Source organism: Boleophthalmus pectinirostris, unplaced genomic scaffold, assembly GCF_026225935.1.
Source record: "Boleophthalmus pectinirostris isolate CB_2022bp ecotype Guang Dong unplaced genomic scaffold, ASM2622593v1 HiC_scaffold_2, whole genome shotgun sequence".
Lineage (NCBI taxonomy): Eukaryota > Metazoa > Chordata > Actinopteri > Gobiiformes > Gobiidae > Boleophthalmus > Boleophthalmus pectinirostris.
In genome coordinates this window covers 7693773-7765861 of record NW_026571152.1, presented here as the reverse complement: position 1 = coordinate 7765861, position 72089 = coordinate 7693773, and positions in this window count along the sequence as shown.

The window sequence follows — 72089 nt, the reverse complement described above, 5'->3', positions numbered from 1 at the left end:
TGGTAAGAGGTATCCACAATCCACTGCGGTTACACCCTTATCATCAGAAGGCCCCCTAGTCAGAAAGCCCACTAGTCAGAAGGCCCTGTAGTGAGAAGGCCCACTAGTCAGAAGGCCCTTTAATCAGAAGGCCCACTAGTCAGAAGGCCCTGTAGTGAGAAGGCCCAGTAGTCAGAAAATCATTCCCTCTTCTATTGGTTTGTCAGCAACATATCTCTTGAACAATTGAATGTATATTTGATGAAAGCAACAGGGAATAATCCCTGGATATCAGGGAAGAATTAGTAAACTTTTGGATGTTTACCAATTAAAAATGGCTGCAACATCAAATTTTTTAGAGATATTGACAGGAAAATGCATAATCATGCATAACAGCATTAGCTAAGGCCAGCATTACTTAATTTGTTGGTTTACAAACCCACCAATGCTATATTAAAAGAAAAAGATTTAAAATAAAATTGAAATTAAGGTTGTAGTAGTAGAATTACTGAACATTTTGCAAGTTGTTGCCTGAAAATCAGACAATTATTAACCCTGTTACACTTAAGACAGACATTTTCACCCAAATCATTATTTCCTCAAACATTTTTGCTGTATTTTAAGGGTTTAATATATTTATTACTTTTAATATTTACTTTTTTAAATATTTAAAACTTAAAATACAATTTCATTTGAAACAATTTGTAACACTACCTGAACATGGATTTTCTGACTAGAGGCTCTTCTGAAGATAAGGCTGACCCTTCCACTGCACATCAAACTGAACGTTTCCAAACACTATTGTACAAGTTCTACACTGCAGCAGATTCTAAATTAAAATCTTCTGCATAAATACACATACTTACATTTATAAACTTTACAACATATAAACCATAACCACTATAGAGCCACATCAGCCCGTTTGATCATATAATTAAATTTTGCAAACATTTGTTTACATTTTACAGAAAGGAAACTTTCTCATTTGAATAAACTATAAGTGCTGAATTAAAAAAAAATACATCTCATAAGGCTCGGCGCTGTAGTGGAGGATAATGGCTTGTTGTAGTCCATTTTCTGAGAGTTATAGTTTAGACTGTTGTTCCCGCCGCTGGTTAGGAAGAGCCACATAAAGCAGAGATAGCTCTTCCTCCTCACTGCTCCTTCCTCCTCATGGTCCTCATGACGTCGCTCTCAGAGGTCAGCGATAAGGAGAAGGGACGACAAGTGAAGAGGTATTTTTGCCCATTTTCGAATGGAGGTTCTCTTCAACCTTGCTGCAGCCACGTTTGTTTGTCTTTGGGACGCATGCGCACTCAACTTTATGCTGCTGTATACATGCCACAGCATCCCCGTTACTATAGGAATATCCCAGCTACAATATCCCAGTTTCTCATAACCAGGATAGTGGCTTATTCGGGAAACTGTGTTTACATGCACCATGACGAAACCAAGATATTCAAAAAACCCAATCATAACAAGGATACTGATGTGCATGTAAACTTGTTGTGCTTCCAATCCATGGTCAAGTTATGTACATAAGGATCTAAAGTATAGTCAGTACTTTTTTAAACACTCAAAGACGCTGTACCAAAAAAACTGTTTAAAAAGTACATATTTAAAAATGAGGTAATGGCTGCAGTGAATGATGCTTTTCTCTTTTACTCTTGAAATAACAACAAGAACTGGGTCTAAAGTGTTTGCCTGTTTTTATTATGTATTTCATTTTCTGTTATTATTATGACAAGTATTCATAGAATTGCCCCATGGAAGATGAAGCGATTCCAGGAAGAGTAGTTATGCTTCCACAGCTCATGGAGGTCACAGTAAATACAAAAGTACAAATACCAGAAAAGTTAATCATCACTATAACAACGCCATTATCCATGCAGTTCAGTGTTTAGCTGTGTGCATCATTGAAGAGGTTCAGATTGTGCATAAAGGGTCAGCTGGAGGTCGACGTGTCTACAGTATAAGCACTTGTCTAATACGTTCTGAAGGATCTGAACATGGCTGGTCCATTAACATTAGAGCAGAGGAGGTATGTGCGTGGAGATTTGTGCCGTCCTTAAGTAAAGCTTATAAATGATTCAAAACATGATGCGCGGAGAAACACAGTGACCGGAGCTAACCCTCACGTGACTCACCTCCATCCACAGGTCCCTAAAAGTAAACAAACAGCGGCCATGCCAAGAGATCGCCAAAGTCCACCGTTTCCTCACCGCTAATCCAATCCACTTTATTTATTGGCGCATTTTATAAACATGACAGTTTCCAAATAGCCGGATTCATCAGCCGGTTTCACTTTGTAGAAACCATCTGACCTCGCAGTGTTAGAATTTGTTCACTCGACGGTATGGGGGTACTTTTTTATCATTTAACCAATTGCTGCTATTTCTATTTGGTAGTCTCGTATGTAATTGGTATATTAAACCTTTCCCAAATTCCGTAGGAAGAAGAGCAATAACCTCTTTCCCCTTGATAAAATTCACCAAACATTCTCTTTGTTCCAGCTTTAAATCCTCGATCTCTGGAATCGTTGACAACACTGAATATATGGCTCTTCACTGATTGACTGGTGCCCGAACTCGTACTTCTGGGGTTTTTGCGAACTGTTTATTGTATTTTGATTCCTGACCTAGTTGCTGTAGAGAAATCAAATTGGCGCCAGACTGGCTAGTTTCCAAAGTGCTGCACAGACAAATCATAAATAAAAACAATAAATAAAAAGTGTTAAATACATAAAGCTAAAAATGATATTAAAAATGAATAAAAATAAATACACTTAAATAAATAACACCGAGGACCACACAACTCATGCGGTGTTGAAAGCCAGAGAAATCTCGCACACTGTCTTACTTTATTTACTTACTTTATTGCAATGTTTCGGCACTAGGCCTTCATCCTGCGAACAGAATGAGGGCTCAGGTGGCCATCTTAAATAGGATGTGGCAAGCACCCAAGGGTGACAGGTCATAAATAAACAGTGTACCCAAAACCCCATAATTCAAAAAAACTAAGACAATCAACATACAGTGTAATTATATTAATGATGAAATAATAATCATAGTAGAAAAATCATTGAATAATAGAAAAATAAGAAGAATATCTGGATACATATAGACATAGTATATATTCACCGAACTATAAAATAATGCTGTCGTGCCATATACACATCTATACATATGTATGCAATGAATCTTAAAATATAGCCCACCCGAAGTGCGAGACCTAATGATATAACAAATGCCTACAAAAAGATGCCAAGATTAAAAATATTACTGAGTCCTTTTGGAGCTTTTATAAAAGCCAGAGAGTAAAATTGGGTCTTAAGATGAGACTTAAAACACTTGGACGTGACGGGGCAGAGTGTTCCAGAGCTTAGGGCGGGCCACAGAGAAAGCCCTGTCCCCTCTGGTTTTAAGTCCTGGCAGCACGAGCTGGAGCTGGAGCTGGCCGTCAGACCTCAGTAAATCGGGATGAGGTCCAAGACGTAAAGTGGGGCCAGTCAATTCAAAGCTTTAAAAACAAACAATAAAATCATAAAATCTATTCTAATTCGAACAGGAAGCCAGTGCAAAGACGCAAGGCTAGCCCAAACCCTTTTCCCGACCTTAAACATTACAGATTCGCGCTTAATCTTAACCAGACCCAAGGGACTACAGGCAACACACGTGGACAAAATGGCTATGTTATTTGCATTTACACCGCTGTAGGCTACATGCTCAAGGTGCACTGTGTAACTTTTCTGGTAGAGGGTCCATCACAGTCATGTGGATGTGAATATTTATTGATCCGACATGTGTGTGGACTCACCTTTTTTTCAGCCTTGGTCTGGTTTGGTCTCCATGAAGACAGAAGGGTTTTAATACCAAACTGTAAAACATTCCAGACAAAGTAATAACATCTCCATGGAAAAAAGCAGGTGATGGACCCTCAACTACATACATTTGTGATGATTAGACTGAACTATTGTAATGCATTTTATGTTGGTGTCAGCCAAAATGCACTTTGGCGTTTGCAGCGGGTCCAGAACTCAGTGGCTCGACTTTTAACTGGAACCTGGATACACAAGAGCATCTCACCTATTTTAACCTCTCTCCAATCGCTTCCAGTGTCTTTTAAAGTTGATTTTAAAATTGTTATATTTACTTTTAAGTGTTTGTATGGCCTAGCGCCCTCTACTTCGCTGACTTGATCCACCCTTACCCCCCCTGTCGTATTTTCAGATCAGCAGACCAGCTCCAACTCACTGTCCCAAAGACTAAACTTGAGCTTTGTGGGGACCGTGTGTTTTCTGTTGCTGCCCCAAGGCTCTCGAACCAGTTCCCATTAGAGATTAGACGGCGGAGTCTGTTCCTGTTTTTTGTCTTCTGTGTTTTTTAGTAGTTGTACTGTGTTTGTCTTGTTTATTGCGTTCTACAGCAACAGCCTCGTCTATTCCGTGTTTATGGACAGCACTTTGGTCAGCTGTAAAGTTTTTAAAGTGATCTATAAATAAAGTTGATATGGTATGGTAAAGTGGAGGGTTTTCCATTTGAAAAGAACACAATTTAAATATGCAAGATTTGTGTGTTAAACATGCATGAATAAAACTAAATACAACTCCAGGTCTGTTTTTGAGGAGCAAACATTCTAACATCAATCAGAAAATAGCGCAATGTGGGCCTTTTAAACATAAATCGCAATGCTTGACAATCACAACTAGATATTTTTCACAGTAGCACCTTTAATATGCAGATTTCTGTTGTAAAATTTTGTGTCAGTAATAAAGAGGAGCAGGTTTAACATTTAACATTTGCATATTTCCTTAAAAATCTAATATAATCAGTAAGAAAACGACTTTATTCTGAGTATCCTAATTACTCACTACAATGAGTTTATAAGCGATTTTCACAGAGACCAGCCCTCAGTTTTGTTATTATGGTCATTCTAACAACAACTAGCATGTTAACCACACACTTTCTGCTTCTCAATCAATAAAACACTCTCTAATTTGGTGCGAATAGTAAACAGATGACCCATTTTGACCTCAAGGGCAGCTTATACAATATATTTGTACTGGAAAAATTCTGTTTAAAGAGGAGCAGAGTGTTCCTCTCCTCGCCTGTCTGCTCCAAGCTCGGAATACGAGGAACAAAAAAAACTATGGCACTGGAACAGATCCTTTAGGCACAATTCACCAAAGACAGAAACACTAATTGGCTGCACTTCCTGGTGTATGGCGGGGTTTCAGATGACATCACAACATTCTACAAGCCAATAATATTTTAAAAAGGTCTATTATATATATGGCACTATTTTTACACTGTACTCCGATATGTGTTATAATGTTGTTTCCTCATCACAAACAGACCTGAAGTTGTGTTTTGTTGACTCACGTTGAACACACAGATCCTGCATATTTAGGCTGAGTTCTTCTCTCAAACAGAAAACAGTCCACATTGCTTCACTGTGTTTTTAAACTCCATACACTTTCACTAGAACGCTTTATTGTTCACTGGTTTTACCATATTTAACATATTGTGCAGAAATTTGGGGAAATAACTATAAAACTGCAATAGAACCTTTGATGAAACGTGAAAAAAGAGCAATAAGAACTATTTACAATGCCAAATTTCATGACCATACTAATCCATTGTTTATTCACACAAAATTACTTAAACTGAATGATTTGATTATGAACCAAACTGCGCAAGTAATGTATAAGGCTAAGGTCATATTTACACTGAAACGAAACACCGTATCACTGTATCATCGGAAATTATCTGCGTCCAGACACATCGTTTCTGTGTCTGCAAACCTTCCCTATCCACACAGCTTTGAGCATATTTGTTTACGTTTTGCACATGGCTAATTTGCATAAACTAAGCTAAAAAAAACCCAGCTCGCTCATTGTGTGCTGATGTGGTCAGCTTTGTTCAGACATAAAAAGGACATGACTCAGTGGATTATATGTGTTCTTTCTGTGACAGAGGGGTGTTCTGCTGATGGTGAGTCTGTTCTGTGCAAGTAGTTCTAGCTCCGCTGTTTCCCGTTTGTCTCTGGTTTGTTTAAACCGTTTTCCGCAATAGCGTCTCATGACCAATGTCACGAAACCAACAAATCAGGAAGGCGCAAGTCACATTGACATGGTCCAATAAGGAAGGCAACTAGAGCTCCAGTGTTTTCAGGCGTCCACACAGTGCTGGATCAGATCTGTACTCAGAAGAATTTGTGGGAGCTGGTGGCACCAGATCATTCCGTCTCTGGAGCCATTTTCCATCGGATTAGTGTAAACGAACACTTCATCCACAATGAAAACAACTCGAGTACGTACTAGTGTGGATGGGGCCTAAAAGTAAACACTTACCAAAAAATATTCAAATACTTTTTTGTGAAAGGGAAGGCAACTATAATATAAGAGGCTTTTTAAACTTTAAAGTGCATAGTAGTTTTTGTATTTCTGTTTGTGGTGTCAAATTATGGAACAACATGAAAATAGAACTAAAACTTTGCCCAGACATACATGTTTTCAAAAGTTCAGTTAAAAAAACAATTATTTCAAAATACTGTGCTGAAGAAATAAATGGTTATACTGTATACTGTTTTGTACTGAAATGTATTTACTGTGCAGTTATAGCTCATAATGTACAGGAAATGAGAAGTCTATTTGCTCTTTGTTAATTTGGGACAGTAGAAAAAAGGGAGTTCATATGTTAATCAAACATGTGAATGAACTTGTCGTATTGATCTCATGTCTTAGAGTCCTTTCAACTGACAACAATCACATCTTTGGGGCTGAAAAATGGCACCACTTTCTGAAGCTATTGTGAGAAAATAATTTCACTTTTGTTTATTTATACTGACATAGAAGATGTGGAAGTTTGTACCAGTTTTTCTTTCATGTGGACAGGCCCAATAAGAAGTCCAGGTCTGTTTTTGAGGAGATAACAATGTTCTAACAAGAGTCCATTTTGCATAATAAAGGACATTTTAATAAAGATGGGACAGCTAAAATGAATATAGTTCTAATGCAGATTTGTGGTGTAATACAGGGTTTAGACCGTAATACAAATAATCCGGTTTGTCAACGTTTGTGTACTTACCTTTTGGATATTTAATGGCAAAGTACAATGTTTTCAATAGGGAAAAGTACCTATATACATAATCCCATTTTAGTATCTGAAAACCACCATATGCGTTATCTACAGGGGGCGCTGTTGCTTTAAGCTGGACTCATGGGGACCTCCTGATTACCACGTCAATAGTATTCAGAGCCTGATTGCAATCACGCTGTAATAATTTGGACTCTTCACCTGGTTTGGAGAGGTTTTTTTTACAAGAAAAAGAGAAACCGTCATCGTTCTAGTCTATTATTGATTTCTAGCCTGGTCTTGATTGGAATGATGACAGATAAGACTTATATTAGATTGGAAGATTTGAACTGTAATTCTAAAATTCCAGGACGGAATTTTAAAGGCTCTGTAACAGATTGAATAGCATAGCCCCAGCACAGATATAGTGTATAAGCAGCTCTTGAGGTCAAAATAAGTCTGCTAAGTACTGTCTGTATTAAGGCTCTGCAATTAACTTCATTTTGATGATTCCGATTTGTATCAAACGATCTCCAAACTAGGGATGGGCATTCGATGAAATTTTCTTAATCGATCGTCGGAAGAATTAACAATCGATTATCGATTAATCATTAACGTTTTTATATTAAAATGATCATCATTATTATTACTATCTGCACTACTAATCTGCATAAATAAATTCAACTTTACGACATATAAACCGTAACGACTCTAGAGCCACATCAATCCGTTTGACATTATAATGTGTAAAATGCAGCTTTGCACAAGTCTCACAGAAACGAAACGGTAACACTTTATAATAACTACACCTTACTTAGCCTTTAAAAGCACGAACAAAGACTTAATTAATAATGAACAAAGACTTAATTAATAATGATTCACGCTTAGTAAATGCTTAATAAGGGGTAATTAGTCTTCACTTTAGAAAAGCTCTCAGGAAGACTTAACTAACAGATAACAGCTGCCTGAATTATCATTGTATTAGTAAATCATTCTCTCATAGTTTACTAATGATTAATAAATGCTCAAATGATTAGTCCATGAGTAATTAAGTATGAAATAATTATGATTATCAAATTAAGTGCAAGTGCTTATTAAGGTAGTAATTAAGTAGTTACTAAGCGTGAATCATTATTTATTAAGTCTTTGTTCATTATTAATTAAGCCTTTGTTCATGCTTTATTAAGGCTTTATTAAGTGTTACCAACGAACTAAACTAATCGAAGATAAAACTACAGCTCTTGTGTCGCTGATGTGGTTCAACTTCTGTTGGATTAAAAGACATGATTCAGGTGAATACAGGTTAGTGTGACCATATTTGTGTTTGTCAAAACCAGGACACCGTACGGGGGGAGGGAGGTGGGGACTCGTCATCGACATTGCTCTACTCTCACCTGGCAAAACTTTTTCCCACTGGACACCGAAACATATGTTCCTGCTTTATACTGTACACGTGACCTCCCACTTGTCCCAAACGCAACAGAAAAGCGTGGAATTTCTTGTACAAGTCATCGTTAAATACGCATTTGTGCTTCGGTACGTTGCAGACTGACCGACTGTTTGTGTTTTCTCGCTCCTTCTGAGTGCAGAGAGACACATGTACAGACCCCTGTTTGGTCACGCTACACACAGCAACCTACATTCGGTTTGTCGATTAAAATGAACGTAATCAATGAAATTCTTAATGATCAATTATCGATTAATCGACTAATCATGCCCATCCCTACTCCAAACTCATATAATCAAGTTGAAATGATAAAAATTAACAACGCTTATTTTGGGATATTTTTTATACAGAGAAGTATATTTATTGTATTTTTTTTTAATATAGAGATTGTAAAAGCTGGATATATACTTTATTTTGGATATGTTTATATTAGTCTATGCCTTATTTCATGTTCAAAGTATATTTTATTCATTTTATGTTTTATAAATCACAAGAAACATATTTGTAGAATATATTTATTTTCAATTTGAAAGTTTTGCATAAATTCGAGCATCGACTGTATTAAGAAGTAGACTAAGGGAGTGTGATGTCACCTATAGTGCACAGAGGATAGGGGTCATGGGAGCAAAATTAGAGTTGAGTTTTATGACTTTTATGAGTATTACGAACAGGAATTTACTTACAAAACACCAGGATGACGTACAGAGGGTTAATACGAACATTTTAAGACAAAAATGACGAGGCTGAGTGCAGTTGTTATAGAAAGAAGAGCGAAATTTTCAGTGTAAAATGAATTGGAAGCAGAGCCGATGGAGCTGGAAGTGTCCCCACACTCACTTCCTATTTGGAACGCAGCGGGTTCTTATGCAGGTTAGCTACGTCCATTTATATCTACGGTCTATGAGCCTGAGCTGCGAATGAGGGAGTCAGGACCAGACTGATAAAAATCTACATAAAAAATACAGAGATGTAATCTGCAATTGTCAGACAAATGCTAAAAACTTTAAATACACGAAATCGGATCAAAGGGATAGAATCTGACATTTCAATCTGGACAATCGTTTCCTGACAGTGACATTTCCCAAACTTTCCAAAAAAACTTCCTCTGCTGCCCGGAACAGAGCCATAATCTGTTAATGTGAGGCTGCGTGGAAAAGGTCTAATGATGCTACAGCAGTCTGGAGCTCAAGGCCACCAGGTGAACAGAGACATTTCAGCTTTTTACTGTGCTACTTTTTTCTATAAAAGTACAAGAGTGATGTAGAGGTTTGAAAGTGCATATGTTTTATGTTTCTCCCATTTTTACTTAAAGGTAGATTGTTTAACTTCTCTGGTGGAGGGTCCGTCAAATGATTTTCTCTATTGTTAGGGTGTGGCATGTTAGTATGGAATGTATTGCAGTACGGTATTAAACATGGAGACCAAACCAGGCCAAGTTACAGGTCAGATCTGTGGAGAGGCGACCCCGTGTGTGATAACTGTTATGGCAGCGGAGGACCACCGTCCTTGTTTGCAATCGATGAACACTTTTACAATCATGCATGTACAGTAAAGTGGTTCAATTTAAATTTTTATTGATTTATTTTTTAGATTCTGTAGATTAGAACCCTACATTTGGTTCCATATCTGGCTATCTGGCCAAAATATTTGGGTCCAAATTTTAAGCAAATTTCTCCAGTGACTAGGTCAGGAATCGGAATACACTAGACGGATGGCAAGAACCGGCATGTCAAAGCCTGATCCCGTCAGATCTCAGAAGCTAAGCAGGGCAGGGACAAGGCAAGGTCACTTTCAGGAAGCAAAACTATTTTTACGAAACTGAGACTTAGATGCTCTGATGTTACTCATACAAGGAAAACACAAAATAAACTCCATAAACATAAACATACGGTGAATCCGTGCTGACCTTCGATAAGGACTGTGACAGAGGCAGAAGTTTTGCAGACTCTCTTCCGGCTGTCCTCACTCCTCTGCCCCGTTACTATATCCACAAACTCCCAGAGGAGAGCGTATCACAGCAGGACTCATACCTGTCTCACTATGTAATAGATATTTCTGCCGCTAGACTTATTTTCTCCACTAAATGGTTAGCTCTGCTGTGCCACATGTAAACAAACAACGATGTGTGATGACGTCATTGGCCTTTGTACAGTAGCGCTGGGGTGACAAACACGGTTGCAAGCACAGTTGCAAAAAATAAATAAATAAATAAACACATTTGCACAAAGTCTATCCACTTTTCTCTGTTGATAAGAGTATTAGAATGATTATTCAAGGGACAAAAAATTGCATAATTTGTGATTAACCATGTGTTAACTATGACATTAATGAGATTAATCTCGAATAAATATTTTAATCAATTTACAGCACTAAAAAAAAAAAAAAAAAAATAACTATATTGACAAATCTGTACTGCACAGAGCAAGAAAGGAGCTAGGACAACACCCAGTCTGTAAAGGGCTTAAATGGCAGTACCACTGTTATTACACACTGCCAACAGCTCATTTCTATGGCAACAGCACAGAGTCCGCCCCCTGCAGCACATGGACAGGCACTTTGTCTCGAACCAATGTCATATTTCTGTCAAATAAATACAATCCAGACCCACCTTATAATGTTTTTCTCTGTTTCTTCAGACACCTCTGGGTAATTTGAGAGTTAGACTCCATTGGTAATTTGTTCTTGGCGGTTTGTTGTGAGTCGAACAGTGATCAGTAAAACAAATGACTTTTTCTTTCTATATCTGGAAGAGAAACCAGGCAAAGAGTGAAAAACAATCTGCTGTTTTAGACCGTAGGGAGAGTGTTCTTTTCAGGTAAAAACACTGTGAGTACAATATCCATGGTGACGAGCTACATGGCAGAGTTTAAACGAAAAATGAGATAAGATTTGAGGCGTATTTTCAGATTTTTCTTCAATGTAGGAAATTCAAGTAGTAGTGAAAGTGAGTAAATTATTCCCGGGATCTTTTTGTGAGAATTTTTAAGTTGCAGAATCCATTTGTTTGAGCTGAATGTGCAAATTTTCCATTATACTTTTACCATTTCAACCAGAAATATCAGATTTGAAAAGCTTTAGTGGAGCCTGGCAGCCACACTGGTTTTATCTGCATTTTCTATGTGTGTTTCAGTCTGTTTAAAGGTTCTATATTACACCAAATGGATTCTTGTGAGCTTTAATTTTTGTTTCATTCACACATGTTTGAGTAATCCTATGTGATTAATCCTTTGTGGCCATACCTCCTTGACAAAGCCTCATCCCGTCAGATCTCAGAAGCTCAGCAAGGACGGCCGTGGTTAGTACTTGGATGGGAGACCACCGGGAAAATCAGATGCCACAGGGGGGCGCCAGTGGCAAAAACTGTCATTGTGTCCTTGGCAAGACACTTCACCCACATTGCCTAGTAATAAAGTGGTGTGTGAGTGATGGTGGTGGTCAAAAGAGCCGATGGCACAGACTTTTTTACTTGTAGTCATGCGTAAAATTTAATCCCCGAATTTGGTCTAAATCCGATATTGCTGAGCTCTCTAGGCCAAAGCCTGAGGCCGTGAGAGGCCATCAAAGAAACAGGAAATGAACATGTTTTTAGACGTTTGCTATGGGCAAACCATAAGGAGTGTTCAAAAAAAAAAAAAAAAAAAAAAAGGATAACTATTGTGAACCTATGTCTGTAGATGTGACATGTAAAATCTGAGCTCATTTGGACCAAACACCAGGGACTTGAATCATTTTGCAAACACGCATTCAAAAAGACGGCAAATTTTTGATCCAATATGGCCGACTTCCTGTTCGTCAAAGAGGCATGCTCCAGTTAATCTTTTGGCTTGTCTCATTGTTCTCTATCACTGTCCTGAATTTCGTTTGCCTGCGCCGAAATATGCTTTTCAGCTGCCCATAGGCTTTAAATTTTCACAAATTCCAGGGGGCGCTGTTGAGTCGAGTCAATTTGGGCAGTGTTGCGATGCCCATTTTACCAAATTTTCCACTGGACTATTCGATCTGATATCTGGTTTGGGGACTTTTCGTTGATGTTTAGGACATCAAAGTCACGATCGTTAAAAGGAAAAATAATAATAGAGCGTAAGAAACCCGCGAAAAACAAAAGCCCTCGCCAGTTAGTTCGTTAATGGTTTGGGCCAGTAAAAATGAATTAATATTAGTCTGTCTATATCTCCAAAGCTCTAAATGCTCTGTTCCACCTTGTGATGTCATGAAGCGGTAGTTTTCAAGTTAACATCTACATTTTGACTTTTGTTCAGCAGAGATTGGAAATACCGGGCTGTAATTATCTAAACAATTGTAGTGAAAGTGTATCGAGTTTAAACACAGTGGAGCACTTCCTGTATTACCACATGACATCACAAGGTGGAACAGAACGAACCTCCAGGTATGCTTTTGATGAGGAAACATTCTAAAATAGATCAGAAATAACGCAATATGAGCCGTTTAAGAGTTTAGTCCTTCGTTGGAATACAAAAATCTCCAATGGTTTTCAGTCCCTTCTGTTCTTTCTTCTTTCCCCATGAGCGGCCATGTTTGTACTGTACGCATCGTGGATTTGACTACCTTATCCACCTGTCAATCACACCCGCTGTAAATCAGGAGACGGCCCAGACTGCACATCATTATATAAAACTGCTTCATTAACTCCTTAACTCTGATCAAATTTAACGTTATGGTACTTGAAAATATCAGGTGCATATAGTAGAAGAATAATGAGTGACAGGAGCTCAGTTGGTAGTGTTTGTCCACTGACTTCTCCACAGGTTGGTAGTACGATTCCCACAGATGAATGTTGTTGTTGTGTCCTTGGGCAAAATGTTTAACCCCCCTTGCCCCCAGTGTCTGCGTACTCTGCGTGGTTTCTTGATGTAAAGCACTTTGAGTGGTTTGAAGGTGGAAAAGCGTTAATAAAAATATGACCATTTTACTATTTAAAAGCTGCACTGTGTAACTTTTCTGGTGGAGGGCCTGCCTACATTTTCACCTGGCCCCCGAAGGGTTAACCACATTTTGTATTCACCCTGTGTATCTGTCCACCCGAGAGAATTCCGCCACTTATGAACCGATTGTCACCAAATTTGGTACGTGGGTCAAGCCCACGTGCCCGATGCCGCAAAAAAAAAAGTTTGGTGACGATCCGAGGTCATTTGAGGTCACAGAGGTCAAGTGAAAGGTCACGCCATTAAAAATGATAGAGATAGTGGCAATTTCTGAACCATCTGCTGCCTAAAATATTCACCCAATCATCACACAAGTTGGCACACACATAAGCAGAGTACACTGAATGTTACAGGTTGAAAGTGGTCAAGGTCACTTGAGGTAACCAAGGTCAAATATGCGTTTTTTGGTCATAACTCCGCGAAGGATCAAGCTAGAGTAAAGGGAGTGGTCTCAAAATCTCTGAAAAATTATTATCTATTTATAATTATATGCATTTTTATGGTAAAATATTAATCGTTTTCAAGATAATCACTAATTATAACAGTTTCCTTCTCTTTCAGTGTATGCCATTAAAATTCTAATTGGAATGAAAATAATTTCCATTTCTTCTTTTTCTGTTGGTAAACAACACACTGATCTACAGTGACACAACTAACATACACACAACTCATGAAAAATGACATTTTCATTACACACTAGTAAACACAGACATTCTCATGTGTGACCAATATCACACAAATGTTCATGGGTTTGTACAGATACACACATTTCATTATGGATATAATGATCATGTAATATGGGCTGGGCTCCTCATAAACTGCTTCTGTGGAGATGAACTGACCCACTGATGCCTCATGTGGGACCAGGTTGATATCTCTGATAGCGCTTGTTGTCTCTGTGATGATAATTGCTTTAAATGGAATGTTTCACAGTATGGTATTAAATAGGGATGTAATGATATCCAAATCTCTCAGTATATTTTCATGATGTGCATCTCACGGTATGATATTTATTGAGATATTTTGTGGAGGCAATAAAAAAAAAAAAAACTGAATATGCTACTTTTTTCCTTAAAATACCATGACAAGACTTTGGTTCTGTTATAATCCAAAGAATTAAGATTTAAAAGTACTATAACAGTTATTTCTTCACATAAACTGCACTGAAACTGTGTAGTTTCCTATTGCTGCACCATAACTCTTAATATAAGCAAAGAGTAATGTAATTTGATATATTGTTCTGGCCCAAGATATTACTGTGAGACTTTTGACGATACGATCACGATATTTCAGTTATATTTCAGTTATTGTTACATTCCTAGTATCCGTACCCTTAACTATCTACATAGAAACAAGCAGGAGATGCCACCAAACCAAGATACCGGTCAGATCTGTGCAGAGGAGGGCCCACTGACTGTTGTGTGTGCATGTTCTTTGAGCAATAAAAACACCTATAATTAAATGAACAAAAGGTGGAAGATTTAACAAGTTTAATGCCACGCATTTCAACAAAATAATACAATTTCAAACAAAAAAGTCACACAATGCCTTTAATCTGTTACCACCCACCTCATTTTGGTGTCTGCACAATAGCACTACATACCCAAATGCCATAGCTTATTAAAAGAAAACCTTAGAACCCACATGCTTGTGTGAGGCACCATTTTAAAGCTTAGGCCTTCTAGTTTCTGTAGATATGTACATGAAGACTGTGAGTGCTGCCTAACCTACAGTACAGTCAATTAAAATTTATTTTTTTGCTTCGAAAAAACAATTGAAAAAAATAAAGGCCTTAGCTTGGTCATACTTCATGCTAGGCATTTGTGACTCACTACACTCATTGTTCAAGTTGTTGGCAACAACTGTGTAGAATTTCAGATCTCTAGGACAAAGGGTTTTGATGCTGTGAGCCTTTGTGTAAACAAAATGACAATTCGGCACAAGATTGCCAAATTTGTGCCAAAATAATAATAATAATAATAATAATAATAATTGTTATTATTATAATACAAATTCTTCTGAGCTTTAGGCCTGTTTTCTCAAGAAAAAAAAACTAAAAAGTAGCCAAAATTGTCCTCCAAGTGGCAGATCTGCCTTCTATAGCACCGCTCGCACTGCTCCCTGTCTCCCTCGCTCTTACGCTTATAAACATAGGGTCCGTTTCCAATACAATCTGAATGTCCCACCCACCGTTTGAAAGCTCTGGTGATAGGCTAAAATAATGTTTCCATCACTTTCTGGAAGATCCAATGACTGAAGAGATTTCCCGTAAACAAACTGATGACGCGTGCGTAAAGCCAGGAAGTACGTGGGTGCGTTAGCTTCTTCAGCGGCTTGTCCCACCTAAACCCCGGCACCGACAACAGCGGGGAGGGTCTCATTTTGAAGCTAAGAGTGTGAGGAAAACAAGCGTACCCAACAGTGCTAGCAACCCTGCTAGAAACGCAGTGGAAGAAGGGAGAGAAGAGAAACTTTTTTTCATATCATTGTATCCATCGATTCATACAGACGAGGGTTTTCTGGATTATTTCCCCACATGGAATTATTTTATGGAAAAAAACAACTTGATATTCTTTTTCTGTGGATTATTACGGACTTATTGAGTACAACTTTTCATGGATTGAACGCGTTTTGGACCGACAGAACCGGCTCAAATGTAAGAAATGCGTATTTTATTCTTTGATTATGATGTGAATTTTTAAGTTATAGCGTTTTGGGCTCGTTGTACGGCATAAAATGAATGATATGGTTGTTTTATTTATTTAAAACCAAAAACAGTGTACTATCTACAATTCTATCCAAAATATCGTCACAAATATCGTACCTTTGATGCATATCGTGATAATATCGTACCGAGAGATTTGAATATCGTTACATCCCTAATATTTAACCAACTGTAGTTTTGAACCAACAAAAAGCCCTTTAGTTTAAAGCAGCGCAGCCTAATAAGTGAGTCATTCTGAACAGGCAAAGTGTGGGAGTGTGTTTTGAAGTGAAAGATCATCTGGAGATTAGACTGTAGCCTGTGTACGGATTAGCATAGCTGTAGCAACTCATGTTGTTTATAACCTAATTAACCAGAACAGAGAGAGACGGATAATCCACAAGATCAACCCCATGATGCAAGTCCAGCAATGCAACCGAAGTCAATTATTCCATGATTAGACACAGACTCTGCAAAAACAATATCGAGGTGCGCTGATGTAACTGGAGACACAACTAATTAACAACTGTTTGCTATTAAAAGAGTGTTATAGCTTTTTTTGTGAAGGGTCTGCCATCTGCTCGTTTTGTGGTGATGCTCTGACTTGACTTTTAATGACATTCAGCTTATCTGTCTTGCATTTATTCATTCTATTAATCAATCTACGTTTCTACTCTCACCTATGATTATGAGCTTTGAGTAATGTCGCAGGCTGGCTGGGCACTCAGTTAAAGACAGGGTGAGGAGCTCGGAGTAGAGCTGCTGTTCCTCCATGTCGAGAAGAACAGCCAAGAGGAGGGCACCTGTTCCTGATTCCTCCTGGATGCAGTATTCCAGGCGTAGTCCAATGAGGTTCACCTGGTCTTTCGATAATTTATGTTATTAGGTTCTTTTTTCAGACCAAGAGTTTGTTTTCATACCTGACAGTTTGGACTGCTCCCTGCGATCTTCCTCAGAGTCACGTGATGTTGCTGTGATGTGCCCGGTCAGCTGATTTCTATAGGTTTTGGCGCTGTCTTCCTACAGGTGGAGACAGGATGACAAGGGGGCTTTTTTACTCTCAAACACCTGAGATACTGTCTTGACGAAGTGGGACTGCAGATGGTGCTGTCGTCCTGCCTCCACCGGTAGGAAGACAGCGCCAAAACCTGTATAAATTAGCTGACAGGACACGTCATAGCAACATCATGTGCCCACTCTGAGGAAGACCAGTGAGCAGCCCAAACTGTCAGGTATGAAAACAAACTCTTGGTCGTGTTCCAGGCATGTCCCACAGGGAGGAGGCCCAGGACACAGTGGAACACCTTAGGGTCCCTTCAGAGGAGCGTATGTGGAGAGAAAAGACTTGGCCTCCTTGTTCAGATCACTGCCTCCACAACCCAGCCCCAGATAAAGCAGAAGAAAATGGATAGAGAGATGGACGTCTTTTTATCACTCAATAATACTGTGAGTGGGGCTTCATCTCCACAGATCTGACCTGTTAGTGTGGTCTCCTTTAGGGGAACGCAAAAATATCAAAATATCGATATATCATATCATTTAATGTGATGATGCAGTATCGATATCGTGGGCTGCTGAATCGATATATCACCTAGAGCAGTGATTCTTAACCATAGGGCCGGGGCCAAAAGTAGGGCCAGGACCACCTCCTTGGGGCCCCACAATCATGCATTTAATGTGAGATAGGGTCCCAGGTTACTTTGTACAGAAAAAGTTGGGCCCCGAGATTGAAAAGGTTAAGAACCCCTGGCCTAGAGTATTTTTTGGTATATTTGACTAAATAATTATGTTACAGAGCTACCGTTTTTTTGTTTGTTCAGAGGAAGGAAACTCGATTATGCAACACATTTCACATTTTCACTGTTTTGGTGAGTAAAATGTTTGTGTTTCATATGAACTTTGCACAAGAAGTGGTTTAACAAAGACTTTTAGTATCGCAGACATGATTTAGTCGTTATTTTTTATTGAACTGTTTTGAATTGATTTGAAATATATCACATACATATATGTATTGTATCCTGGCCTGTGTCGAGGTATGTATCGTATTGGAGATAGAACTTAAATACCATACTGTGGAACATTACAGGTAGCATGCCCTACACCATTCAATTTGGAATTGGAATTAAGAAAAAAATATCTTGTTCCATTGCAAATACTGTCATTAATGGGAATAAACAAAATGCAACTATAACCTAATGAAGCCCCCGTAAAACTGTCCAGAGTTTTATCTATGACGCAACAATCTGAGCAAGATGAGAACTGAGCATTTTGAGTGCTCTGAGATGACTTGGAATCAGTGGATTAATGAAATAAGGTTTAATGAGGGGACAACAGTGCAGCAAAAAGTTGGTCAAAAGTTTTGAAAAGTACATTTGGAAAATCTGTGTCCTTTAAATTGTAGATCTTGCAAAACCAAACTTAACATACAGGTATTTTTTAACAGCAGTGACCCATTTACAATATTTTAGACACAAATATATAACAACAACACCCCCGTGAGAATTAGAGCAGCGCTGTTCCTAAACTCGGCCTCGTGAATCAACTTCTCTTGTTTTTGTTTTTGAACCTTATTTTATTTTTTACATTTCTGTGTCAGACTTTGTTCCGCTCCAGCTGCTGTCAGTCAGCCAGTGGTTTTCTCTACAGGAAATCTCTCAAACATGTGATGAGCCTTAAAACAACTTGATTAAAACGTGAAAATGAGAACTGGAGCAGAGGAAATATGCCAAAAACAACTACACCCTGCAGAGAAACAAGCAGATCATATGTCTCATTAAAGTAGAAATAGCTGTTAAGGTGCTAATAACTGTTGTCACGGGAGACGGGCAAGTGACACCGGCAAGTTACAGGTCAGATCTGTGGAGAGGCATCCCCAATGACTATATGAATGCTTTGAAACATTCCATGGAGTATGAAAGTAGTGAACTCCCCACCAGAAAAGCCAGCCCACCTTTAAGCTGAAATTGTCTAAATATTAAAGGTGCACAAAGCAGCGTTTCTGGTGGAAGGTCCAGAACCTGAGACCAGGACCAGACCAGGACTGAGACTGAGACCAGGACTAAGACCGGGACCAGACCAGGCCTGAGACTGAGACCAGGACTAAGACAGGGACCAGACCAGGCCTGAGACTGAGACCAGTTTAGTTCTGGTTTAGACCTGATATAGACCTGATATATTCCTATTTTAGTCCTGTTTTAGTCCTCGTTCAGTCCTGGTTTAGACCTGGTTTAGTCCTGGTTCATTCCTGGTTTAGTCCTGGTTTAGTCCTGGTTTAGTCCTTGTTTTGTCCTGGTTTAATCCTGGTTCAATCCTGGTTTAGACCTGGTTCAGTCCTGGCATCAGTCCTGGGATCAGTCCTGGTTTAGACCTGGTTTAGTCGTGGTTCAGTTCTAGTTTAGACCTGGTTTAAACCTGGTTTAGTCCTGTTTTAGTCCTGGTTCTGTCCTGGTTTCTACCTGGTTTAGTCCTGGTTCAGTCCTGGTTTAGCCCTGGTTTAGTCTTGGATTAGACCTGGTTATAGTTCTGGTTTAGACCTGGTTCAGTCCTCATTTAGTCCTGTTTTAGTCCTGGGATCAGTACTGGTTTAGTCCTGGTTTAGACCTGATTTAGGCTTGTTTTAGTCCTGGTTCAATCCTGGGATCAGTCCTGGTCTAGACCTGGTTTAGTCCGGCATCATAGTGTAAGTCACGGAAATGGGAAACGACCCTTTAAACACAAAATCAAGAGTTGTTTCAATAAAGATACTGATGATACTGATACTGGCACACTCAGTACTCGGCGAGTACTCAGACCAAATTACCGATCCGATACCACTCTGTACTCTTCAGAATGAGTACCTGTAGATTAGGGTGACCAGAGTTTCATAATAAAAAACTTGGACTTAAACTGGGTAATAATAAAAAAAATCTCTGTTAGATAGCATTTTAGTAGATTATATTTTTTGCTCTTGTACTGTTACAAAGTAGCCTTAGTCTGCTTCTTCACACTGTGTGGTATCGGACCGGTATCAGTATCAACCAGTACACTAAGGTCACGTATCGATATTGGAACATGGTATCGAAGGTTTCGGAACAACACTGGCTGAAACTTATTACATAAAGAAAAGAAATATGTGTCAATTGAAAGAATTATACAGAGTAAACGAAACTTCATTTTTAGGAGTTATGATTGATGAAGGTCTAAACTGGAGGTCATTGTACAAATTACACTAAAGACAAAATTTCCAAAGCAATTGCTGTGCTGCAGTTCTCACTAAATAGGGCAGCATTATTAACCTTGTATCACTCTATAATCGCACCAGATCTGATGAACTGTGTGGAAATTTGGGGTTCACATGTAAAACTCACCTACAACCTATTACTGAAATGTGCATTTGACTCACATTGTTTAATTATCATCATTACTCGTCAGTGCTTTTTTTTTTTTTTTGATAGAGTTTCCAAAATAGTGACTGGAGAGAAGCTAAAACTCCATCGAAACTTTTCCCTTTTGTTGTTGTGCAGAGCCATGGCTGCATCCCCCTCTCTCCACTCCACTCGTTGTTTTATTGTGCCTCGTGCTCGGCTCTGTGCACAGTGGAGCCGTATTAGACTGTGCCCGCTGCTCCTGCCTCTTTTATGCACAGAGGCTTTATTCACACAGTAATATCAGCGTCTGCAATGTAAGGCCACAACAACCCTATTCTCTGGGACATCTCCTGAAGAAGAAAAACAAATGAACAAAAAAAACAGTCTTATATGGTCTCGACAAACCCAAGTATACCATAGGCTCCCCGCACCGCTGATGTCAACAACACGCAAAGTTTCAAAGGTAGTTATCTGGACCATTATTTTCAGTTGTCACCTGGAAATCATTTTTAATCACAAGGTACTGGTGTGAGGAGCTACAATTTATACTGCGCTTTGACCAAGGCTTGAGGAGATTGTTGTAAACTGTAAGTAGGTTGTATATGAGTCCACCATTTCAGTTCAAAAATAATTTTCTTTATAAAGGAACTGTATGTAGCCTGCACTCTTACTTACTATTTTACAGCAGAACTAAAGAACTTTCAGCCACAGAGCTCCTCCTGCAGCTCCATTATGAGAATAAACTGTCAGGAGGATAGACTCAAAAGCACGTTTTTTTTCTTTTGTATTGGAATACGGAAGTATAATCACCTAAAAAACATAGAATGTTGCCAAATGTTAAAAAGTCCCAAGAGTTCCAAACAGAAGCAAACTCTCTCCTTAAACATGGGGATGCGGCTTCACGTGAGGCGGGATTTGCAGATGTAGAGGTGCCCCACCAATAGGCGAGTTTCATTGTTGACAAAAGCGTACGTTGCATGCTGGGAATTATTTTGGTCGGCGGCAATAAACACTAATTCAACATGACGGACGGAGCGAGAAAACACGTAAAGGGTATTGATCCCGGTTATTTATCCACTCTAACGGCAAAGGACCCAAGACGATTTGACCAGAAATTGGTCATAAGCGTCGATGGACGCCAACTCACCCTTTTCAACCCCGACAGAGTCTGGACCAAACCAAATTTCTGGTCAGAATCCCCAACTACCTGGACAAATATTCACTTGGGCGATATCCACAATGACTTGGTGGAAACTCCTGGGCCATTCACAGCAGAAAAGATGAAAACCTCCAAGAGTCTCGATGTGTTGTTGAACTTGTTGGAGTCCACGGTTTGTTAGGATCTTCTACATTTGCTCTGCGAATGTTTGAAAGTCGTTTAATTCACCATTAGCGGTTCTTTTCACTCAGGAATACGAAAGACATTTTCCTTCTTCCGTGCTTCTATTTGTGCATCCGATAATGCAGCAGGAATTGACCATTATCGGGGATAAATACGCGAGGTTACGCACTGTGTTTGACCGCTATCCTGTTTCTTGCCTCCGACCAAAATATTTCCCAGCATGCAACGCGGGCTTTTAATAACAATGACGTCAGCTGAAACTCGCCTATAGGCTCTATTCACGATTACGTCACAAACCAGGAAGACGTTTGGAAAGATGTGATGATAACTTCCGGTGTAGTTCCCGACACTGGGCTCATCGACTGACTGTGATAAAACCCACTGAAGTAAATGTGATCAGTGGTAAAGTGAAGACTGCATACATATGTGTTGTTTGGAACCATTTTGGTGCCTCATCTCTTCTAATCACATGTACCCAGTGCTCTCGGAGATTTGTATTAGTGGGGAAATGATGAAAACTGAGGTATGGTTGTAAATGTTGATTAAACAAACATAACGGGACACTACAATGACATGGAGATGAACAAAACTGGGTCTGGGAAGTTGTAATCGCATCTTTCCAAACGTCTTCCTAGTTTGAGACGTAAGCGTGAATAGAGCCTATCAGGGACCAGCAAGCAGCAAATCCCCCAATCAGGGGCGGGCAAACAGTCCTCCAATCAGGTGTAAGGATTCACAGAACGGGTTGGATGGGGAAGATTGGCAATTGCTGCCACTCATACAAGTTTTCCAACATTGCAAACAAAAGCTAAGGCTAAAGACCTTAGGGCTGTAACAGAGCTGCAGAGGCTGCACTGGCACTGAGTCATGATTGGCTGCAGGTTCTGGGGTTTAAGGAGTGACCATTCAGATCAGAGAGAAGGATTTTAGTTTTACACACTAGATTTCAGCATTGAAACTATATGGAGATTCATGTGATGCTCATAATGCTTTCTGATTGGATAATCATCTTGAAATAACAACACATCATGCCCAATATTTTTGTGATTAAGAGTAAATCAGCATTACAAATGTTATCTGTAACAGCAATATATATTTCATTTGAACATTCTCTGGGGACATAGATCAAATTTATGAAATGAAAGCAGTACATACATTTTAATACTATGCAAAATTGACTTTTTGGGGCTTTCTACCATGTTATAATGTAGTTCCCTCATCAGAAACATGTCTGAAGAGGTCTGAGATGTCATCTAGGCATGTTTTCAGTTATTCAGTGAACAGCTATGATTCGCTGTATGATTCTGTCCACTTATGTCACGTAAGCTTCCACATGACAATTTTCCATACACATACAAAAAGCATGATACATAACAACTTCACAAACCTGATGCAATGTGCAGTGGCTTCATTTGCAGAATTCATGTTTTTGTGTCTTGGAGACTTAGAGGGACTGGAGACTCAGAACTAAAACTGAAACATGAGAAACATTAATAAGTTGTTTACGTTATGTATTAGCAGATAATACCCCGTAGAAATGTAATACCATCTCTTTAAATCAAAAATGACCTCCTTCAGCCCTCTTTCTGTCCTCTGTCACAGCTTCTTTCCTCCACACCACTCTTCTGTCTCTATTCTCTCTGTAATCCTGTTGTGATCAGTTAAAGTCCAGATCAGAGCCGCTTTAAGACCAGACCTCCAAAGACTGTTTCTTTTTTTACGATCAGACTGAAAAGGATCAGGCCTGCAGGGAGAGAGAGAGGGCCCAGATACAGAGAGCAGAGAGGAGCCAGAGGAAACCAATTAGGCCGGCGATGGGCACTTAAATCACAGGGATACTCAATACGCCCGCCCTGCTGTGTGGGAGGAGGACTGCAGCCTGATGGAGCGCTGGGGTCTATGCCTGACAACACTTAAGCAGGAGAGTAATGCACAGCGTTAGACCCGGAGCTGGATGTTACAGGCAAATCTGCTTTAACTCTGTGGTCTTAGTGAATGTGTGTAAGTTTGTCTTCCAGGGTGTAATTGAGAAGGAACCAATAGATATGTAGTACTGCTGAACCTGCCACTGACAAACAGGAGGAAACTAGACAAATGTTTATGGAGTGAATATTATGATATGGACTATTTATGTAAAAAAAAATCCATATTCTTTTGTGTCAGTTGCACTCTCTCTAATTGGCTCTGTGCACAATGGCATACAGCTAGCTCACTGTTAGTGTGACTACTTCCTGTCCAATTATAGCTCTATGAGTTTTTGCTGAGTCGTGCTCAGCAATAAACTCAATACATATTTAAGGATCGGACAGTATACAGGGATCTGCAAGTGGATGCCACGGAAGACATGTTAAAATACTTTACAAATGATGTGAAAACTTTTTTTTTCACTTTTGTTTCTGGTTCTGATATCATATTTTAGTTATGGGATTCGGATTGTGTGGTTGTTGATGTCGTAACAGTGGAAAATGTCTTGAGAAACAGGCTACGGAAGTTTGCAAACTCTATAAATGCAAAAGGAAATCAGACCTGTGTGACTACAAACCTCTGTTCAAACGGTTTCCCCTCCCAATGTAATAGAAAAATAGCGAAAGGCGAAGGCAATGTGCAGTATTGATCCACAGGAAGGACGAAAACGGTAACCTTTGGCTGCCTGAGAAATCATTCCGTGTTTGCGGCGAACATTTTGTATGTGCAGCGCCAACAAAGCAAAATCCTGTTTGTTAAGTGAGAGGTGCAGAAGATAAAAAGGCTGAGCTCGCATTTTCTTGTTCTTGTGGCTTTACAGCAACATCACGTCTTGATCACTTTGTGGCGGAAGGTGTTTTTTGGCAAAACAGTTGGTGCCTTTCACTTTGGTGCTGACTTTTTAAATTCGTAACCAAGGTTGTGCGAGGGATTGGGATTTTGCTTTGATGGCGATCCACATACAAAATGTTCGCTGCAAACTCGGAATGATTTAGGCAGCCAAAAGATAAATTTTTGGTCTACCTATGGATCAATACTGCCCACCGCCTTCACCTTTCACTATTTTTCAATTTCATTTGGAATGGAACGAAGTTGAACGAAGGTTTCCAGTCACACAGATCTGATTCCCTTTTGCAGTTATGGAGTTCGCAAACTTCTTTCTTTCTCAAGCCATTTTCCACTGTTAGGATCCAACAACCACACAATTATAATGTCTGAATCCCAAAACTAAAATATGACAATATCAGAACCAGAAACAAAAGTGATATGGTTCAAAAGACTTGAAAAGACTGGCTTTGACAATAGACACACCCCACTGGGAAATCAAACATGACAATTTGATGCTCACTATTTCTGAGGATCCTTCTCAGTATGCACTGCGTGATGACCGTAAGTCCGAAATTCATAATGCATTTATTGCTTGTACTGATGAATTTGCCCTATCCATGTGTTTATTTGCTGTGCACATAGTCACTGTAAGAGCTAAAAACATTTACTGTGATTAGTTTACATCCAAGACTATATAATTCTAAATCATATAAACCTACAACAAACCTCTTCAAGCTAGGCGCTATTCCTTGAGCATTTTGGTTCTTCTGCCTTCCCACTCCCACCATGACAATTTTAGGCCCTGTCCACACTACTACGTATTCGAATCATGTTTGTGGCGGATGCAGTGTTCGTCCACACTAATCCGAAATAAAACGGCTCCAGAGATGGAACAATTTGATGCCGCCAGCTCAAAACGAATTCGTCTGAGTATGGATCTGATCCAGCACTGTGTGGATGCCTGAAAACGCTGATACGTTGATGTAGGTCTATGCACTGCAAAGTAGCTAATTCACCGCCAAAATGCTAAGAGGCTAGCATATATTCATATATACGGTTTATGTGTATGACCTGCAGACGTATAATCTCTGAAAGGTTTAACATGAGTCATCTCCAAAGCGATAGAAGCACAAAACAGACTCACCATCAGCAGAACACCCCTCTGTCAAAGAAACACATATGTTCCACTGAGTCGCGTCCTTTAGTCCTACCGAAGCTGAACAGCATCAGCGCACAATAGCGAGTTGTTTTTTGAGCGCTCAGTTTATGCATGTGGTTTTAAGTTTTGTTTCTGTAAAAAGTAAACACATATGCTCAAAGCTGTGTGGATAAGGAAGGACTGCGGACACAGAAAGGACGTGTGTGGACGCAGATTGTTTCTGATACGGTGATTTGGTGATACGCAGATTCATTTAGGTGTAAACAGGGTCTTAAATCCAGCCAGAAAAAGACACCCCCCGCCTTCAAAATAAACCGGTCTTGTATAGTGCTTTTCCAGATGCTCAGAGTTGACAATTTCGTGCATTATTCATTTTCTCCACATTCGCTGGTGGTAAACTGCTAATGTATCTACAGCTGACCTGGGACAGGCTGGAGGAAGCGAGGCTGCCCATCTGCACCATCAACCTCTCTGACCACCACCACTCACACACACACACACACACGGACGCACACACACACACACACAAGAGAATGGTAACCCGACTGAAGTCCGACAGGGCATATATTTAGAACTTATGTTTAGGCTTGGCTCAGGACGGACTCGGACACATCAGTGCATGTGATGTTTCCTGTCTACAGTAAAACCACTCACTTTGAGACTCTTAAGTGTTCAAAGATCAGAGCTCTGCACTTCTAGTTTAGACACATGTCCAAACTGTGTTACTATTATTTGTCAAATGCGGTGCAAAACTTCAGATACGTGATTTTTAAAGCATAAAAGATTGGCGATAAAGGAAGTAGAGTCACAATGACTAATCTTCAGCTTGATCTCGATCCGTGTGCTGTGTGGATATAAACAGACATAAGTGAACTACTTTGGCCTTTTTACTTTTAAATACTGGATTAACAGCATGGTTTTGTGGACTAGATGTCATTATTTCTGGAGGACAATTTCTATGGTTAATGTGGAGGAGATGCTGCACTTTAAATTTACCACTTTACCAGAGGTGAGTCTTCTGATTATTTTTTGCTTCATCCCAAGTTTGTATTTTGTATCTCCCTTAGAGGCCACACAAAAAATATCCGACTCGTGTCATTAGGCCTGTGAAAATAGTGTGATTTTAATTGTGTTGGGATCATGTTGGATTCGATCACTGCTCTGTTGGACGCGGGCCGGGCTAGGACAAAAAAATTTGGCTCGATCCACACTCTAATACACCCCACTTTCATACTAGACAATGTGAGTGAAGTGTTTTGCCAAAGGAAACAAAAGACATAGTTTTTAACCACTGGCTCCTCACTGTAGCACCTGATTTTCCAAGCGCAGTGAATTCCCCACCACCCACCTGTGACGCAACAATCCTGGGAAAACTGAAACAGTGTCATTTCTGAGGCTCAGAGCAAGACGACCGAGACGACTGAGACGACCTCAATGAAACAAGCGTGAATGAAGCTAAACATGACTCCAGGTATGTTTTTGATGAGGAAACAATGTTGTAACCATGGACTGTGTACAAGAAGTGGACAGAGGGAGTGTGAGGACATCCATAGCTTTTGGCTCCAGTCAAATGAAGCTCGCCGAGACTAGCAGTTATGGGGCGAATTTGGAGCCGAGTTTCATATTAGGAATAGAAACTGATTTACAGACAAAATAGCAAATTAAAAACACCAGAATCATGTAAAGCAGCTTAATATTAAACATTTTAAGACCAAAATAAGTTATGTCTATTTACATTTATAGTCTAGGGCAGGGGTCTCCAACCTTTTTCCTCTGGTGAGCGACCTTTACAAAACAAAAATGCCAGAGAGCTACTCATCGCGGTCGCAAGAAATTGAGACAATTATAAGAAGGAGGGTGAGCCGCAGTTACACTACGTTCAGACTGCGGGGTTTAAAGCTCAATTAGGATTTTTTTGTGAAACCCCTTTTTTTTGCGAGGTCATTCACATTTCCAATTAAATGTGACTTGTATGTAATCTCCAGTGTGAACTTTAAACGCCCCAAAAGTGTCCCGCATGCACATTGGAGGACACGACGACGTCACACACAGCGAGCACGATCAGTGTTTACGGACGTTGCCTAAATGCTGGGCTAGTCTCACGTTCCAGTTCTTGGTAAAATGGACAAGTTACACGTCCATGGCTGCTTTGTTTGTTTGAGTCTTTAGTCTCCTTGTATTTAACTCGCAGGCTCTTTATTTTTCATAGACATTGGAACCAGGACCGCATGTAACCGCACTCGCACATTTCTTTGGCAGTCATTTCAAAAACTGCCCGGTTTAGATACAACCTTTCCAGTTAGGCCTGACTGCAGCGATCCTCCCAAATATTAATTAACTCACTAACACTGTTGGGCAAGTTACTTTGAAACTGTAATGTGTTATTTATTACCTACTACTGTCATTTCAAAGTAATTCGTTACATTACAATATTACTGCATTTAAAATGTAAGGCATTACATTACTATTGCATTACTTTAAGTTACTCTCACCAAAATAACTTTTGCGCTATATATGGACTGAACCAGGACTAAACCAGGTCTAAACCAGGACTAAACCAGAGCTGAACTAGGACTAAACCAGAACTGAACTAGGACTAAAACAGGACTCACTGTAGGGATGGGCTCGAAGGTGACCGCAGGAGAAAGGAGCGGCTCTGCTCCGCACCTCACGGAGGTAAGAGCGGCTGTCACCCTGCTGCTCGGGCTCGCGGCCCTGATTTCAGCGACTATTTGCAGGTACCCGAGCAAGAGTCTGTTACAGCGCGTAACTTCTACCTTCCTCCAGCGTGTGCAGAAGTCCAACTTTTTGTGTGATGGGTTGCATCTTCCTCTGCCTTTTGGGTGCGAGTGCAGGAGCCTTTGTCGGTGCAGAACGTTTCGTCAACGTTGTGGGTTTCGTCTGGGAGAAAACTTGCAACCGTACAGCACTTCAGAATCACACTGCTAGAGATTGAACATGTATTTAAATTTGGCAGCTGAACACATTCTGTACTGTACTGTACAGGAGACAGGAGTCGCTTGGCCAGTCAGGACGCAGCGGGAGGAACGCAATACACATTCATACAATGTCACAAAAAAGGGCATGCAAAATTGCACAAAAAAAAATAAAAAATCTGCGAAACAGCGAGACCGCGAAAAGTGAACTGCGATAGAGGGAGGGACGAGTGTAAACCAGGTCTAAACCAGAACTGACCCAGGTCTAAACCAGGTCTAAATAGCGTGGAGTTCTTTGTCAGTCCTTTCGGCCGCGGTTACCTGAAGGTCTACGAGGGCACATCTCCGGCGTTTCACCGCTGCTGATTTCACGGTGATTTTAGCGAATTTGTATGAAGAAAAACCCACCACTTCAATCCAGGTTAAAAAAACATTGTAACGCGCATTACTCACATTTGTACCGAGTAAAATATTACTATTTTTTCCCCTTTAATGCCTTAAATTACTGTGTTACAGCAAAAAGTAATGCATTACTGTAATTCGTTACTTTATAACATGTTACTCCCAACACTGCTCACTACCCTCGCTTTCCCTCCATGGACGAGACTCTGAGCCTGACATTTAGGTCAGATGAATGCGCTTTGGCCGTTCAGACTGAAGTCACATGTCAAAAGATCAGATATGTACCGTTTTAAGACCACATATCCAAGTGGCGTGGGTCACATTTGAAAAAATCTGATCTGTGTCGTTCAGACTGTCATTAAAAGATCAGATGTAGGAACATGGGGTGAAAAAATTGGATTTAGATCACTTCAATCTGCAGTCTGAACGTAGCCTTAGACATGTGTAAAACATAAACCATTGTCTATTTATTAGCACACAAAGTTGTTCTTCAAAATGATACATTTACAATAGTCATAGGCATGTAATAAACCACATTTTTGTTATTCAGCACAATGTTATGATTCCAAAATCCCTTGGCAAGCTACTTGGAAGGGGGTGGAGAGCTACAGCAGGTTGGACACCCCTGTTCTATGCTTAGAACACTCTTAAAAGCTCAACAGACGATTCATATGTAGCGGGTGGTACCACAAGATGTCACTGCTGGGCCACAGACCAGCAGAATTTAAAGGGAAGTTGGCTGTGTGCCCGGGAGGTGTCAGTTTCCGTGGGAGGCCAGGTGAACTGCTGGACGCACGTGTGGTTGCTTTTGGCCAAGGATATTGGTAGGCTTTTAAATAGTTGTGAATGAGGATATGCATTTTTCAATTACTTGTTGTGTGTTAGGGTGGCCACGCTGTTTTTAAAAGCTGAGCTGTGCGACGGGGGGAGCTGTGTGGGACTCACGACGCACAGGTAGCTACATTTTTAACATTTTTAAGGGCCTGTTCACACAAGAATGCTTGCGGGTAAAAACAACAAAATATTTTATCGGAAGTGCCTTTTGTTTAGATGGTGATGACGTTTTTGGGGCCTAAAAACACACACTTTTGCGTCTTCTGTTCAGACCATGATCATATAAACGTAGCCTTTGTTTAATAAATGTATCCAGCCTATTTAAGTGTTTTGTGTAATTTTGGATTTTTGTGTTTACAGTTGGGCCCGGTCAAGTAAACAGCAAGGCCAAAAATTCAAGTTAATGCATCTGATATAAATATGTATTCAACAGATACATATGTACTCTAGTTTATGAAACAGTTGACCTTTTTTCTGTACCATTTTTGGTTCTAAAGTTTTAAACAGACCATGTATGCAAGATGGAACAAAAATTATTTCCCAAATTTCAAAGATCTGCAAATCATGTAAATAAATGGATGTATTTCATCATATCTTGTGTTATTCCACCTTTGAACTGTTGATGAACGTACATGATTAAAAAAAAAAAAAAAAAGGATTTAAAATGATAAAAAATTTGCTTGGAAGGACTGACATATTTTATAGAAATAGTTTCCTTTCATTTTGAAGTGATATTAAAGTATTCAGAAGAAAAAAGCGACAAATTATGTAAAATCCTGCACCTTCTACTTGCTTGAACAATTTTCCCTCTGTTACTTTTCCCTTCGTTACCATGACCTTTCTTAATAAAAAATCTCATTACTCAAAAAGTAAGAGGTTTTTCACTCTAATCTTGTACCATATGGTAGAAAACTATATGAAGCAAATATTCAAACCAGTTGGTTAAGGATCTGTAAGTGAGAACCAAGAGTTATCACTGTTTGTATTTATAGCCCAAAAAGTGCTGCATATTTCATTCCCTCCGTTACCGACATGAGTTTTTTAATTTTTTGTCAACAACTTGAAAGAATATCACAGGTTTAACTTGACCCTGTTGGAGTGTAACTCTTTCCTACATTCTGATACTTTACTTATTTCAATAGTCCCACTAGTTTCTGAATAAGAGCGTTTTGAATGTAAAAATCTGCCTGTTTCCCTCCGTTACCACTTGACCTGACTCAGTTACAGTCATTGTCTCTGCCGTCCTTTAGGTGTTTTTGTTTTTGAGTTCACTAATTGGCTTATTGTCTTTTAAATTTTAGTTTTGTGCCTGGTCACTCCCTCTCCCAAAACTACTTATGTCCATTCCTTTCCATTTCGTATTCTACCTAATTATATGTTGACTATTTTCTGTATTTCTATCTTTTTCTCTTTTCTTTTGAGTTTGTCCCAACTTGTGGTCAGCTACTGTAGGTTTTCATTCACAAGCTCGTTAGATAAAAGTACACAGTCAACACTTTGTACACATATATCTAACTACAATAGCAACATTATAAATCAAAGCTGGAGATGCAAAAGTGCAAATGCCTGAATGTGCAGAAAGTTTTGAAGGGCAAATTTAAAACCTCGAAGTATAAGAAGTGTTATCCATTTCATTTAGCTCTCAGCACAGTGGCTCACTAGTTCTGCAGATTCAGCCTAAATTGAATCCACTCTTTTGTACAACGTCTGAACACTCAACTCTTTATATTAAAAAAGACATCCGATTTCTTATGTGCTCATTTGAAAGATTACAATGAAACCTCATTTGAAAAGTTAGCCAATTCTTGAGGTCCATTTACTGTTCTTAAAGTCAATGTAGCCTGTAAGTCAATGGTCTCTGGACTTTGTAACAGAATTAAAAAGTGATCAATGGTACATTTGATAGTACGGCAAAGTTTGGTGATAATATAAAATCAGCAGAAACGAAAGGAAAGCGACTGAAGATCATTTGAGGTGGAAGAGTAGCCGAAAATTGTACTAAAGTAAGAGTATCGTTACTTTAAAATGGAGTAAAATAGAGTGGAGTAAAGAGTAAAAAGGTGTTTGGGAAAAGCATTTCTCACATAAAAGTAACTTAAAAGACCCATCTCATGCAAAATAACTAATTTCACGTTGTATCTTCTGTACATGTACAAGCACAATTTGGGTTTTGGAACATCCATTTGTTACGACCCAGCTCGTTTGGGTAAGGGAAGTAACAAAAATAAAAACCAAGATGTAAAATTGAATAAATTTAATAATGTTTAATTAACAGGAAGGTAAAAGGTAAATTAACAAAAGACTAAAAATATACAGAAAGCAACCTAACCTAAGAAACAGAACAACAGAATAAACAGTTAGAGTTTTGTGCCACAAAAGGGGTCACGCAGGCTTACAAAAAACGAATGGTAAAATTTAGGGCCTCACACTAAACTAAACACAAGTTCTCCCAATTAAACCACATAAACCCACAAACAGAATCGAGTGACCAAATCAAAAAAGGCACAAAACAGAACTAAACTAAACTACACACACGAAACCAAAATGGCAGACTGGCCACCAAGACCAGCAGCCCCGAGCAGGTGCTGGTAATCTCCTTAAATAGGGGGCGGTGGCTGCAGGTGAGGTGGGCGTCGACCTGCCCCACCAATCACGGACCAGGGCTCCTGCAGCAGGAATCAAGAGAACTTGGCAAAAATTACACAAACAAATTAGAACCAAGGCCTGGGGCCGTAACACCATTACACAATAGTTATGAAATCTTACTGATTTCTTGGAGGCGTCACAGACCAGGAACTATGAAAGGCCGACTATTGCTCATCCCCCCACCCGTCCTGAGAAAGCACAGGCTCCACCGTCCAAACGTGACGTAGGCTCTGAGTATATATATATATATATATATATATATATATATATATATATATATATATATATATATATATATATATATACTATATATATATTTTTATTATTATTATTTTTTTTTTTTTTTTTCTTAAATTAGTTCTTAAAAACATATTCACTATGTGACCCAATAACATTTATGAGGCATTTATAGACCATGTGTCTATTGAGTCTCGACTTTCTCCAGGCTGCAGTGAGTCTCAGTCTGTCCCAGCCCCAGTGCCTCCATATGGGACACTGTCACAGCCCTGCACCTGGTCACCTCGCTGGACTCAACAGCCCCATCACCTATCATCTAGCAAACCCCCTCACCCCCCATGACCAGAGCACACTCTTATGCACCCTTACCCTAGCCCCCTCCCTCGCTATTCATCACGGTTAAATATATATAAATGGTCCCTTCTTCAGTGTGTTCATGTGAGTTTGGACATTTGAAATCACCGCTGAAGCTGTAAAACAGCTGTGGTCTGTACACGAGCTCCACCTGCCCTCCTCATCACTCTCTCAGTTGCACTTCATGTGTCATAATGCCAAACCCATATTGGCCATATTTGGAAGCTCAGAGGGTGTTTCTAACCAAATACATATACATCTTCTATGTAAATGAAATGTAAAAGAGCGTGGAGGTGTTTGTAGCTGGTGGTGGTGAATTACTGTCACTTAAGGAGGAATTCAGCTGACAAGCATGTAGCATCCACCAGAAAAGTTACCTTGTGCTTCTTTAAACAGCCAAAACACTCACCTCCACCTCTCCCAAGTGTAAATAATGTGAAAATTAAAAAATGTGAAGAATGCCACACTTTATATGAGTTTTGCCTGGAGCTACTAAACTGTGATAACACTCCACAGGATCCAAAGTTAAGACACACTTCTGAAAACAACTTTTAATGAAGCTTTATTTTCATGAACAAGTAGGCAAATGTCTTACAAATGTAAAAACCACAACTAGTGAAACAGGAGCGTAACGCGAGTTTCTCACTTTCCTTATGCATTCTGAGCATCCTCGTCATTCACTGCTATGAGTTTAGAAGCACTTTTCAAAACTGTAAGAGATCAGAGTTTTGCCATCATGGTAATGCTAACAATAAATTCAAAGTTTTGTGCTATTTGAAGGTCATATATTATAGCAAATAAAAGGTCATACATTATGCCCTGCTAGAATGTTGTTACCTCATCAAAACAGACCTGGAGTTGTGTTTTGTTTCTTTAACATATGTTTGAGTAATCCTTTATTATTAGTCTACATCCTCAAAGCTCAAAATGCTCTGTTTAACCTTGTGATGTGGTTATTTAGAAGTTAACAGCTCCCTTTTATCTTTTGTTCAGGAGTGATTTCCAATGCCACGGTTGAATTATAGGCTGTATTCACGTCACAAACCAGAAAGACATTTGGAAACATTTGAGCTCTGAGGATACACCTCATTCTAATTATGACTGTCATGACTATGGTGCCATTGCAACCATAAAAAAGTTTAGTTTTTTGGAACCAGGTGATGGAGTGGAGCTCCATTCTGCAGCTACTGGACTGGTGCCAAACCTCCAAAGCAGCCAAAGCTTTTTCTTGAATTTGTAATGAATTGAATTATTACAAAATATTCATGTATTACAAAAAAAAAAAAATATATATAATATATATATATATATATATATATATATATATATATATATATATATATATATATATATATATGTATATATTTTTGTATTAATCACTCTTATTGTCCCTAATAAACAGAACATTCAGTACCCTTTGGTCTTTTTTTTCTGTTATTGCGTCAGTAAGTGGGCCATTAATTAGTATGTATTCATTCAAACGAAATGTAGATTCTAAATCTAGATGTAGATTGTAGTTTTGACAGTGAGAGCTGGTGTTCTAGTCTGTCTGTGCTGACAGGAACATGAGGCAAACAGGAAAAAAACACATGATGTACAAACACCACAGCTGTGTACATCGTGCAAAAGTAGAATCTCAGGAAAGCTCCCATAAAACACATTAATGACTCCTTAATTAATAATGAAGTCCATCAGTGGCCTCCACTTGCAGCTCCACACAGACAGCAGCAAACACAAGCGCTTCTGTCAGACAGCACTGCAGCTGCTTCAGCTGTCAGTCTAAAGTTTAGATGAGAGCAGCCAATCAGCAGCTGTTCTGCGAGCATCCGCCCTGCCCCCTGCTCAAAGATGGATTCTGTTTCTTCATAAAAATATCTTCCTTCATTGCTCTAGCAAACCAATTTTTCTCTCTCCTTAAAGCCTGTCCCTCACTGTCTTCAGATGAGTAATTTGTAGTTCTGAGGTGAAGGTGAACGACCGATTGTTCAACTGAGTTATGTCTTGTGTGTTGTTATAGCCCCTTGTGTAGTGGTTGCGTAGTTGCCCCAATGTGCTGTTCCCTGCAGCCTTCTGTCCCACAGTGGATTTAATACACTACATTACTCTGTTTTTGTGTTCTGCTCATCCCAAGGACAAGACAACAAGACACGTGGATTGTGTTTTAACAACAACTGTCTGTTGTTAAAAAAAACATTACTAAGCCAATCAAATTCTAATCATTTACGTAACAATGCTGAAGGTGAGACAGCCAACACACAATAGGGACATACAACCAATAATGATGTTTGCTGTAAACAAGGGCAGGGCAGTTTCACTCTAAAACTCCTCCATTTTTGGGGCTGGACTTGGATACCCAAAACAGGATAAACTGCCAGTGCTTCAAACAGTTCCATCAATGTAAAATGGCTTCTGGATGAGAACTGAAACATCTTGATTGCAAAAGATGACCAGATGACCACTGATAAAACCTTCTCTACATTAAAAATTATAGCACAGCAACACACCCCTAGGCATAACGCATCTAATTTAAATGTCTCTTTTATTCCTGCCATTATAATCCATGCACATCTCTGTCTGTTGAGTCCAGTTAGAGATCTCATTAAATCAAATGAAACCCCAGCCTTAAGTGCAGCACTATAACGCCCATAGGCACTGTGTATATTCTATCCTGGCTCCTGACCTCCACATTGATCAGCTTCAGAGCATCCTGCAGGAGCCCTATATTTCAAAAAGACGTCTTCATTCGTATTGATCTGAGCAGAGACAGTTCCTCTCTCTGCATTCTCATCAGCGGCGTGGCTATATTTGGACTCTACATGGGAGCTTTATTGCAGGGCTAGTGTATATTTCTTACTAATCAGCACTTTGTACCACACAGAGTCAAATAAACAAGCACAGTGCGAGACACGGTCGTACAAGTCCGGACTAGAGCGGTGATTTAAAGCAGGCCTATTATACAAAATCGACTTTTCAGAGCTTTAAACCCTGTTATAGCAGTTTCCTCTCACCGTTTACTCACCTGAAGTTGTATTTGGAGAGATTCGTGCATGCTTGATCACGTTTAATCACTTATTTTCAAGACGCCATATTGCAGATCCACCCACGTTTTCACATACACCCACTGCGCCGTACTAACTTCGTTCTCCAATTGTATTTTCTTAATCGGTAATGTGTGTAGGATTTGGCAATGTTGATTAGTCATTTTGGTACAAATGAAAACAAAAAATCTTACTACTGATTACACTTAGACTTAGACACAGTTTTTGATCCACAAGGGAAATTATTTGAATGCAGTAGCTCACACATCACAATATAATAATAATATATATTTTTAAGTAATATATATATATATATATATATATATATATATATATATATATATATATATTATTATTGATATTATATAATATAAAAAAAAAATAATAATAAATTCTTAATAATTAGTAATGAGTTGTTGCACAGTTGTAGGGAGTATTATCTGTTACATAATGGTGAGTTGTTGTACAGTTGTAGGGATTATTATCTGTTACATAAGAGTGAGATGTACAGTTGTAGGGAGTATTATCTCCTACATAAGGTTAAGTTGTTGTACAGTTGTAGGGAGTATTATCTGTTACATAAAGGTGAGTTGTTGTACAGTTGTAGGGAATATTATCTGTTACATAAGAGTGAGATGTTGTACAGTTGTAGGGAGTATTATCTCCTACATAAGGTTAAGTTGTTGTACAGTTGTAGGGAGTATTATCTGTTACATGAAGGTGAGTTGTTGTACAGTTATAGGGTGTATTATCTCCTACATAAGGCTAAGTTGTTGTACAGTTGTAGGGAGTATTATCTGTCCCTCTATAGTCTGGTGCAGTGGGTGAGTTGTTGTACAGTTGTAGGGAGTATTATCTGTTACATAAGGGCGAATTGTTGTACTGTTGTAGGGAGTATTATATGTTACATGAAGGTGAATTGTTGTACAGTTGTAGGGAGTATTATCTGTTACATAAAGTTAACTTGTTGTACAGTTGTAGGGAGTATTATCTGTTACATAAAGGTAACTTGTTGTACAGTTGTAGGGAGTATTATCTGTTACATAAAGTTAACTTGTTGTACAGTTGTAGGGAGTATTATCTGTTACATAAGGTGAGTTGTTGTACAGGATGTAATAGAAAAAGTTGTATTACCCTTGTCTTTGATATTTGTTGCTGTTGTGTCCAAGTCATTTCCCTGTATGTCAATAAACTTTGTAATGAATATACTTTTAAAGATGCCAGTCAAGTCCCTTTTACATCGTGTCAGGTTAAGTTCAGGTCATACAGACTGATGTCACATGAGGCAGTCTCCCAAAGCTCAAAATACCTCGATACGTGTAGTATTTCACACAGTGCTAAAACCATACAAGCTAAATGTCCCAAACACTTGCTTAAAATGTCTTTGGCGTTCACGCTTGTCTTGGTTTGGTCCTGGTTTGAGTCCAGATTAGTCCTTGGTTTGACTTTGTTCTAGTCCTGCTTTAGTCCTGGTCTGGTTCACAGTTAGTTGAGTTGAGTCTGAATGAAGTGCCAATTTTGATGCAGTGTACGTAGGGGTGTAATGATATCCAAGTCTCACGATAAGATATCATCATGGTATGAACCTCACGGTACGATATTTATTGCAATACCGTGGGAAAGCTCACGATATGGTGGGGAGGCTCACGTTAAGAGATGTAACAATATCCAAATCTCTCGGTACGATATTTTCACAATACACATCTCACCGTACGATATTTATTGCGATATTTTGTGGAGGCTAACACAACGGTCAGTACGCTACTTTTTCCTCTTAAAATGCCTTGACGAGACTTAACCCAAAGAACTATGACTTAAAAGTGCTTAGAACTGTTATTTCTTCTTGTAGTTTGCACTGAAATGGAGCAAAGGATCATGGTCAATCCGTGTATCATTCGTTCATTCGTTTTTCAATATAAAACCAAAAATAAGAAAATTAAATAACAACTGTTTTCTTCATTATTTGTCTCCAAAACCAAAATGAAAAAACAGATAACGATTCGTTTTTTCAGTTTTGGATTTTGTGTTTAAATGAAGAATGGAAAAAACGGATAACGGCCGTTTACGTGACTTTCGTGACTGCGATGCCGGACGTTTGCACCGCGTACGGACTGAACCAGGACTGATCCAGGTCCGAGACCAGACCGGGACCAGAGCGGGACCAGGGCAGACTGCGAGCTTTGACTCCGCGGGGTCCGAGCCTCAGCTTCGAGCTCCGGCTCTGCCGTGGGCTCTGAGCGTTTTTTCATTTTGGCTTTGGAGACAAATAATGAAGAAAACAGTTGTTATTTTGTTTTCTTATTTTTGGTTTTATATTGAAAAACTAATGAACAAATGATACACGGATTATGGTCTATGTAGTTCCCTCTGTCTTTTTTTTAGCTATTGCTGCACCATAATTCTAAATTTAAGCAAAGAGACTTGTAATTCGATATATTGTGATGGTCCATGATATTATTGTGAGAACTTTGACGATACAATATCACGATATTTCGGTTATTGTTACATCCCTAAGTGTATGTGTAAGTGTGAATGTACCCAGGTCCGTAATATTTGTCATGTAAGCAACATGCATTGATGACAGCTGACAGTAAAGATTGGGATAGTTTTTTTTTTTTTTTAATTAGCAACACGATGCAATATGGTTACAAGTGACAGTTTTATCACCTGTCTGACAAAGATTAACTGAGCCTGTTGGATAAGACCTATGGATAGATAGACAGATAGACAGATAGATGGATAGACAGATGGATAGACAGATAGATGACAGATAGATGGATAGACAGATGGACAGATAGATAGATGGACAGATAGACAGATGGACAGATAGATGGACAGATAGATAGAACAAAACCATATAACAGGACTATTCCAGGTTAACCTTGTACAGCAAGATGGATTGGCGCGATATTCGTGAGTTCACAAACCCACGAGAATCCATCTTGGAGTGCGCCCGCTGTACAGTTAATGTGGTGGGTGGAGCAATCAGGTCGCAGCATTGAGGTTTGTGCAGAAGCCAAAGGTGAAGCGCCCAAACGAACAAAAACAAACACTGCGACGGATGATGTGCCTTTGTGCCTTTGTCTTTGCTCAGGGTCTGTCCACAAGACGCCTGTGGTTTTCTTTCAACTGGATGCAACAACATTTTGGGGCTTGTTCTGCTGTTGTGACGCTTTGAACAATCGGATTCAAATAGTTGTGATGATGCTCCACGTTTTCTGATCTTTTTCATTGTGGTGATCTCGGTTAATTCCAGGTACACTACCGGTCAAAAGGTTTAGAACACCACAGTTTTTTTCATTTTTTTTTTACCATTTACTGTTGACCAAAACATATTCTAAATTTTTGATTCATGAAAGTGTCCACCTTTGGCAGATGTAACAGCTGAACACACTCGTGGTTCATTCTTTTTTACAATAGAAATATTCTTCAGAAAGTTCTTCCCAAGTCTGTTGCAGAAGTTTCCATAAATGTGTGGCACTTGTAGGTTGCTTGGCTTTTATTTTTTTGTCCAGTTCATCCCAGACCAGCTCGATGGGGTTTAAGTCTGAAGTAGAGGTCTGCGCAGGACAGAATTTTCAGTCCCGCTCCCGCCCACGCCCACACTGTGCAGTCCCGCTCCCGCCAAGAATTGTAATTTTCAGTCCCGCTCCCGCCTGCATTTGCAATATTTTGTTCCTTTTCCGCCTGCACGTCCCGCAGGATGGGAACCTTTGCTTTCTTAAGCTTCATCAAACACAGAGAAGCGAAAGGAATTGTGCTGCGTATGGGAGGAGGCGCGGTAGGCGGGCCAGCGGCATTGTAAAGTCCTGGATAAATTTTAGTTTTAGACCTGTTTTTAGACCTGGTTTAGTCCTGGTTTAGTTCGGGGTTAGTGACACAACCCACAACGTACTGGACGGGGGGATGGTCTGCTGCTTAAAATGTTTCTATTAATGCCAGATAAAATATCCAGCACAAATTATGCATGATATGCTTACATTCATCATTTGTATACTTTACTTTACACTCATATTTGTTTTGCGGGACTGCAGTTTATTATCCTACCCGCGCCTGCAGTGAGCTTTTCAAAATGTGTCCCGCGCCGCACTGTTTTGTGTCGGGTCCCGCAGGAGGTCTTGCAGGGTGGCAGGGCTCTAGTCTCAAGACTGTGCTTGCTTTTTTCCTGAAGTATTTGTGTTTTGTTATCTTTTATCTTTTTGTTAACCTCTGTCTGTTCAGTTGTTACGTTTGTAGCATTTCAAACTCTTCATTGGACTTCCATGACTTGAATTGTAATAAATAACTGGAAAAATGTGGGTGCTCTAAAACTTTTGACCGGTAATGTAGTTTTAAAACGAACTCCACCATGGCTACAGTCGTTCTAACTGAGGAATAAACGGATGAAGACGTAAAATAGGACCGTAGACTCTTCACCTCCGTCAATTCATGATTTCCTTTCATGTTGCCGTATCGTCCAGCTTTACTTGCCTCTTTTGTTACGATTACGAGTCACACTGTTACGCAATCCAAGACCACATATCTTGCCTAAATTTCCCAAACCTGTATTCCGCACTCTATTACTCTTCTCACTACCCGATCTCGTGTGGTCCTTGAACGTCACAGTAGCTCCACAAACAGGCGTATAGGCCCTGTGATAGTGCCGAGGTATTAGCCTGAGCACATGACTAATTCATTCGGCGCTCTGTATAATTCATTACACCTGCGCGGCGCGTGGTGTGGACCCATCACAAATTATCATTCAGTAGTGAGTAGAGCTGCAGGCGAAAACGCTCAGGATGTCTCAAAGCTCACCGGCTACACACCTCCGACACGAGCTCGCCATTCATCTATCCACGGTCTCGTTATGTGTTCTAAAGTGAGTTGTTGTATAGATAAATTAGGTTTTACAGAGGATATTGTAATTGCTTGTCTCTTTTACTTAATGTAAATGGTCTGCGTTACTGCTAGAACATGCAGTATTTACGGCGGAAAGTCTGCCTGTGTTCCCTGCCTGCTAATTCAACGTCATGTCCAATAGTACATCCTTGGCCGGTAAATAACTCCTCAAACAAACTTGTGCAAGGGAAAATGTACGAACAAAAAAACAGAACAGATAAGTTTGGTAGATGTTTGTATCAAGCAAATTGTACTTAAATTTGTTGAATTATTTTCGCTAATTGCGTGTTTTTCTTCATCGACCTAATGACCAACCTGTCAACCTTCTAACATAAAATATTGGAAGAGCAAATAAACCTGATTGGTCGACTGATTCTCATTTGTTGGCCCAACCACATCAGTGGCAAGATTTTTATTTTGCATGGGTTTATTTTGTTTATGGCTACAGATAATTTTAGAATCCTATAAAGGTGAATGGTGAAAACATTTTTTGAGCACTCTAGATTACTTAGAGATGCACTGCGTAACACTTCTAGGGCTTGTCTCCATGGAAATGTTATTGCATTGACTAAAATGTTCCACAGTATAGACTAAACCCATCTATCACGAAGGAGGCAAGCGGGTTACAGCACTACGCTACATTACAGTGCAGATCTGTGGAGAGTCGCCCCTATTCACACAAGGAATTATTGCATTTTTGAGCAACAGAAACACCTGTAATGAATAAATGCTAGATCAATATATTTTATGTCATACCATGGAACAATCCAGGCAAAGCAAAAACATCGCCATGGAGACAGACACGTAGAGGACCCTCCACCAGAATAGTTGCACAATGCACCTTTAAACATTTTAGAGACAGTTTTAGAAAACAAGGGAAGATATATAGAATTTATATTTCAAATGTCATACAAATGCCTCCTCTGTCTCCAGTTAAAGATGGTCAAATCCAAAGACAGCTTTTACTGGTAGCTGTAATGTAGATTTATTTTTTATTCTTTATTATTATAGAAAACAGTTTTACATAATGATTGTTTAAGTTGCTTCTTGTTAGGTGTTTCACTTCACATGACCTGTCCATATACTGAGAATGAGAAAAAAAAAACATTTTTCAGTTGTGATTGTAGTTTTGTTTATAAAACAAAACAAAACTAAATCCCAAAAACATAAGAGCACAGACTTATTAACTACCGTGTTTTTCGGACTATAAGTCACACTTTTTTTGATGGTTTGGGTGTTTCCTGCGACTTATACTCCGATGTGACTTGTATATTAAAATTTTCACACTTACAGCCACAAGAGGCTATAGACTTGTGTGTCAATATCTGCTACTACTGTACCACTGTCACTTCACTCTACTGCACATGTCTCCTGCAGAAAGAGTGACAGAGGATGAAGAATTCAATGGATTTAGTGATTTTAGTGATAGAATTAGAATTTTGGAGTGAATGCTGACAAGAAAAAGAAAAGGGCTACATTTAATGTCCAAATAGGCGACTTATGGATCCTTTTATAGCTGCTTCAATGTCTGTTTTTCATGATTTAAAACTTGAGTAGTACTAATTGTTCAGAGAGACACGGTCACTCAGTCAACAATGAAATATCTTCATTAATGTTCAATAATGGTCAAATCCACCTTTATTTTGTGATTTATGAATAATGTCTATTGACTTGGGTTGCGAAGGTTTGTGACTTTTAAAATGTAGGTCCCCAGAAGAAAAGTTTGGGAAGCACTGGTCTGTGAGTATAAGTAAATGTGTACTGAAAGATTACAAATACTTTAATCAATACATTAATATTAAAAAGGTATAATGTATTAGCCAGGCTGGCACCACCTAGTGCCTCTGCTCTGCAGCAACTAGGTCAGGAATCAGAATACACTAGACGGTTTGCAAGAACCCTGGAAGTGCGAGTCCGGTCACCAGCCAATCAGCAAAGAGCCATACATTCAGTGTTGGCAATAATTCCCAAGATCGAGGATTTAAAGCTGGAACAAAGAGAATGTTTGGTGAATTTTATCAAGGGAAAGACGTTATTGCACTTCTTCCTACGGGATTTGGTGCATTACATACGTCACAACCAAATAGCAGTGATTGGTTAAATTTTAAAAAGTACCTGCCTACCGTCGAGCGAATGAATCCTAATACTGCGAGGTCAGACGGTTTCTGTGAAGTGAAACCTTCTGATAAATCAGGCTAATAATGTATGTGGTTTGATGGAGATCTAAATCCACGTTGCATGCTTTGGCTTTGCTCTCTGAATGAAAATAATTATTGTTCTAGCTTAAGTGCTGCTTTGAGACAGGCTCCTTGTACCTCAGACGAATTCGTTGAAGTATCTGAAAGTATACATACATCCCCACTGAAAGGCACAGGCTGTACTCTGCAGTGAAAACATGGGCTCCTTTGCTTTCTGATTCTATATAAAACATTTGAAAAGATGCAATTTGCTGTCCTTTCCACATTACATTGAGTGCACTGAACTCTACAGCCTACGAGCGCATGTCAAAGTCTGTCCGTCCTTTGGGTTTCCTCAACGCTAGCAGCACATTTATCAAACATCACAGCTAAGTGTCACATTTGTCTCTTAATTCCCTTTTAAAATGTTTCGTTCTGTTTTGTTGAGGGGGGAATGAATGAATATTTGATTAGAGCTCCAGTCTGGAAACATCAAACAGCAACAATTCAAATACAGGTCTAAAATAGTTCCAACTGTGTTTTTTGTAACTCACAGTGTGGAATTTCTGGAGTTGGCAAACCATCTGCCTGATTCGGTGGAAATAGAAAGTTAAAACCATACTTCAGAACATTCTCCATGAAGATAGATATGTTTTATGCCATACCATGGAAGGCTAGAGCCAAAAGAACATTACCACGGAAACAAGCATTTAAATATTAGATCGAGAGCGTCCAGGGGGAACCAGGTGAAAACAACATGAAAGCCTCTCCTAACCTCTCTCTCTCTCTGCTCTGTTGTTTGTTTGGTTGGTGATGAGACACTGAGAGATTTATAAGCCGGTTTCACTTTGTGGAAACCGTCTGACCTCGCAGCTTTAGGATTACTTCACTCGACGGTAGGCAGGTACTTTTTTTTATTTAACCAATCGCTGCTATTTGGTCGAGATGTATGTAATGCGCTGGAACGCTCAGTGGTGTCCAAGTAATTTCCGGCTTCACAGCTCTTCGCTGATTGGCCGGTGCACGGTTTACAGCTTCCAGGGTTCTTGCAAACCATCTAGTATATTCCGATTCTTGACCTAGTTGCTGGAGAGAAATTAAATGGAGTGGAGGCACTAGGTGGCACTAGCCTGGCTAAATGAGACAGGAAATACCCTCAAAGTATTTCTTCTGGAAAGTCTCGGAGTATTTCCACTGGAAGGCCAATTGCCACATTTGCTGCAATAAATTGAGAAACTGATTTAGAGAAAATTAGAAGTGTGTTGGTGAAGGACAGCATAATGCCAACTTGTGAGTTTTGAATGAGAATGAACTAAATCTGCTCTACATCATATTTAAAGGTGCACTGTGTAACTTTTTTTTTTTTTTTTTTGTAGGGTCTGCCAGTTGTTTGTATCTATGAGTTGTTACTGTTGATGCCTTGCCTAGAATATTCCACACTATGGCATTAAACATATCTTTATGGAGACAATCAGATGGCATCACTGGTCAAGTTTTACAGGTCAGATCTGTGAAGAGGTGATCCTGCTCAAAGTAAGATTTTTTTTAATGCAGATTTTTATTGTAATGTGGCAAGTTGTGGCTAGTCTTGTCAGTAATAGAAATGTGTGAAGAATCCCTCAGTCGTCCAGGTAGAACCCATGGCGAGGAGAAAAGTCAGTTTTTCGACTGGACAAAATTCTGATGGACACTTCCTCATATCTGCAGGAAGGAGCTAACTATATAGATAAGGAAGTGTCCACCAGCATTCTGTCTAGAACTGAAAAAGCAGCTTGGATGAGCTGCGGAACATCTTCAACCAAACTAACTTTTGTTCAGTCGACAAACTGAATTTTCTCTTTGTCAGTAATAGAAATGATCAACCATTTAGGATATTTTGTCCAATAATACTGAGGACTGAAAGCATGACATCTCGAAAGCTCAAAAAGCACTGTGCCACCTCGTGATGTCATGAAGGAGTTTTCGGTTTAACAGCTCCTTTACCTTTAGTTTAGAAGAGATTGGCATTCCCTGGGCTGAAACCATTCATAATCTAGAACAAGAGTCGGCAACCTTAAATACTCAAAGAATCATTTGAAGCATCTCCCACAGAAAAGAAAACACAACTTTAGAGTCACAAACTCCTTTTGACTCTAAAATTAGGAGAACACTGCATATCATGTTTTTACCTGTGTAGAAGATTATAATGTGTTGCATTTATGTATTTCTGCATGTAACAAAAAAATATTTTGAACTAAAAAAAAAAAAGACACTGGTTTGATGCTTACTTTCAGAGGAAATACTCAATGTTTATTTGAGTTCTCCTCGTAGGAAATAAAAATCTAAATTTGAATTATCTATCCGCAGCGAACCAAAAATGCCGTCTGCCTCTTTGTTCCATCATTGTTTTATCGTGTGTACTGGAGCACGAGTGAATCTGCCCACGTAGCATTAAAAATTCTGTTTTCTTCAGAAACTTTTCTTTTCTTGGATTTATTCATCATTTACCTCCCAGGGATCGAAAAGATCATGCTGCTGGTGTAGGTGCCAGTAAGTCCGGGCTGGTAGATACTGTATGTGCACACATACTTTGAGAGACAAAAATATTAAAACCTTTTTATTTTAATGTTACAAAATTACAATTATCTACAAATTTAGAATTACATTTAAAAATGAACAAACTAAAAAGAAAAAAAACATTGTAATTAAATTGAGTGCGTATACATGCACATTAGTATCTCGGTTATTAAACATATCCCGGTTATGTCAGTATTCGGGGTACTGTGTTTACATGCAAGAAACCGGGATTAACTGTACAATCAAAATAAATCCTTGAATAAAATGTGGAAGCGCAAAAATTAACTTAAATTAAGCTAATAAACCAGGAAAAATACAAACCATGAGCTCCTTTAGCAGAGGAAGCTCGGGAGGTTTAACCAGCGGTGAGGAGCTATGAGATCTCCCACAATCCACTGCACACATCAAACCCAACAGATTCTTCATTAAAATCTTCTGCATAAATAAACTCAACTTTACAACATATAAACCATAACCACTATAGATCCACATCAGCCCGTTTGATCATATAATTCAGCTCTGATCACAGTTGTTTATGTTTTACAGAAACGAAACTTAAAACCGCATCGCTAATTAGCATAAACTGTTAGCACTGATAAAAACAGCTCGCTCCTTGTGCCTCTGATACGATCACCTTCTTTTGGACTAAAGGACATGACTCAGTGGATTATGTGTGTTCTTTTTGAGACAGAGGAGGTGCTGATGATGGTGAGTCTGTTCTGTGGTATATCGAATAGAAGATAGTTCATGTTTTAGCTTTTCAGCGATCATACGAGTGCAGATTGTACATGTGCAGGTTTAGCGCAGCTCTTTATTTTACAGTCATTTCACTCGTTTGGTCACTTTATTTATGTTGGTCACTTTATTTACGTCGCTACTGTTGTGGTGAAAAGACTGGAAAGTGTCTTTTGGACGCATGGGCACTCAACTTTATGTTGCAGTAACCAGGATACTGCATATACATGCCACAGTATCCCGGTTTCTATCAGAATATACCAGCTACAGTAACCTGGTTTCTAATAACCGGGATACTGAAACCGGGTTACTGCGTATACATGCACCATGAAGAAACCGGGATACTCAAAAAACACGATCATAACCGGGATACTGATGTGCATGTATACACACTCAATATTTGTTTTCTATAGTCACAGGGAGCCACAACAGAAGGATGAAAGAGCCACGGGTTGCTGACCCCTGGTGTAGAAGATGTATGTTGTTTAAAAACACAGTGGAGCACTTCTTGTATTATCACATGAAATCAGACGATGGAACTTTACTGAGATTTATTCTGTTCATATGCTGCACTGTTACTTTTATTGTACATAATAGTTTTTTTGGTATTTTATATTTTTGCTCAGTGTGTTACATTTGAGTCTGTTTTTAAGTCTATTTTTTAATTCTTTTTAAGCCATTATCTATGATCTTGTTTTATTGCATGTTACCATTTTCTTGCTGTTATTGAATTGTGCGTTGCAACACTGGAATTTCCCCACTGTGGGACTAATAAAGGCATATCTTATCTTATCTTAACAGCGTGTTTTCAGTTGGAGAGCCTAAATATGCAGCGTTTGTGAGTTGCACATGTGTGAATGAAACAAAACACAACTCCAGGTCTGTTTGTGATGAGGAAACAACATAATAACACAACCCTGAGTAAAGAAAAAAAAAAAAAAATCTGTATTCCAGGTTTAAACCAGGTGCTCTATTAGTCTTTTGATGTACGCCGCTGTATGCATGTGTGTACGTTATCAATCAGGTCGGGGTAATAGGCTTTATGGTTGGAATGACATTGAATCCATAGCGCTCCTGTACAGTTCACACATGCTAATCCCGCTCGCCAAAACCATATTTATTTCCATTGTAATAGGCATTATTGTCACTGTGAAGGTTACGGCTGCAGCTCTGTGACATCTGCTGTATGATGCCTTCTCTCCTCAGTGAACACAGATATTGGATTCAGCCTCATATTTATGTTTATAATCCCCAGCCGAATACAGTCACTGGAGGAGAGGATACAGGGACAGCTACAGCCTGTCTGCAGCCAACAGGAAGTCTGCCATCAATAGACCAGCTCAAATTGGGAAGTAAGTATAAATAATGCAAAAAAAAAAAAGGTTCTTCTATTGACAGTGTTGGGAAGTAACTGAAAATTGTACTGGAAAATACATATAGGGAATACTAATTTTGAGTAGAAAGAACAAAAATGTGGCTGTTTGCTGCAGGTGTAGGAGCAGGTAGAGGGTGCTCTTGGAAAAAAGGATCAAAACTAAAACAAAACAGATTCCAGGCACTCAAAAAAAGTAGAAAAAGTCAAAAACAATCGCACAAGGAAAATTATAGTTAAAGGCCTTTATTTGAATGGCCAAAGCCAACATGTTTCGACCTTAACTGGTCTTCATCAGGGCTTAATTAAAACAGAGCATGGGCGTGGCCTTCAAGTAAAACACTTCAACCAATAGCAGGCTGGAGTCGATAGGAGGGTTTCAGTCACGTGATCACGATGATGCGCGAATTTCAGGTGGAGGGCAGGAAGTGATGACGAACACGACAAACACGGATCTGGAGAACACAGATATGGAGAAGAGTTCTTATTGTCAGGATTTAGAGCCCTAGTCTAAATCCTTACAATAAGACAAAGTACGAGCAGTTTTAGTCGACAAATATATTGGGCGTGACCCCATCTTATTGAAAATGAAAGAATTTTCAACCGAAAGTAAAAGATTTGCAGACAATCGAGGCAGAGGATATCACGAACTATTTAGCTCTTCAGACATCGTTCTACACCAGACAACAGATGAAGGCAAAGTACAAAAGTTTGGAGGCATAGAACTTTTTTTGTCAGTGGATGGGTCCTCAACCTTGGTGCAAAACGCCTAAATGATAATTATGGTTTGGTCTTCACCAGGGTGAGTGTTTCTCTTATTTTTTGTGTATAGACGTTATGGAAAAAACTGCAGTGTATCAGCAGTAACCTCTATCTGCACTATTTAATGTCAACAAAGGTCATTAGCCATTAGTCTTTAATGATTCGTTTATGTTTAGGTAAACCACAAAAAACAGTTTAACTTTGTAACAAACCTTTGACGAAGTGGTCACTGCAGACACGAGCATTAGTGAATTCAGGTTTGTAATCCACTTTTTATGGCGTTGTTCTGTCGGCTTTTCCCATTTCTGACCTTTGTGGACGACTATATTCGTTACTCTAAAAAAATCGCTTTTCCTTCTCTCGGTTAGAACGATTGGCACAGCCGTAAACTACACAACACATCGGCATTTTCCTCCAGTCAGTTCACTTCCTGCCCTCCATCTGATTTTGCGTGCTGACAAACGTAGCCCTGTGACGTCACGTGAAACCCACCTATTGGAGGCAGATAAAACAGATGCACAATCAGCAGCACTGAACATGACTCAGGCAAAAAAAAGAAAAAAAAATCAAACATGTAAACACAATACACACCAATATAATAAAAATAAATACATAAACAAAAAACATAACAAACATTATCATTACCATTAATGTTTCCAGTATTATTGTTACCAATAATTGATTGTTATTTATTGTTTTTATAATTATCTTTATATTTTTGTTGTATTTTATTATATTCTTATATTCGTGTTATTATTATTAATTATAATATTATTATTATTATTATTATTATTATTATTATTATTATTATTATTGTCATCATCATTATCAATATTAACCATAATAACATATACATAGAGAGCCTATCAGCCTACAGGATAATCCCCAGCCAAATACAGTCACTGGAGGAGAGGATACAGGGACAGCTACAGCCTGTCTGCAGCCAACAGGAAGTCTGCCATCAATAGACCAGCTCAAATTGGGAAGTAAGTATAAATAATGCAATAAAATGGTTCTACTATTGACAGTGTTGGGACGTAACTGAATACATGTACTGAAAATACATATAGGCAATACTAATTTTGAGTATTTGAGCAAGAAGGTACTAAATCTGATATATATCACAATTAAAAGTGCACTGTGTAACTGACCACCTGTCTCTAGGCGCGAGGTGTTACTGTTACTGCTTTGCCTAGAATATTTCACACTCCGGTATTACCCGTAATTTACACCAGGAGCCTCAGCGACACATAACGTAGGCAGAGCTGCAGACGTGTGTACTTTGAAAAGCTTCACTTTACACCAGAGGAAACTGCTGCTGCGACCCCAGCCTCTGTGAATTCTTACATTTAAACACTACACTTTTTACATTGCTTATGTGTACATTGTTGAATGGATGAATTATGTTTGAAATCACAAAACAAAAGTTGACAACAAGAGAGATGACGCTTTGCCGCAATAACCAGCTGTATCTGTGGTGCTGCATTAATGAAGCTATTCACCATTTGACTTTTGGTTGTCTGCGCCTTCAGAAGTTGTTCTTGCAAAGTTGCTGTCTGATGTCATTAAGTGTTTTATATTTCTCCTCCACAGCTGTAAACTTTGCGTAGTACATCACAAGTCATTCCCTGAGCTCCCAGATTAGGGTGACCATATTTCCGTTTGTGAAAAACCGGACACCTTATCGGGGGTGGGGCCTCGACACTGAGCTACTCTCACCTCGCAACCTGTGCACGTGGCCTCCCACTTGTCCCGACCGGAATGAAAACTGAGAATTTCTTGTACAAGTCATTGTTAAATGCGTATTTGTGTTTCGGCACGTTACAGAGAATCCAACTGTTTGTGTCTGCTCGCTCCTTCTGAGTTACAGAGAGCTACGAAAGCCATTCAACTTAATAGGCCCAATAAACGGTAATGAAAACCCCATCACATTTACATCACTTAAAAAAAAAATTAAAAATAAATAAAAATGGACGCCCAGGACAGGATGCAAAAAGGACATGTCAGGGGAAAAACGGACGCTTGGTCACCCTATCCTAGATGTGACGTATGGTGTTTACATGACTGTAGTAGTTTTAGAGAACGTATATTTGAAAAGGCATCAGAAGTTTATTTTGACATTGCATGCCCTCTTCCTTTCTTTCCCCTGCTAAAAAGGCTGGAGACATTCTGATGCTGCAACATTCGAACTCCAACCTATTTTGAGCAGGGCGTAGCGTAATGACAGCCACTGCACGTGCATATGACAGTGGTGACGGTGTAAATTGTCTGCTCGATTTAAATCAGGCATGTCCAAACTATAACCCGGGGGCCAAATGTGGCCCTCAGACACATTTTTTTTGGCCCTCAGACTTCCAGGTGAATTGGCCCAAATTACCTTGCATCAATTGAAAAATATTTTTTTACTGCACGTTTTTTGAACATCTACTTTGATAAAGCTGATATTTAATATTTAGTTTGTGGTTTTAAGGATGTTAGCATGATTAAAGGACTGATGGCTCATTCTAATGTGTTAAACATGCACATATTTCAATTATTCACTGTACTGAGCATCAGTCTACAGCCCTCGATCAGTCCTCTGCTTCATCTGTGTTTAGATATGTGGCCCTTGATGAAAAAAGTTTGGACACCCCTGATTGAAATGGAAAGCCAAACCAGCACGTATACTGCTCGTAAACTGTACTGCTGCACTTACGCGTTGTTACGCTTTGGTGACTTTACCCTGACGAAGACTCCGCTCAGTTTCATTTCTCTCCAGCAACTACGTCAGGAATCAAAATACAATAGATGGTTGGCAAAAACCCCAGAAGTGCGAGTTTGGGCACCGGCCAATCAGCACCAAGAGCCATATATTCAGTGTTGTCAACGATTCCTGAGATCGAGGATTTAAAGCCGGAATAAAGAGAATGTCTGGTGAATTTCATCAAGGGGAAAGACATTATTGCCATTCTTCCTACGGGATTTGGGAAAAGCTTAATATACCAGTTAACTCTGTCAGTGGTGTATTACATATGTCACGACCAAATAGCAGCGATTGGTTAAATGATAAAAAGTACCTGCCTACCGTCGAGCGAACGAATTCTAATGCTGCGAGGTCAGGTGGTTTCTACAAAGTGAAACTGGCTGACAAAGGCTAGACAAAGACCATCTCTCTGGTCGAAACGCGTTGGCGTCCCTTCATGCAATAAAGTACGTTTACGATATTCAGTCAGAGTGCCTCGGGTTTGTACCTTGCCCACTTTTACATTTTCCAGTAAGGGCAACTTTCTTGTAGAGCACCTGTACTACTATGTTTTAACCCAGTGAAGCACCTCGACCCGTTATCTTCATCTGACGCTTTGGTGTAAATTGGGGGTTAAACCTATCTCCATGAAGACAATCAGATTGGACTGTCTGCAGCTAACAGAAAGTCAATAGAGGAGCCCCAATTGGGAATTAAGCATAAATAGTGCAATAAAATGGTTGTACTACTGACAGTGCTGGGAAGTAACTGAATACATGTATGAAAATGCATAATCTGAATCCTCATTTTGAGCACCTGGATTTCAGCACAGTTACTTTTTCACTTTTCACATTTTGCACATGTATAAAACAGAATAATGCTGGAATCTGCGAATCAAATTGCAAGATTTGAGCAAGAAGGTGCTCACTTTTCACACTCGGAGCATGAATAAAACAGATGGGAACATTCCAAAAGCGTGTCTTGCTGAAGAACACAATGAATCGTTGAATCAAATTGCGAGATTTGAGCGAGAAGGTGTGCTGTGTAACTGGCCACCTGTCTCTATGATGTTACTTCTTTGCTTAGAATATTCCACACTATGGCATTAAACCTATCTCCATGGAGAAAATCTATGCATCAGGCCTATTTACAGGTTACTGATTTACAGATCTGTGGAGAGGCAAGCCCGCTAACAGGGAGAATGCATGTTGGTCAGAGTATTTTTGACTGAGCCATAAAAACACCTGTAATTTGGAATAGATATTTTTAATGCCATACTGTGGAACATCAACATGGAGTCAAGCAGGTGGCAGACCCTTCACCGGAAAAGTTACTCATCGCATCTTTATCCTTAACCTTAATTTCGTAAGTGACCCAGAAAAAACGTGGATCCCTTTTGTCGTATGTAAACTATATTTGTCTGAAAAGCCAAATTATCCTCAGACAAACAATTACACTTTTTACAAACAGTGGCGTCTAAACGAGGTCAACCGTGTCCCATTTACAGCACTTTGACAAATGAAACACTTGAAGAGACTTTTTATGTTCCGTGCCTAATCAGGCCACCACACACACACTGTATTATTATATATTTTATGTTAAAGTGTGTGTGTGCTTTGTGCCGCTTGAACTAACTGATATGACTAGAGGCACTGCTCTGTCTGAAGTTCTGTCAGTCAATATAGACAGGTGAGAGGATTTATGTTGTTAAACAAGTCTCTCACACACAAAATCACTATCAAAAGCTAGCCAGCAGTTTTTCAGCTAGTCACTCTCACCTTTTGGTTGAAAATCGAACACCTAGATAGAAAACGGACGCACACATAGGGTGACCAGACATCCTTATTTACCTGGGACAGTCCAGATTTTGAGCCCTGTGTCCCCTGTCCCAGCAGATTTATCCAAAACCATTGATTTGTCCCAGTTTGATATAAGAAATGTCCCTGGTGTCCCTGTTTTTGACCAATTTGATCCCTGCCAACCGCAAAGAGAGGCATAAATTGTCATCCTTTTAGGTAAAATACAGAAAAGCTGCTTAAAAATGACCAAAACACAGAAAATGTGACTATATTGACTGTTGAAATCCTGGAAAATCATGGAAATTGTAAATGTAATTTTCTAGGCCTGGGAACTATGGAATTTGAATAAAGGTTTTGGAAAACTCACAGAATTTTAGTATCTCTTTCACGCAACTACAGCATTCTGTTAAGTTCTCATTAGGTTGTTATGATTCTTTCTGTGCCTTTTGTTTAAAAGAGATGACAATAAATGCACTGACAGTATTTTGAATGTTAAAAAACTATAATCCCAAACCATAAAGTGAGTGAACAGGATTAACATTTCATATTTAGCCCTAAAAGTCTCATCAATTCTACACATGCAGGTGCTGTAAAGTCATGGACATTTCACTTTAGGTCATGAAAAAGTCATGGAAAAGTTTTGAAATTTTGTCAATGAAAAAGAGTGGGAACCCTGATAACGATTTTCCTTAATTACATACTTATTTTATTATTACCAACCCCCCCAAATTGGTGGTGTCCCAGTTTTTGATTTTGAAAATCTGGTCACCCTATGCATACATTGATCACAAACTCCTGAAAATGTGCTGCTTAAATTCATTTTGTATTTTTTTCTTGAATTTTTCACTCTTATCTTAAAACTTTTTTGTCTGTTTGTTAATGTGCGCATTGTGTCGTCATGGTAGAAAACATTTCGCCAAAAGAGATACATGTACATTAGAGCATGAAAACCCGACGAAAGACCGCTGGGACAAATATTTAGAACTTATGTTTGGTCTTGGGTCAAACTCAGACATATCAGCGCGTCAACTGTTTCCTGTCTACAGTAAAACGTCTCAAATTGAGACTGTTCAAAAAGTTAGAGTACTGCACTTCTAGTTTAGATACAAGTCAAAACTGTGTTGTTATTATTTGTTAAATGTGGTACAATACTTCAGATACATGATTTTTAAAGCATAAAAGATTGGCAATAAAGTCCACAGGAAGTAGAGTCACTATCGCTGTCACGTGGAAACAGAGGGAGGACCCAAAACGCAGGACTGCTTCAAAAATATTTAATGACAAATCAAAAAATCCAAAACTCAAGACTAAATTGCCATGGCAAGAGACACAGAGACACTCGGACAGAGACAATGGACCAACCAAGGGCAGAGGAGAACACAGCGTATAAATGCACACACATAGACACAGGTGAAACACATTAGGGCGGGGCAAACAATCAAGACAGGAAGTAACACTCAAAAATACAAGGTGACAGGACAAATGTCAAAATAAAACACAAACTACAACCACTACAAAACATGAACCATGACAATCGCAATAGTCGCACTGTGTAAATAAACACATGTGGAACTACTCGCCATTTTACTTTTAACACTTCAAACTGGATTCACAGCGCTGTTTTGTGGACCTGGGTCATTATTTGTGGAGGACAGTTTCTATGGATAAAGTGGATGAAATGCTGCACTTTAAATGTACCACTTTACCAGAGGTGAGTCATCAGGTTTTCTCATTATTTTCACTATATCCTGAGTTTCTATTTTGTGTTTCTGTGTCCTTTAGAGGCCACACAAACTATATCCTATGTGTGTCATTAGTTGATCTATGAAAATAGTGTGATTTCAATTGTGTCAGGTTCAGACACAAATATCTCAATGCCTATCGGGCTCGGGTCAGATTTGAATTCGGGTTAAGATTTGAAGCTCTATGACTCAAGTTAGACTTTAATCTCATCTTTATTTTTAACACAATAAGACCATAAAGAAGTAACTTAGGTGGAACTACGACAGGTGATCTCATTTGTGCATTTTATTTTCCGATAATTAGGAAGAGCGTATTAGCATGCTAGTTGTTTTTTGCATTACCATTGCAGCAAAACTCCGCTCTGGTCCCTGAAACTGTTAAAAGTGCTTACAAACTCATCACACTGAGTAATTAGGACGCTCAGAATGCAAAAGTAAGTGAGGAATAACTTTGGAACACTGCAAACTGTTTAAAATGAACTAGTTTAGTTTTTTCATGTTTTTAAGAGAGTAAAAATCAAGTACAAACCCTCTCAAATAACAATAAACAGGCAAGCGCACGCCAACAGTTTTTCATTTAGTCACTCTCATTCTTTATGTCGAAAATCAAACTCCATAAACGCTCGTATCGATCACAGGCGTCTGAAAATATGCCGTTTAAATCCATTTTGTATTTTGTCTTGAGTTTTCAGGCGATCTGTCTCTGCGTTGGCTAATGCGCGCGTTGTGTCACCGCGGTAACAGCTGAACATGGTTGGGTGGGAGTGAGTTATCCGACACAGAGCCTGATTAATCCTAATGCAGTTTGACCCTGTACGGTCTGTTCAGATGGAGCTGGAGAGAATTTATAGAGAGGCATCCATCACGGGTTTTATGAATGATGAGGTTCACCGAGGCATGGCCAACACGAGTCACGATGTACGAGGACGGGTCTATTCTGCAGAGACCTCCGGAGAACACCAGGGAGCAGCAGAGAGCACACGCCAAATATAGAAAGTATCACAGAAATGTTAAAGACTGTTAATTGTTTAAGGTGAAGGTCCACTAGTTTATAATAGTCCCAATAGAGAAACACCAGTATGTCCTTTGCATTTGACCCACCAACCAGATGTGGACCGTAATTTTAGTCTGGAACATGCAACGTTTCTGGTCAAGGGTCCGCCGTCTGCTTGTTCCTACGGAGATATTATAACATCGCTTGTAACTGTATGTATTAAACTTATCTACCTTCAAGGACGCAAATATCTGACACCACTGGGCCAAGTTACAAGTCAGATCTGTGTGGAGGCAAGCCACTCACACTTAAAATACAAGTTTTTTTTAGCAATAAAAAGAGCTGTAATTAAAAGTATGTATGATAGTAATAGTAAAAGTCAATCAATTAAACTTGATTTATAAAGCACAAAGTGATTTACAGTGATTAAAAACAAGCCCACATTTCCTCCCACCCACCAACCCAACCCCCACAGCTGCCCGACTCCACACAAACAAACAACTCAGACACACACTCACACACACACACACACACACACACACTCCACCAGAAAAATTTCACAGTGCACCTTTATAAAATGGCCATGATCAATACTACAATGGCAATGTTTACATGATGTTTTTAAATTCTGAATTAATTGCTCTGAATTAAATAGTTCTGAATTAAAATATTCTTCAAGTTTACATGGAAATAATAATTCCAAATTGAGGTTTACATGGAAAACACATTAAATCGCCTTTATTTAATTTTGCTCAACGTCCAAAATTGGACAGGAACACGAACGTATTTCACACTTTACGTTTGTCAGCTGAGAAGGAGAAGGGAAGAGGGTGGAGAAGGGAGGAAGAAGACAAACTGAGTCAGCGACTGCTCTACCTCAGCCCACTCCCACATCCCACTCACAAATCCAAAGAAACGTCGATGAAAGTCCGAAGCCAGGACTGGCGGAGTCGGATCATCCAGATCGTGTCAGAAGGGCGACCCAACGAGCATGTGCTGAACGACTGGAATTATTTTTAAGAAGAAAAGATGTTTACTAGCCAGGCTGGTGCCACCTAGTGCTTCCGCCCAATTTCATTTCTCTCCAGTGACTAGGTCAGGAATCAGAATACACTAGATGGTTCGCAAAAACCCTGGAAGTGCGAGTTCGGGTAACAGTCAATCAGCGAAGAGCCAGACATTCTGTGTTGGCAACGATTCCCAAGATCGAGGATTTAAAGCTGGAACAAAGAGAATGTTTGGTGAATTTTATCAAGGGGAAAGACATTATTGCCCTTCTTCCTATGGGATTTGGTAAAAGCTTAATATAACAGTTATCTCCATTAGCAGTGCATTAGATATGTCACGACCAAACAGCAGCGATACTATTTACTGTGGTCATACCAGCTTCTCAAAGCCTGATCCCGTCAGATCTCAGAAGCTAAGCAGGGCTTAGGTCTGGTTAGTACTTGGATGAGAGACACTGGGAATTCCAGGTGCCCCAGGAAAGCCCCAGTGGCAAAAATTGTTGTTGTGTCCTTAGGCAAGACACTTCACCCACATTGCCTAGTATGAAAGTGGAGTGTGCATGAGTGTTGGTGGTGGTTTCGAGGGGCCGATGGCACAGATTGGCAGCCTTGCTTTTGTCAGTCTGCCCCAGGGCAGCTGTGGCTACAGTAGTAGTTTACCACCACTGACTGTCGAGTGAATAAATAATGAACTGTAAAGCTATTTGAGAATCTTGAAAGGCACTATATAAATGCAATGATTAATTAATAATTAATTCATTAATTACAGTCAGAATGCCTGTTTTCTGGGTATTTTTGAGCTATAAAGCCCCTGTAATTGAATAAATGTAAGGTACAGCTATTTAATGTTATATTGTGGAACATTCCAGGCGGAGGAATGACATATCCATACAAACAAGCAAGTGACGGACCCACAACCAAAAGGTTACACGATGCACTTTAAATCCATAAATAGCCACATTTGGATCTTTTGTCAAGTGGCATATTTTCATTGACTCGGTGCTCATAAGTCTCCTGAGCTTTGGCCTGTACAGTTTAAATAGAGTTTTGTCAGTGTTAGTGCGTATACTTTTCTATGTGGATGTGTATACTGTACGGTGATGGCACGGGGCCAGAGGCAGATGCAGTCTCTTTTTGATGAGGTCAGAAACAGATGGTCAAACAGCCCCATGTATCAGCGCAGAGCTTTAAGAGCCTGTAATAAAGGGAGTTATTAGAAACACCATATGGGTTTATCCTCACCCGAACCTAAATGTGCAGAAAACCAACTCATTCCAAATGTACGGGAGAAGTAGAGCTCCTGAGTCATTTCAATGTTTAAGGCAAGTCTCATTTAACAGCGCACTATGGAACATTTCTGGGTTCAATGTAGTATAATTAAAAGTCCTATATTATGCAAAAGATGTAATTGTGAGCTTTAAATTTGGAGTTATAATGTTGTTAACTCAATAAAAACATACCTGGAGTTTTCTGTATTATGACATGACATCACAAGGTGGCGTGTTTTCAGTTTGAGAGATGAACTCAGCCTAAATATGCAGGGTTTGTGTGTTAAACATGTGTGAATGTTTGTGATGACGAAACATAACATGGATCAGAAAATAGCGTGATATGGTCTCTACTACTGTTGTCGTGGCAATTGCGGCAGCCCTCTTGTGAATGTAGGAAGAGCGAAATTCTAATAGCAAAGTCAAAGTTCAAATTTGGATCTAAGTGGAACTGTACAGATATTTTGAATCACTAAGTTTCAATGTATGTATGAAAAACAGTCTAAATAACAGACATGAGCATTTGCAAAGGACTATGAAGACAGATAACGGGCTTAAAGAGGGAGTAGTATTATATTATAACATTTTTGGTCCTACTGTGTCGTAATGTTGTTCCCTCATCAGAACTGTGCCTAAATGGACAAAAAAGAAATGATATGGCGTATAAAATAAAATAGTGTCGGTGATTTTGTTTCAAGAAGTGCACTAAATAGTGAAAAAATTAAGAGTAGAACAGCTACTGTGAAGATGGAAGGCCCCCTTTAAAGTACGAGGCTCCTCCCCCAAATTAATTAATTAAGAAAATCTCCTTTTTTCTCTATAAATAGAAATATAGACCCTTTAATATATATAAAAAAAAAAAAAATCACAAATATTACCAAACAAAAATCTTTAATTCCAGATAAAAAAAAAAATGGGGTAATGACCGACAGGACAAGATAGTGGAAATGAGTTTCCTCCACAGAGACAGGGTGAGGAGATCAGTCACACGGGAGGAGCTCGGATTAGAGCTGCTGCTCCTCTACGTCAAGAGGAGCCAGCTGAGGTGGCTCGGGCATCTCTTCCGGATGCTTTCTGGATGTCTCCCTCAGAAGGTGTTCCAGGCATGTCCCACCGGAACAAGCCCTCAGGGAAGACCCGGGACACGCTGTAGGGACCACATATCTGGGCTGGCCTGGGAACCCCGGAGGAGCTGGAGGAAGTGTCTGGGGTGTAGGAAGTCTGGGAGTCCCTGCTTAGACTGCTGCCTCCTCGACTCGGCCCCGGATAAGCGGAAGAAAATGGATGGATGGACAAAAACGGAAAGTCACATTACTCATGACGTCACACATGCACGCCCTTTGTGTGACGCAACCTAATGTGGAAGACTACGAGGCTCGAGTTGGCCAGGTGACAAACTGAGGGGACAGCGGACATGGAAGAAAGTTAGAAATAGAACAAGGTGTAACGCGGGTGACAAAACCGCCTTAGCAACAAACTCTCTTGCCTCGCTCCTGCTCTCTGCGTCCCTTTGCGTGCTTCCGATCACGTGACCACAGCCGCCCAATTAGGAACTTATATTAGCGTGAAACCCGGAAGTGCGGCAGACACGAGAGATAAATGAACGCGTGCTACAGGTATGTTTTTAAGCCTCAATTTGCCTTAATACGCGATGACAAGTTACTAAACTCACCGTTTTAAATGTCAGCTTGTAGGAGCCAAATACCATTGCCCTTTGAGTGCCCAAGCGAGCTTTATAGTGACGATCACACGGAATTGGTAAGCCATGCCAAGTCTCCCCGTTTGTTTGTATGGTTAGCTTAGCCTAGCCGCACCCATTGTTCCCTATGGGCCCGGCTAGTCGTATTTATGCCAAATTTCTAATAATTTCTGTTGTATTATGGTGGTACCGATTTGACATGTAATCACCATCCAATGATTACTTTTATTGTCTTTTAGTGTCCACTTGGTTACTTTGCACTTTGTAGCATTTTTTAGCTTAACATGGTGCCTTAAATGATTGAACTGCCTTTAGCACTTAGCGCTTTAAATCCAAAGCTGCTATGCTATTTTGAATGTATGTTATTTTCATGCACTTTAATTAAAAAAGGATTTTTAATTAATAATTTTAATTATTTTGATTAATTAATTTAACAGTCTAGTATATTGTACAATATTTGAATATTAATTCGTATTTCTATATTGTATAATACCACTAGTGTTATTTAATTATATTTATACTTGAATTTGTGCACAATGATTTTACTTTGGTCCTGTTGTTTGCACAGGCCAGGTTCAGATGGCGAACTTTAAGCCCAGGTTCTGATCTGGAACCCTGACACTCAACTCAACTCCTGCCGGGAACCCCAACACCTCCACTCCTCTGTCCGGGCAGGAAGGAGGCTCTTGTAGCCAGCGTTAAAAACTCTCACACCTTCCACGCACTGGCTCTACGACCAACCTCAATTATCACCACTCACCGCCACTCCTCACGAACACTTATCCCTCTGAACTCCCGCTCTGGTCGTACGATCCATATCTACAACTATGCGTGGCAAACTGTGACTTTTTTACCTATGCAATCGGATCAATCTGTTTTTTTTGGACTCTCAACCCTGATTGTTCTTTGTATTAACGACCTCACTGGTGAAGGCTGTACCAAATGGTGAAGTTTCTTGAGTGCATCACATGTGCATATTAAACATTGAATTTATATATTTGTTTGACTATTACACATTGAGTTGTTTAACCACTGAAATCTTATGTATGTTTAAAGGTACCACTATGTGAAACATGTTTGCTTTTGAGGTAATCCTTTGCAGACATAGGTTGTGTCCTTTTAAGGAATTTCATTGCAGAGCAGCGACTGTGGAGATGGTTCGGCCGGGGGCGAATCCAAACAATTTGGTGATTTACATTGGGCTGCTGTTAACTCCCTAAACCTAAAGGAATGCAGAGATACTCCAGGGAAGATTCAAGGCGTTACCTGTTCAACATATTATTTGCATATTCATATGAATGTATATAAAATCTGATTTGAGGTATTCAGAGGCAGTCAGATTGCCTGATCGTAAGACCTCTGTAGCCATAGGCAGTTAGGGACAACGATCTGACCCAGAGCTCTGTATTAGAATTGTAATGTATAGGGAATAAATTATTTTTGTTTTTAATCGATCGATTCCAGTGGTTATTTTTAAGAGAACACGCTGAATGTTTTTTTGAGGATACCTAACACTGGATTATTGTGAAGTTTGGGTTTTTACTGAATGGCCATTCAAGCATTCATTAATATATTGTCTTTTGTTTTTGTCTTAAAACATGGTACCAGCAAATCCAGTTCAGTCTCTGCCTCCTCTCTCCCTGAGCCGCACCTTGTCTTCTGGTCACTAGCCCATAATTATTACACTGCGTCATATTAACTAGTAATTACTCTTTTACTACATAGTCACCGCTACTACTATTCTACGCAGCGTATTTGCTACAAACAGAAATAGAACAACGGCTATGGTGAAAGAAATGTTTGAGCTGCAATCAAGTGTGCACCCCTGACTGTTGCATGGATATGTGAGGAAAACTCTGGGATAGTGGTAAATGTAAGGAAGTGAAACGGCGGTATGAGTGTGTGTGTGTGTGTGTGTGTGTGTGTATATATATCGGCACCATGGCCCCCCCGTGCTGGCTGATGGGATTACTCCATCACACATGATTAAATCTCTTTAAGTAATAGTTTCTTATTCATGGGTTTCAGCCTCAATTTTGAGGACTTTTCACAGTTCAAAATGTATAAAATTTTGTTTTAAATTGTAAAATACCATGGCAACAGTCCTTATTTTTCATCATTCTGAACCTGGTACACAGTGGAGCATCTCTGTTTTTTAAAGTAACACTCTTTCTTTGATGTGGATCTGCACCCTGTGATCTCACTCCATGAATTCATTAATAACAAAGATCTTCTGTCACTGCCTCTGCAGGTTTGGCTCACAACTAAACAACTTGAATCGAGAGTGTAGACGTGACCTGTCAGTAGAGCTTTTACATTAGGCTTTTATAGAAACGTTTTTTTCCAGCACTTTTTAAACGGAGCAGTGGGCTCTTCAGATTTGATTGTTTTGCCTGTAATGTTCCACAGTATAGAACTACAATTATCGATCTCAGATGGACACAAAGCAAGATAGACAAGTGCAAGCCATACTGTGGAACTTTCTAGTTTCTAGTTTCTGTTTCTAGCTGCCAATATGGGTTTTTCCATGGATGATCGATTGTCTGGAATCCACAGATGGTCAATAAACTCTACTGATATTTCAGACCCATTTATAGGGGCGATTTAGATTATTTTCTCCAGATTATGTATTTTTTGACTACAAACTCACCCACAGCCCTTTTTTTTTTTTTACCACAAATAATGATTTGCCAATAAAGCATTATCTAATCCAATTACCTGGTCCCCAAAGGGTTGACCAGGTTTTGTATTCACCCTGTGTGTCTGTGTGTCTGTCCATCCGTGATAATTCCACCATTTATGGACCGTTTTTCACCAAATTTGGTACATGGGTCAAGCCCCTGTGCCCGATGCAGCAAAAAGAGTTCGGTGAGGTCCGAGGTCATTTGAGGTCACACGGGTCAATTGAAAGCTCACACCATTATAAAGGATAGGCAATTTCCGCAATTTCGGAATCATCTGCGGCCTAAAATATTCACCCAATCATCACACACGTTGGCACACACATAAACGGGATACACTGGATGTTACAGGTTGAAATCAGTCAAGGTCACATGAAGGTCAAGGTAACCAAGGTCAAATATGCCTTTTTGGTCATAACTCCGCGAAGGATCGAGCTAGAGCAACAGGAGTGTCTCAAAATCTCAGAAAAATTATTATCCATTTATAATTTTATGCATTTGTATTAGTAAAATGTTAATCGTTTTTGAGATAATCACAAATAATAACAGTTCCTTTCTCTTTCAGTGAATGGCGTTAAAACTTTAATTGGAACGCAAATAATTTCCATTTCTTCTTTTTCTGGTGATACACAACACACTGATCTACAGTCACACAACTAACATATATGCAGCTGATGAAAAATGAAATTTTCATTACACACTAGTAAACACAGACATTCCCATGTGTGACCAATATCACACAAATGTTCATGGGTCTGTACAGATACACACACTGCATTGTGGATATAACCATCATGTAATATGGGCTGGGCTCCTCATGAGCTGCTTCTGTGGTGATGAACTGACCCACTGATGCCTCATGGGGACCAGGTTGATATCTCTGATTGTGCTTGTTTATGTTCTGTGCAGTAATCTGTGTTAAGTGTTAAAATGTGTGTATTCTTATGGCTGTAGATTTAGGGCTGAGATCTGATACTCTAAAAAGTCCATATGTTGACCCAATATACTGTATAGGCCAACTTTCTAGACAGTTGCATCTTCACAGAGACAAGCAAATGATGGAACCCCCTCCAAAAAAGTTCTGTAGTGCACCATTAAAGCAAGTATACTACGTAAAATCAAGTTCCTTTTAACCACGTTATATACGTATGTGGTTTCCAAAATATTATCTATCTCATTTAAAGATACACTATGTAAAATTTCTGGGTCCAGTGTAGTATGATTTAAGATCATATATTACACTAAACTGATTCCTGTAAGCTTTAATTTTAGTTTTAAGTTATCATGTGTTACCTCCTCATAAACATACCTGGAGTTGTGTTTAATTTTGTTCACATATATTGGAGTAATCTTTCATTAGTAATCGCTCTGTGTTCAGTTTGAAAGAAGAATTCAGCCTAAATATGCAGTGTGTTTGTGCTAAACGTGTGTGAATGAACTAAAACACAATTCTGGTTATATATGTGGTTCTGTCAACATTATCTTTTTCAGAGTAGTATTTGAAGTGACTCATGTTTAATGATTTTAATGCTGCAATTTGTCCAGGGACAACAGATGGAAACGAGCCTGTGACTAACATATGTTCATGAATATGGATTGTTCTGTTACCAAATAAACAAACAAACACATACATTAAATAAATAAAATGCATGTGTAAAATTCCGTATTGTCCTGCATTCAAGTTCTCTGAAAAAAAATAAATCTTCTCTTACCGCCATTGTTGACCATAAAATTCACTGCTTTTAACGCTGAAATGCCACTATGAAGAGTGTGGTGGACACCTCTACCACCACTCCACAGTGTTAGTATTATTTCATTTCATTTCCATTTTGGTTAAGTTATTTACAGCACACAGTTTTAATTTAATTCTTTTATTTAGACTTGCATTTTCTAATTTTGGGTGTACACATTTTAGTTAATACACCTTTTTTTTTTTTTGTGGCCATTCATGCTGAACAAAGACAACAAATCTCGGAAGATTTTAAATATCAAGATATCTCCCACCCCTAATTTAAACAGTCTTGTTCTTTGTCTGCTTGGGTTCGTTGTTTTTTTCTGTTCAATTTGATTTAATTTACCCCAGTTGGGCCCGGCTTTCTGTGAATGGGTCAGTCCATATGAAATAAGCCCTTCCCTTCCCCTATGAGCCATCTCAGATTTGGCTGAAAAAAATAAAAAATAAAATAAATTTCTCAAATGACCAAATGAAAGAATCTCAAATTTTAGCTCAATCCCTTGAGTCGTTCCTGAGTTATGGCCCATTGAAATTTTGGGGCCATGCTCATTTTTTCGGAAGGCTTAATTTATAAGCATGTTTAAGAGACCATAACTTCATAAAAAATAGAGCTAAGAAGCTGAAAAGTTGTGTTATTGGGTATCTTTATTAAGGGGGGCGCTGTGAGCCCCCAAAATCTCACATTTGGTTGCTGCTGAATTTATTTTTATTTTTTCCAATTTTTGAAGTCCAAGATCTCTTTACTCCAAGCAGATATTTACAAACTAACTGTTGAACCTGAATATATGAGAGAATGACCATTTCTGACAACAATCTCACACTTTTCTGAGCTTTCATGTGGATACTGAGTCTCAAATATGGTCACAGACCAAATGTGATCTTTTTAACCCCTTCTTTGGCCCCTTGGTTCCCCATGTGGGCACAGTTAGACGTTGATAATTTTTTTTTACCAGAGAAACATTTGGCATATTCTGATTAGTTTCAATTAATAAAAACATCTACTATTAACTTCCTTCATTTCAAACGGGAATTTTGAAAACGAGCTCTCACAGGTCATTTTTGGTGGAACTTAGGTACTTTTCCACCTGCTAGAAAGATTCAATTACCTTTAATACCTTTAATTTTCAGCTTCCTAGCTCTATTTTTTATGAAGTTATGCTCCCTTAAACATGCTTATAAATTAAGGCTTTAGAAAAAGTGAGCATGGCCCCAAAATTTCAACAGGCCATAACTCAGGAACAACTCAAGGGATTGAGCTAAAATTTGAGATTCTTTCATTTGGTCATTTTAGAAATCTTTGGAAAATTTTTCAGCCAAATCTGAGATGGCTCATTCCTTGAAAACAGCTGATTTCATATGGACTGACCCTAATGATTTTACAAATTTAAGCCTTTATTAAATGATTATTATTATTATTTTTTTTTTTACTTTATTAAATTTAAACTTATTTTTATACCTTGTCTTTGTCTTTCTGTTTGGTCCACAACAAAGAGGTAGGGCCTATGTTAGTTTGTTACGACCCAGCTCGTTGGGGTGAGGGAAGTAACAAAAACAAAACCAAGATGTAAAATGGAATAAATTAAATAATGTTTAATTAACAGGAAGGTAAAAGGTAAATTAACAAAAGACTAAAAATATACAGAGAAAAACCTAAACTAAGAAACAGAACAGAATAAACTGTGTTTTGTGCCACAAACGGGCTCACGCAGGCTTACACAAACCGAGTGGTAAAATGAAGGGACACACACCAAACCAAAACACAAGTTCCAAGAATTAAACCACATAAACCCACAAACAGAATCGAGTGACCAAATCAAAAAAGGCACAAAACAGAACTAAACTAAACACACACGAAACCAAAATGGCAGACTGGCCACCAAGGCCAGCAGCCCCGAACAGGTGCTGGTCATCTCCTTAAATAGGGGGCGGTGGCTGCAGGTGAGGTGGGCGTCGACCTGCCCCACCAATCACGAACCAGGGCTCCTGCAGCAGGAATCAAGAGAACTTGGCAAAAATCACACAAACAAATTAGAACTAAAGCCTGGGGCCGTAACATACTTACACAGAAAGCATAATATAAGGCTCTACAAATATAATCTTTTAATATTAAATCCATGAAAAAACAATATGTCATGTCTTTTGTCGTCAATATGTCTTTCAGATGTCATATAAAACTGTCTAATAGAAGTAATAACCCAGATTTGCTCCTGGGAATTTAAAGGGAAAAAAAGGGTTAGATCAGACCTACTTTCTCCCACAATCCCCTCGTGTCAGAAGCAGGAAGTGGCACATTGGCGGAGGTGACGAGGTGCAGCGGCTCACGCTGACACGTCCCATCCATCACCGGAGGCCGACGCCGCGTGACACCGAGGAGATCCAAGATGGCGACGCGTGCTGTCATTTATCCATCTGAACCGCGATCAATCATGAGGTTTGGAGGGTCAGACGCACGCTCCATTTCACCGCCGTGTTACAGCGAGGCGGCAGCTGGGCCAGGAAGTGAGCCGGAACTACTGCAGTGGTGACACGTACTTACCGGTGAAACAGGGACAAAGTACACAACTCCTGTACTACACCTTTACTACAAGAGTCTCATCAGCTGTGTGGTCATTACTTCCAATCCAAAAATATATTTAAAACCTAGAATTCTTTAACTTTATAGTTTCAGAAATGTATTATAGTTGAAATCCAAACTTTTTTTCACTGAAGGCCACATATTGAAACAGATCTGAAGTATCACAGACGGTGGTTAATACTGCGGATCATTCAGATGGGAGCGTTTAACAGAGTTTGACAGAGGCACCATTTCTTTCAAAAGACATTCATTTTCAGTCTGAATCACAATGAAATGTGATGTGATTGAGGTTATACTGATAGAATTATGTGAATATGCCGGTAAAATGAATGATCAGTCGGGTCAGTACAGCCCCCGTGCCGTAGTTTGGACATCCCTGGTTTAGATTATGGCTAAGACTTTAATTTAGAGACCACATATTATCGTATTTTTCGGACTATAAGTCACTCTGGAGTATAAGTCGCAGCAGTATAAATATAATATAATGGATGAATGTAATGAAGAAGAAAAAACACATATAAGTTGCACAAGGGGGAAATTTATTTTATAAAATCAGAGACCAGGAACCAACATTTATCTTGAAAGTCAAGTTATAGTAATAACAGTAGAATAAAGAACAGGCTGAATAGGTGTTAATATGACGTAACATATCAACAGTTAGTCAGGTAAATATCTCATAAACAACATAACTTAAGTTTACCAAACTCTCGATCTCACTCCAAATCACTAAATCCATTTCATCCATTGAATTCTTCATCCTCGGTGTCGCTTCTGAGCAACTCCACACAACGTCTGTTGTCACTGAAGTCCAGGCTTTTTTGTCGATCCATCCAATGACTTCCAGGAAAGTTACATGGTTGCTGTGAAGTTGTGTTCCCCATCCCCGCTTTCCGCCAATCCCTCACAAGTTTCTCGCTCACTCCAAACTTTCTTTCTGCTGCTCAGTTACTGTTTTCTGCTGCATATTTCAATACTTGCAGCAGGACAGTGGCTTTTTCTGCAAGACACATGCGCAGAAAACTGATACACAAACCTAGAGCCTCTCATGGCTGTCAATCTGGAAAATTTTAATATATAAGTCGCACCAGACCAAACAAGTCCGACTTATAGTCTGAAAAATACGGTAATAGCTAGCCAATAGTAAAATGCATAATAAGTGCTTAATTACAGCTTAGTTAGTATTGATAAAGTACGTTTCAATGTATTTTAATGTCATATTTTGCAAGTACTTAGCCATTAACTGTTTTCTTCTAATTAAAGAAGTGAAGTTTACAATACATGTACATACACTCAGTGGTGTATGTACCTCCACCCCAAAAGTCATATACTCAACTTGACATGCCAAAATACACACGATGTGAGGGACCAGGCCTGAACCCAAAACTGAACCAGGTCAAAAAAACAGGTCTAAAACAGGTCTAAAACAGGATTAAACCAGGACTGAACCAGGACTAAACCAGGACTAAAACAGGTCTAAACCAGGTCTAAACCAGGACTAATTTTGGACTTGAAAACGAAAGAGAGAACCCCCTGGAGTAGAGTGTCCGGTCCCTTTCTCCTGCAGTCTCCCGATGGTCTCCACGGGTGCACCTCCGGACTCATCCCGACACCCAGTCCTGGTTCAGTTCTGGTTTAGTCCTGGTTTAGTCCTGGTTTAGTCCTGGTTCAGTTCTGTTTAGTCCTGGTTTAGTCCTGGTTTAGTCCCAGTTTAGTCCTGGTTTAGTCCTGGTTCAGTTCTGGTTTAGTCCTGGTTCAGTTCTGTTTTAGTCCTGGTTCAGTCCTGGTCCCTCATGTCTCAGGTCACTATAGGACAGTAGTGCAGATATCATGACCCTATGCAGGTTGTTTTCACCACTGCCAATCGCTCCGGTTTGACATTTAAGTTGTCGCTATTTTAGATTTATTTATTTTTTTTATATCTCACATCAGGAGAAGTGGGTGGATGGTAGGGGTGTGCAAAAGTATCTGAATATCGATATATCGTATCGTTTAATGTGATGATACAGTATCGATATCGTGGGCTACTGTATCAATATATCACCAAGAGTATTTTTACGTGTGTTTTACTAAATTATTTTGTTACAGTGCTACAGTTTTGTTATTTGTGGAGTGAAAGGAAACTCATTTATGTGACACATTTGACATTTTGACTCTATTTTGATGATTAAAATGTTTTTGTTTCATATGAACTTTGCACAAGAAGTGGTTTAACAAAGACTTTTAGTATCACAGCCATGATTTAGCCTTTATTTTTTTTATTGAACTGTACCGAAATTGGTTTGAAATATATATCGAATCGAAAGTCGAGATATGTATCGTATCGTGGCCTGTATATCAAGGTATGTATCATATTGGCAACTTCCCATACTTTCCCACTATACATACACTACAATACATTACAATCAATAGATGTACATACACTGAAATCTTAACAAGCATTAACAAGTGTCTCATAAATGCCAACTAATAGATCTAATTTGTAAAACAATTACCACTTAGTTAGCGATCAGTATGTGGTCCCTAAACTAAAGTGTCACTCGTGGGCAATTGGGAGTACTTATAAGTGAAGTATTATATTGAAAAAAAAAAAAAAAAGTCGGAGAAGTTTGAGTCCTTCCAGAAGAGAGTGGCAAAAGGTATAGCTCTGATGCAGCCGTCATTTTGAGTGGCTGTGATTGATCAACAGAGAAAATAAAACCAGACAAACCTGTAAAAAGTGCCTGAAAGAGTACTGAAAATAAAACTACTCAAGTAAAAGTAATGTTACATTGCTAAATAATAATAAAAAATAAATATACTCAGTTACAAGTACAGGTGCAGCTGCCAAAATTGTACATACAGTGGAACTAAACATCTAAACTTTGAGGCGGAGTCTGGAGGACTAAAGAGGAGAGTGAGGGGGGGCTCTGGAGAACCAAAGGGGAGAGTGGGGGAGGAAGGGGGGCGGGGTCTGGAGGACTAAAGGGGAGAATGGGGGGTTGGGTCTGGGGGACTAAAGGGGAAAGTGAGGGGGGTAAGAGGGGCAGGGTCTGGGGGACTAAAGGGGAGAGTGAGGAGGAGGAGAAGGAGCGGGGTCTGGAGGATTAAAGGGGAAAGTGAAAGGGGAGGAAAGGGAAGGGTCTGGAAGACTAAAGGGGAGAGGTGAGAGGGGGAGGAGGAGCGGGGTTTGGAAGGGGAGGGGTCTGGAAGACTAAAGGGGAGAGGTGAGAGGGGGAGGAGGAGCGGGGTTTGGAAGGGGAGGGGTCTGGAAGACTAAAGGGAGAGAGGCTGGAGGGGGAGAGGTGAGAGGGGGAGGAGGAGCGGGGTTTGGAAGGGGAGGGGTCTGGAAGACTAAAGGGGAGAGGTGAGAGGGGGAGGAGGAGCAGGGTTTGGAGGACTAAAGAGAAGAGTGAGGGGGGGCTCTGGAGGACCAAAGGGGATAGTGAGGGAAGAAGGGGGCGGGGTCTGGAGGACTAAAGGGGGGAGTGAGGGGATAGGTGGGGCAGTTTCTGGAGGACTAAAGGGGAGGGGGGAGGTCTGGAGGACTAAAGGGGAGAATGAGGGGGGAGGAGGGGGTGGGGTCTGGACATATGAGGAACAGTGTGATTAACAGGTATCCACACTCCAAACTCAGCCAGGTGTGTGTATCCGAAACACCTGGCTGTAATCGTTGCAGTCCTGCGTGATGTCACATAGTACTTGGGATTGCAGTGACCACTGGAGGAAGCACATATGTCTTTCATTGTTTTTGATCAGAAAGCTCGTTTGCATTAACGTTACCAAAAAGGACTAGGACCAGTACACAACACTCTTAAAACAACATATACTCATTTTAGTAGCAAAAAAGGTTGATTTACTTTTTAATTCCACTTTAAGTAAAAGTAGAAAGTACCCATGAAAAATACTGTTCAAAGAAATAGTTAGTTTTTTACCTAGGGTGACCAGAAAAAAAAACTGGGACACTTTCAGTTTGGGGTGGTTAATATTTAAATTGTGAAACAAGGGTGTAATTAAGGAAAATTGTTCTGCACTCGACCCATTCATAACTAACATGAGAGTCAGTATCTTCACATTTTCTTTGTGTTTTGGTCATTTTTAAGCAGCTTTTTTCTGTATTTTATCTAAACAAATGTCAATGTATGCCTCTCTTTACTGTTGGCAAGTATTAAATTGTTCAAAATAGGGATACCTGGGACATTTCTTGCTTTAAACTTGGACAAATCAATGGTTTTGGATAAATCTGTTGGGACAAGGGACACAGGGCTCAAAACTGAGACTGTCCCGGGTAAATAGGGACATGTGGTCACCCTATTTTTACCACAATTAAGTCGTTTAAAGCCAAAATCCACATATTTTCTTAGCTGGTGATGTCTTGCTGTTTGTTGGTCTAGAAAGAATCAGACTCTTTGTAATTAGTTACTTTCCACCCCTGAAAACATGTAATCTCCTCCCCATGTTAAAGCACAGACAGGCGAGCAGAGTGCAACGGGGGGAGACATGGACCGGAACATTCAATAGAGAGAGAGGGGGAGAGAGGGTAGAGGGGTAGAGGGGGAGGGGGTTAGACAGACAGGAGCAGGTACGACTTTGTCTCCGGGGGCTTTTCCATTGGCCGAAGTTCACTGATGCTGAACACTGCAGACACCAGGAACTAACTCACAACAGATTCCATTTGCAGCCCCTTCTCCGGGTTACACTGCAATTCAACACATTTAAGGAGAGGTCTGTGGGACACATGACACAGCAGTGCAGGCAGAGGAGCGGAGAGAACAGGAAGTGTACCTTTTATTTTAGAAACAATAACGAAGCTAGTTTACAGACAGCAACTGACAAACCACAGAGACTCATTATTGAAAGAGGCTGAATGAAGACGAAACCAAAACAAAAAAAACTAAGGCTACGTTCAGACTGTAGCCTGAAGTGACCTAAATCTCACTTTTTCGCCCCTGTGTGACCTGTATCTGATCTTTTAATGACAATCTGAACGACACAGATAATTTTTTAAATATTTTTTCAAGTGTGACCCAGGCTACTTGGATATGTGCTCCTAAAACCCACACATATCCAGTTCTTTTGACATGTGACTTCAGTCTGAACGGCCAGGTTGCATTCATCCAATCTGGCCAGCTATTGCGAAGTAACAAGCACCTGTTGCGAGCCAATACAGCCCAA